This window comes from Rhea americana, unplaced genomic scaffold, assembly GCF_003343005.1.
Source record: "Rhea americana isolate MKP2758 unplaced genomic scaffold, rheAme1 scaffold_96, whole genome shotgun sequence".
Lineage (NCBI taxonomy): Eukaryota > Metazoa > Chordata > Aves > Rheiformes > Rheidae > Rhea > Rhea americana.
In genome coordinates, this window is record NW_028187155.1 from 2,538,643 (window position 1) to 2,610,141 (window position 71,499).

The window sequence follows — 71,499 nt, forward strand, 5'->3', positions numbered from 1 at the left end:
TGCTTCTTAATTAATTTAAATGGGAGAGATGGGCTGAGTCAGCCTCCAGAACTGCTGATAGACTGGTCTCAGCTSGTGGTTACAGGCTGGGCTCCTAGGCTGGATTCCTTAGACAAGGCTGTCTGTGTACCCATTAGGATCCCAAGCTTCCGTCAAGCAAGTGCCAAGATGCCCAAGAGCTGAAGCCATGCAAAGCAGCAGCTCAGAGTCTTGCTCAAGCTGAATGGCTTACAAGGGGATTCACAGGCATTTCCCCAGCCTCTCCTGTAGGCATGCTGAAAGCCTAAAACAGGGGCAGCTTGAACAAAGGAAGCATGTGCAGATGCCAGTATCAGGTGTCCACTTGAGAAGTGGAATATTTAATTCATGCCCTTGCTCTGTCCAGTGCAAGAGCAGTGCTATTCCAGAGGCTGCAAATCCCAGGTTCAATCCCCGTATGGGCTATGCTGAGGATTGGACTAGATGATCTCCAGAGGTCCCTTCCAACCTTACCATTCTATGAAATGTCTTCCAAAGAGAGTGGCCTGCCCTTGGGCTCGTGGTTATTCTGGTGTGGCTCCCTGTCCTCCTCTCCAGTTGAGGTGTGCCTATTTGTAAAACAGTTGGCAGTAAAGATGGGACTCGAATCACAGCCTCCCACATTCGTATGAGTCAGTCTCACTCTTGGTACTTGAGTCATTTATTATTTATACCTGGAAGCTGGGCTCCAGCAGGTATCATTTCTCTGTTCCCTCTCCATGCTCTCTGCTGGTGCTGCTGTGTCAATGTTGCCATACAAAAATGGTTCCGTGACTTTCTCTTCAGATAACTGGAAACAAGTTTACGATAGGAACAGGGATCATTGAGGTTTCCTCAGATTTCTTAGACTTTTGTGTATGAACAAGCCTGAGCATGACTGAACAAGGCACTTTGGACAGCAAATTCCAGGGAAGGAGAAATTACAACAGAACAAAGGAAGTTTGTCTGAGAACAGGCACACAATGAAATGTCCTTGTTGCAGCTGAAAGAGAAAGATGAATCTGTTTCTAAAGTTAGATGAAGTTGCCCTGCCTCCCAGGCATCCTTCATTTGGGACCCAGATTTAATCGGGTCCTGTGGCAGCACCTAACTTTATTAAACTAGGTTATTTGCATCAGAAAAGAATCATTAAAAAAGAAGGTTCAGACAAAGCTACTGATCTTGTTCATCTGACCTCTTCTAAGATGACTGGGCTGACTTTGGATTTCATTTACACTTCTCTGGCATTTGATTCTGTTGGAGTTATTCCTGCCTTACCACAGTATAGTTGAGCTGATAAACAGACTTATCAGTGCTAAGAATATATTTCCGTGAGTGGTGCCAACAAGGGGCTCTGGCAGAGGCTAATTTGGGAAGCCTTCTTTCTCCACCTATGCTCTAGGTGAGTGGTGCTGCCAGCTCAGCCTCCCACTGGGCTCAGGCAGCGTCCTGCCTTCTTTCCACTGAAACTGCTTCTGACCTTAATGGAAAAGGTGAGAGTTCTTTTGGGTGACTCACACTTTGGATATTATGTTGGGAAATGAGCAGTTTAGATCAGTAAACTAGCTGCTTTCATTTTCAGGAGTGACGTTTCCACTTGATGGGAATCAAAGAGGCGAAGAGTAGCTTGTTTATCCAAATGGAGAAAGGGTTAGTTGAAGTTTTGGAGGCTGACAAGAGTCTGGGGTGTGGCCTGCTTTGAGGCACTTTCAGATATGAAAATCTGATGGCATTTTCAAATATTAACAGGCTGGAGCAGTTGGGATCATTTCTGGATTTGAACTGATCTGAACAGCCCAAATGGAGCAGGAGCTCAGCACTAGTGTTGTCAGAAACTCATCAACCAAATTTAGGACGTTTTAGCTCAGAACTCAAGAGCTCTTTATTTGATCAGCTGCAGTCTTGACTTTTTTTCCAGTGTAGGTTGATAGTTAGGTTTCTGCTGGATCTAGATATGACCAGAACCAAGTGAGATTCTTTCCTTTCGGGTTCTAACATATCCCTTCTGGCACTAGTATAAGAAAAGGGAAATGTGTTGCGTCTTTGACCTGCTGTTGTTTAATCCAGTCTAGATAAGTGTTGACTGTAGTTTGTGACTTTTAACTATGGGTAAGACTTTTGCTGGTTTGAATATAGATCTCTATCAGTTGAGATGAGATGGGAGGGGGATGGGATGACAAAGCTAACCATAACAGCAAGACAGAAGGAACGCCTCTTCCCTTCCTGTGCTGTTACAACAAAAAAATGGACTTAGCTTTTTTTTCCCAGTGGGAATCTCATATAAAAATAAGAGAAATTTCACCATAAATGATAGTAACCCTGAGCATTCATTGTTTTTGCGATACCATTTGTACCTCTTTTCAAGCAGACACAGTGGTCTTGCCTAGCATTTTAGAACTTGCCCTTACAATGTGTGCGTATGTCACATACATATGTGCATATTCATAGAAACACACGTTAATTTTTACCAGTCCTAATCAAAATGGATACCTGTTCTCCATTCTTCATCCTATTGGGAGACTGTGTTATGTTGCATTATGGTACACTGGCACGTATGTACAACACTTCCAAGTGACAGAATTATCCTGAGATTCTAGCTTCAACAGTGGGCTTAAAATTTGGCTGATCATCTTTAAGAGAATCCCTCTAGCTGATTTCCACAGATGAGTAAGAACAGATACTATTGCTCTTGTTTAATTGCTGCTGTCAAGCTTAATTGGACATTCGAGATGAATGAATATAAGTATACATAGATGGGTGTGGGAATGTGTCCCAGATTGCACCTACCACATTCTTCTGATCATCTTTGGAAGAGCTTTAGCACCATTATAGTAACCATTCTCATCCATCCCACAGCTTCTGGGCTGGATAATGCAGAAAGTCCTCCACCTGCCATAGTCTGCCAGATACTGTGTGTGGGAAACCACCACTGCCCCCACCCCATTCTTCTGGTCTGTATGCCTACAGCAGCCCCCGCAAATTTGAGTTCATTGCCTCCTGTCAGAATTCAATCCATGTGACAAACACCTCTTGAAAAAAAATAAATCCATATCAGAATATGGAAGAGACTGCATGTCTGAGGGGCATCAAGGAGCAAGAAAAGGAAGGTTGCTGCATTAGAGTTAACTGCATTAATGGCAGACCCAAGAAGCACAGCCCTTTGCCTGGCTCTTGTGTTGTGCTAGAGTGGACAGCTGCACTCTCCAATTCCTGTATCGTGTGTTATGACACATTCATCAGCAAGAGCACMGGTGGTCTCTGCAAACGTGTGTGGTCACCCATTCTGAGAAGAAAAACACTGCTAAAAATGCTGAGCAGAGAACACCCTTTTGTAGGAAATCACCTCAATTGCTCTTAAGAGGAAAAGGCACCACTCTGAGAAGAACCTTTCATGTTTCGATTAGCTGCATTGTAAGTTATTTTGAAGATGAATTCCGGGGGGGGGGAAGGAAGAGTGTTTATTTAGTTTTTATCAACATTTCTTCTGAATATCTTTCAATTCTTCAATGAAAAACTGAAAACATAAAAATCCTGAAAAAAATTCCCTGTAGGAAGTCATGGATGTTGTTGTCATTGTCTGTTTTTAGGTCTCATTTTTTCCAGGATATTTGAACCAAAATTGCCCATGTCTCAAGTTAAAAAATAAATAAATAAATGAAAAGAAAAAGAAAAGAAAGAAAAGAAAAAAAAAGCACTTTCTCTAACGGTCTTCATGGAAACACTTGAAGTCCTTTACTTGCAAATCTGGCAGCAAGAGAGCGGAGCAAGCCCTGTGCTTCATGGGTGATTTGTAACTATTCTGAAAGGAATGCTAACTGACCAAAAAAAAAAAAAAAAAACAGAGGTGGGATTATGGTCGAGCCTGGGACAAATATTTAGGATCCCAGAAGAGTTTGCTGATATAGATCAAGGGCCACCTAGCAGAGTAGTTTGTCTCTGGGAGTGACCATAACAATTCCCAGAGAAAAGTAAGATCAAGGTTAGTACATATGAGATTCCCCCTCAACCATCCCACTCTCACAGTCTCCAGCTACTTTCAGTGCACCCTGTTGCAGTTTGTGTTTTTAGTAACCCCCAAAGGACGTCTTTTCCAAGAACTTGACCTATCTCCTTTGGTGCTGGTAAACTTCTTGCATCCACAACATCATTTAGCAAGGAATTCCACTTATCTAATACCTGGCATGTGAGGGCATCGGAAAGTACAGTTCCTGACTACTGTGTGACTTTGGATACTTCATTTATCGCTCTGTACTGTCCTGCCATTTCCTTAGGTATATATTATTTAAAATCAATGGGCATAGGCAAGTTGCCTCCTAGAGTCCATCTTAGACCTCCAGTTCTTCCAGGCAGACTTTTCATTTCATTTGATCTCATAAAGATTATTTTTGGAGTAAGGATTTGAAAGTAAAATAGCATCATGATTATCATTCGAAAGGGTAAAGAGATTTTGCTAGTAATAAAGATTTTGTAATGTTTCACAGACTTTGGATTCTTCTGCCTTATTCCATAGCTGTAGCTGTAGCAAACACCTTCCCCATCTCTGACCAGCTTCATCATCAGCTTTTAAGATCTGTATTTCTGAAAGACAGTCCGAGTGCTGCAGGTCATGGGGAGGCTCAGGGATACTGAATGCAATATTGCGTGCTTCACCAGAGATATTGTCAGGCTTCGTTCATGCAAGATCAATTGGATTTAAATGTATATATTTGGTTCTGACACATCTTTACTATGTTACTTATTTTTTCAAGCCCTGAGCTGTTTGTACAGCATGTGGCACAACTAAATTGAAGCATTGATCAGTGAATAATGATATCATTTAAATAATACTGAAAGAATTAGGGTTAGCAGAGCACTGATGGAAAACTCTGCCACTTAACTGGGCAGAGTATAGCCCTGCTGCTTTTACACTAAGAAGCAAAGTGCAAATTTCTTTATCCAGGTGGTGAATAGGAGGAAAGGGAGGGGTAACCTCTGAAAGCCAGGACATAGATAAGTTTGCTAATATTAGGACGAGGTGAGCTAGCTTAGACCATGTACTCTGCAAATCAGCTTGAATTCCTTCCAAGGCCCTTGTGTTTTCATTTTCGAATCAGACAAAGCACTGAAATCCTTGAAGTTTTCTTGGTATTCACATGCACGGCTAAGCTCTGTATATGCTAAGATACAAAAAAGCAGCCTCCACTAATCTATTATTCAGTGCTAGGCAGCTTGATTATGATGGAAACAAAATACACTTATGCAATATTAGCATTGTGACCTGTGATAACAAAAAAAAATTATATAAAAAAAGACAAATTCTGAACTTACTTTATTGCAATAACTAATGTTTTTAACTCCATCTGAAACACCTGACCTGTCTGTCTTCTTGGAAGAGGTTCAAGGAAAGTGTGACTCTATTACAGAAATTTTCATCCGCTCCTAAACTCAGTCATGATGTCACCACATTTCAAAGCTGGCACGAATCTGATTCTAGAGAAAGATTGTAAGGAAATTCCTATTAATGCATGGTGTAGTGCTGATAAGAGCTCCTCTGTATCAGAAGCAATTCAGGCCTTCAGCAGAATATAGGCATGTGCAAGGAAAGGTTGGTCATTCTGTTGCTGCTTTGGCCTCTGTTTCCAATAAAACACCAGATAAAATCCTGGTTATTTTATGTCCAGGTTCCTGCAATATTCTGCAGAAAGCCTAGGAGCTTTGCTGGCCTGTGGTGCTCTAGGGCTCTCTGGTGCCAAATGCTGCTCTGCTTTTCCCCTGTGCTGCTGAGCTGGGGGGGTCTCAGTCCTTCTCCCTGACACATACACCTCTGATCACACACATGGCAAACCATGCAGAAGACTACTAAGTAGAGTGTGTTCCAAAGACGGTACAAAGGAGGAGACGAGCAGGGGACTGGTGAGGATGTGGTGGGAGGTGAGAGAAAACTGCCCCTTTCCAGGGCAGCTTGAGGGCAAAGTGGTCCAGCCTTATCATATACCTCTACCCCGAGCCAAACAACTCATTGCAGCAAGGTGGCCTGATGGTCATTCCTGAACTGAAACCCAAGGAACCCCCCGTGAACACAGAGGGTTTGTGGAAGAGGAGAAGGAAAGTTTAGAGGCCCAGCACAGAGGACAAGAGACTCATGTTCAAAGCCTTATGGGTCTGTAAGCACTTGACATCCCTTGATTTCAAGCATTGAAGGTTCAGGACTATAGCTTGCCTGCTGCCCACCTTTTAACAGGGTAATATCACAGTCCTAACTCACCAGACCACCATGGGGAACTATACCATGAAGAGTTAAGGTATTCAAATAAAGTAGTAAAAAGCCATTTAACTCCGGTGTAGATAAATACCTGCTCCTGTTGAGTTGCATTTCTGACAACTGTTTTCTCTATCTGCAGGGCTTAGTCCTGCAGACTTACCCTGAAATATGAAACAGACTGCCTGGAGCAGTCCCATGAGCTCAAGTGCTACACAGATGTAAGTAATTATTAATAACAAATCAGTTAGGTAAATGGAGAGGTGTGTTTAAGCCATGGCAATGCTGTATCCTAAAGCAGTTCCAGATCACAAAGCTGTAACTATGAGATCTCAGTGCAAGTCTGTCCAGCGTAACGGTATATTGCAATGGTAACCTGATTGGTGCTTTGAGGTCATTAACTTTTTTTTTTTTTTTTTTTTTTTTTTTTTTGCTATCACCGTTATTCACTGTTATTATTGAGCACATTATCATCACCATTATCATCTGGACTCAAAAAGCAGTAGTTAGTGGAAAAGTTGTAGATGGGGGATGGAGCTTTGTTCTTCGACACTTCCAAAGTTTTAGAAGATGTTACTTGATCCAGTGCTGAAGCCTCAAGTCTAATCAACCTGGCAATAACTCTTAATGAGGACGCAGTGTTACTGTGACAGATGCCTAGCTGGTACCAGCTGGTTTGGCTCTGGAAGGCTCAGTGGACTACTCCCACTTCAAGGAAGCCCTGATAGCTTAGCCCCAGCTGAGCAACTGCCCCATTATTTTTGCAAGAATGACCTAGCCACAGCCCAGTCTGTTGTTGTTTTTCATGTCGATAGAACATACCACAGTTCCAGTGTGAGCAAAGATGTTAACATTAACAGAGTCTCTTCCCCAAGTTAAACACATTACAGCATCAACATATTACAGGATATTGAAAAATAGTCTCCCTCTTGTGCAGAGTCTTTTTGCTGGGCCAGGACCACACCTGTTCCTCACAGAGTGGGATGGCAGGGTGCTTTGGGATTAGTCTGTCTCCCCCGGCCCTTGCACGGAGCTGTGTGCTTGGGAAGAACCATCACATCATTGCATTTCTGCCGGTGTTTCCAAAGCACCCACACTCCCTTGCAGACTGCTAGGCTTCCCTGGGGAGCTCCACACAGTCACCAACAGGGCAGAAATTGAGGCCCAGCCCTTCTGAAAGCTATGCTAGGAGCTGTTGTTAAAATAGTTGTTTCTACAAAGACAGGGTAGACCATATTGGAGATGCTCTTGCAGGGGAAAGCCAGCCCCTACATCCCATGGCTCTCTCTTGTGTGGAGATTTACTGACACAATGTAACATGACAAGAGTCTTCTTTCCTCCCACCCCCAAGGCCCTCTTTTCCTGAAAGAAGGCTCATGTCATGTTAAACTGTCAGGGTCCAGTAAAACTCCACAGAAGATACAACCAGTGGGTCTGTGTTGGTGATAGGCAAGGTTCACCAGTAAGAGCATACACCTACAGAAGGACTGACCCTTTAGATCCACACACCCATCCACCCTTTCACATCTTAGAGACAAGATCTACATAGATTATTTCCTGATGTCTGTCCAGATTAACAGTGCAGAAGTAGGAAGCAGAAATACARGGACCAAGAAAGAAAAGGGAATTTTTATTTTCTTTCTAAAAAATAAAGGAATTGGGATTAATGGTCAATGTGTAAGACTGACAACCACCTTCCTAGCTTCTCTTCCTGCATTTGGGGAGGAAGTGATCTGGGAGTCCTGGGCAGTGTGACTTGCCCTTGAAGATGCACTGCATAATGGTTTGAAGGTGCGAGAGCCAAGCTCTCAGTGCCTATTCCTAGCGCTGAGGGGCTCAGAGAGCTGTAAAGCCATTGCATGCTGGAAAACAGGAGGGTACAAGCAGGCAGGAGCTTGCCCTGCTGCACTCCCTCTCCTGTGCTCTGCACTGAGTTGCTCCTACCACCTGKTACTGGGCCCTTGTGGTCTAGTAACACAGCTTCTGAGCACCTAAGGTGGGGAAAAGATCAATGCTTTAAAATCCAAAAGTGAGATAAACAARCAGGTTTAGTTCTTTGTTAGACATGTTTTGGCGGATGTGTTTTAATAGGTCCATTTCTGGAGAAAAGCAAATTATGGAGAAATGCCATTACAGATCTGGAAAAAGTAATTAAAATGAATGGTTGAGCTCTTTTTGCTGGAAAAACAAATACAACCCACACTTTCCCATCCCCCTTGCCATGACTGGAAACTTGCAGGAGTAATCTGGGGCTAATCGCGCCAGCTCTGACCCTGGGGAGCAGGTTGGCAAAGCCCAGACAGCTCTGCTGGGGAAGCTATGCCAGGTACACATTCAACTCAGTGTAACTACCCCACAGGAGCTGTGTTTAGGAAGAAAARCCTATAAAAATAGCAAAAGAGAGGCACGCACAGGTAAATGATTATTTACAGCTGCAGCTTGGGGAGCATTACATAACAGGAGGGTGGAGTGAGTTCCACCGCCATTCCAGGACTCATGGGCAGAAAAGCCTATCACCACCGTATTGTTTCTACTCCCCCAAGATGGAGTTAATGCTGTTTACCTTGTAATAAGAATGCTATTTCTTGCTTTTTTTTCCCCTTGGCTGAGCTTGTTTTTATGGCTCCCCTGCTGCTCTCCTGCTGGGGGAGCTGGCTCTGAAGGCAGCCAGGAGGCTGTAGCCACCAGGCTGACCCAGTGCTGGGCTGGGAGTACCAGCATCCCACCCCTCCCACCTGCTGAATTCTTCTGTGTAGTTCCCAAATTAAAAATAAAAGTCCTTGCCTATAGCAGGAGACGAATCCATGGCAAGAGGGAGCAGGAACAGTGCCAGAGCAGCACTCAGATTGCTGGGTCTTTCTTAGGAGCCAGGGAAGTAGGAAAGCTTGATACTAGCTAGTTGGTACTCTGCTTCCCTCCCTGCCACTTGCAGGATAGAGGGTTTCTTTTTCTTTCTCTCTCTCTTTCTTTCTTTTTCTTTCCCCCCCTTTTTTTTTCTTCTCATGTAAAGCTGTTTGCAGACTGTACGGCATATGCAAAAGCTGTCTTTGTACCCCTCRGTCCTGGGTACTTGTGCTGGGAATGCCAAAGGAGGTCCTTAGCTGTGATGAGATGGTTTGTTCTCAGCYCTGATAGGAAAATACAGTGACATCCTTCACCTTCCGGAAGAAAAGCCCATGAKGTACCTTTCACAGGTATGGCATTTTGTGATGAGGTAGGTGAAGTGCAGATRCAGCAATGTAAGAGCAGGACTTGTGCAATACCTCAGAATATGCCCCTGGCTCACACAATGCAGCTCCTGTCAGGAGTAGCCTGGTATAGTCAGAGGGATTTGGTGATGCAAGGACTTCAGAAAAGTCTTTCCTCAAGGAGGAGTATCTGGACAACTCTACAGAAGAAGGGTAGGAGAGGAGCAGAGCTCAGTGCTGGAGCCAGCTAAAAAGGAGAGATCTAGTGAGAAATAGAATGGTTCTAATTTGGATCAAGAGAAAAAAGGAGCATGTAGAAATGCCTTCATACAGGAACTTAACATCAGAATTCAATTTTCTGAACTGAAACTTGCTCCTGGGCCTGGCTGGTGAACTTATGGTAGTAGATTCCAGTTTCTATGCCTCCAAAGGCAAACCTGCTGGGTGGGTTGTCCAGTGCTCAGCCCCTAGCCACAGGTGGGACCGCAGGCTGGAGGCCTCCTGCAGCACCAGTGGTGGCATAGCAGAACCACCTCAACACTCCCATGGATGCGGGGGGGGTTGGAGGGGAGGGGGTGCAGTATCTCTGGCAGGTCTCTGTAAGAATTATAGACCCTAGATACACCATGTCCCTGATGCAGTATGCTAGGAATCCAGGCAGGGCTTCTCTGGAAAAGCTGTAGGAGTTGGGATGCTTTCCAATCAAGCACATGAGACTCAACAAAGAAGTGTTTTTCACTTTCTGCTCAGTGGTAGATGCCACAGTGTGCAAGATYTCTGAGGGGACTGCACACAGAGTTGAAAGCACTGTGTTATAGAAGAATAAGCTCCTAGTCACAGGCTGAGCTCCTAGAAGTAGGGAAGTGGCAACCAAGTAAATTAAGTGCCTGAGCAGTTGGAGGAATAAAGAGACCAGTGCATGGGGATAATGAGGAAATCTTGGCAAAGCTGTTTCTGTTTCAGTCAACAGGCCAGGTTAGAAAGTCCGTGTCAGTTGCTCAGTTGCATGCACAGCTCCAGCTGAACAGGGTGGCTGTTGTGAGCTCTGTGGCTGATGGGGCAAAATATGGTCCCATCTGAAAAAATGAGTGCACTAGATCAGGCTTGTGAAGAGCAATCCTGTCCCTCTGGGAACGCCACAGAGACAACAGACATCCAAGTGGAGTGACTGGGAAGGAGATTTTTGACCTGAGTAGAGCAGTGCAGCTCATGGAAAGTTTAAGATAACTTTGTGAGAAGCATAGCCCTCATAGATGGAGTGTAAGCAATATGGACTGTATGCAGTTTGAGAGAGAGAGAGGAATGAAAAAGCRTCAAGAATAGGAGACAGCAATGCAGTCACAGGCAGTGATAAGCTCCCTCTGAGGATGCAGCTAAAGAGGTCAGAATTCCTCAGATGGCAAGGTCTGCCTTCTTCTATTTCCCCTTYCCAAACTGCCATTCTTGTGGGCAAGGAAAGGGGAAATCTCATCTGCAGGTAACCCTCTGCTCTGGATGGCACCAGCAGTTTCCTCTGATATTCAGCTGGCACTAAGCCATGTGGTGGGCAGGAAACATTGCAGAGGAGAGATCCTAATGGCTTGTATGGACAGGTGGATGCTGCTTGCTGGCTGGACTGTTTGGCTACTTCAGAAATCTTGTATTGCAGGATTTGACTGCAGTCCTGTCGCKGTGCTAACATATCCAGCTCTGTGAGTTGCCTGGTCAGGTGGACATTGATGTCAGACATGGGAAAAAGCTGCTGCTACTGTTGGCATCTTTTAGATGCCCTTTGCCAAAGCACTGAGCCTGAAATGAGCCTATTTTACATTATTATCAATTCACTAGTTGCCTTAGAGTTATTCTGCMTGTGTCCGTGCTCAAAAAAATGAGTCTCTGAGCAAGTCTCTCTTTCTTAGTCTGATTCCTCATCTAGATTTGTGAATCAGTTAACGTTGTGCATCTTCAGGAAGATAGTGGCATTTCTGGGTTTTACTCTTAAGCMGAAGTTCTGCATTATATTCACTTCCTCTGTGATGCCATTATTTCTGCTTGTGTCATATCAAAATGAGTGYGAGCTTCTATATTTCATAAACATTTCTCATCAGAAGCTGTCACCAGCTCTACTGGTTATTTCTGGGACTTCCACTGTCAGAGTTTTTAGTGCTGTAGCACACTATATTTATGCTTAGAGCAGCACAGAAGACAAAGGTAGATTTATTCTAAGAAACTTATGTGCAAGTCAGGCACTGGCTTCAAAAACTTTAGCACAATTTYTTAAAATGATCAAGTTGCAGAAGCCAAGAAATCTTAGGATGCTGGTGCTATCCCCCAAAACATCTCCAGGTCTCTTCCCTYTTTGAAATGGTATCTAACCAATACAAAGGAACATGTAATTCCCACTGACAGTGAAGTTCCGTGCGTGATGTACACAACTGGCACTATGTGAATAATAAATAGCATGTGGAGGAAGATGCCAAGAAGCAGTCAAAGTTCCCATTGTCTGCACAGACAAATACCATCATTTCTTCTCAAGATGTTTATAGCAGCAGGCATCTCATAGTGACACGCAAGGCTTGAAATCCAAATGGAAACTCTCCGCTAACTTTCAATTCAAGTCACTCCCCTTTTCCACGAAACCTACAATGAAGTGGCAAAAGAGATAGAGAAAATATGGGCAAGTAAAATTGCATGACTGTGAAAGACAGTGGAAGAGCCCTCCTAAGCAGATGAGGAAAGCAAGAGCTGTCCCAACTAAACCAAGGACAGAGGAAAGCTTTTGAAATTTCAAGGTCCTCCAAATACTCATCTTTATCCCCAGCTAGTAAGAGAAGAGATGATGTACCTTATCTCCAGTAGGACTGAAATTACAATTGCAACGCACATGGGATCATATTCATTCACAAACTGAACGCCCTTACCCTTGGCTTCCCCAGTCATCCTACTAGCAACCCACAAGCCCTGTTGAGATGAAGGTTTGGTTGCGAGCTTTGTTAAACTGGAAGTATAGTGAATAAATTGGTCAGCCTTTGGCTCTGTCCTCTGCACTGCCGTTTCAAACAGGTACACATTACTCAGTGCCCTACTTCCGRTAGAAACAAAGTCCTACTGTTCATTTTATAGGTGAGATTATTACTTTTATTCTGCCTAGGATCTCACTTCTGCAATAGGAAACTTCAGATCAGAATTTGCAAAAGTCCTTGGAGGGAGAGAGAGGGAGAATTAAAACATGGGAAAAAATTAATCTCAATGGAAATCCTTGACTAATTGACAGGTTAAAATAAGAATGACTGTAGACCCCAAACAATGCCAGGCAACCAGTCTGCTCCAGGCAGTGCAAGCTCACTCAGCCAACCACATGTCTGGCTGTTTTGCTCTGCCAGCTTTACATGACCCTAATTAGCTCTATTCCTTTTATTTGTAGCAGAAAAGCAAATAGCCCTTGRAAAACAAGAGTACACAGGCAGCTTCTTGACTGACTATAAGAAAGTTTTTAACACAAAGTTTGCCTCTTATCATGTGTACTTGAAGCACAAAAGGGGAACACCAAAGCCCTGTGTGAACAGAAAAAGGTTTCCAGGGCAAGCAGAAGAAAGGGGGCTAGATCATTGCTTCTCTGGGGGAGGCAGCAGTAGAGATCACAAAAGACTAGTGCTAGCTGGGAGCCATTCTTTACTTAGGCTGCAAAAGTTTGCACCTGATGACTGCTTGTGCTTGCTACCATAGCCAAGATAAGCATGACATACTCCAAAAGGGGCTTTGGAGTACAAGGTRTCTTCCCAGCACCTCCAAACGCTCCTCTTCATGATCCTGTTAGCCTATAAAAGGCAATGAAGTACATARAACTTGAAAAAAAATCCCAAACAAAAACAAACATCTTTAAAAGAACAGTTTGCTCCTCTTTCCTAGACAAGGTTGCCAAATACAAGGCACCAATGAAAYGGAGCATCTCCGCAAGGAGCGCCGCAGCTCCACGCCCTGTCCCATCCCCATTCCTGCAGTTTGCACTCCCACTGTTAGGGAACAGATCTGCTGYCTCCCTGCTCAACTCGGGGTGTGGCATGCCTTGTGAAAAAGGAACAAGGCTTCTGGTTCCTAGGCTGCAATCCTAGCTGATGATTACTAGGCGAGTTTGTGCCAGAGGCCACAACTGCCTGACTCACTGCAGAAGAGCTGTCCCCGCCTACATCTGCTGCAGAGATACACATAGCMTAGCAAGCTCAGTCCTGGCAGGCAGACACCCAAGAGCCCAGTCCATGCTCCTCTTCTGTACACACCATCCAAGTTCTACTCAAAACAAAAGTGAAATAAGTCAAATTTTCTTTAAAAAAAGTCAATTTATTGAAACTGTTTAAACACTTTATACAAGTTCCTAATACAAGCATCTGCTCCCTGGCTCAGGGTTAATGCAAATATAAAAGCACAGACCTCAGCAGCTGTCTGAGATGACCCAAGCTGCCACCAAAATGAGGTCACACAAGGCAGCCACTGTGCACAGGCAACTCCCATTGGAGAAATGGAAGCTACATAAGCCATCTCCACATACAGGCCACCGTCAGCTCAAGCCAAAAGCAGATACTTTGGTTGGTTTCTTTTAGTAAATTTGATTCATGTTACAGCAAGAGGTCAAACAAAGGTACAAGGCTTAAACCACTAAYGCCACGGTTGTACATAGGGAGAGCCTTGGGCTGAACTACCTGCAGAAGGAAATCAGTAAGTCCAATGCCTCTGAACATATACACAATTATAAGCCTGGTTAGAAGCAACCATCTTCCTTCCTCAGGAACAGGAAGTCTGAGCTTTGGAGAGCTGACACCATCCTTCTAGGAGTATGAGATTTAAACTCTAGCCAACCTCATTCAGTTTATTACAACATTGAAAACAGGGTTTTTCAGAGGAAGGGGTAGAAACCTTTTAACTGCATTTTTCAGATATGACTTTATATGCAATGATGGCTTTATTTTGGAAGTGATATGTTTCTTCCTCTTTGAGCTTTGATTAAAAAGAAAATGCTCTAACCTTTGAGTCAGTTTTCTTATAATATGCCTTTATATCTCATCACTGAAAATGCTTAAAACAGAATMAAATAGCAGTATGTGAGGTATCCTTGGAGAAACATCAAGGGTTGGCAGTGCACTGTTTGGTTTAACATTTAACTGCATAAGGCAAACCAAAATCAGCAATTCATAACATTCCAAATTAGAAAGAACTGCAGACTTGAGAGGGCAGAAACATGAAAGTCAATCCAGAAGCTAGACTTGGGTTTAAATGCATGAACAACCAAGAGGAGCTAAGTTAATAGATCTGGTATGTGTGAGGGAGGGAAAAGGCAGAGGTTAAGTGGTTACAAGGCAAGTCTGAGATAGAACAACAGCAGATTGAACAGGGAACTGTATGTAGCAGTAAAACATGTCTGTCACTGTGCTCCATGTGGAAAGTGCTCATGTAATAAATGAGGCATTTCTTAATCCCTCCAGGTTACAGCAGGACACAGGCCTGGGACTGAACGGCTGGGGGAGTCCTGGCCATCTCCAGAACATAGGGAGCACCAGAGGAGGAGGAGCACCAGAACACACACAYGGAGAAAGGGCTGAATGGATGGTTTCAGAAGAGATCATAAATGTGAAAAAATGGCCAAAAACAGAGGTAGAAAAAATGAGCTGATATTCTAGAGAAGTGAATGATTTCAAGAGGAGAGTTTGTTAGAGGTACCTCATTACACAAAGGAATAAAAGTTCAAGCTCCAAGATTTTAAGAGTTAGACTATCAGAAAGTCACTTGCAACACTCAGCATCTCTAAGGGATGGCAATGATAGCCCCACTGAGAACCATGCAGTGAAATCTGAAAGGAATTGATTTTCACTAGCTCTTCCCTGACACTATGGAAACCTGCAGTTGCTTTAGGAGTTCACCATCTCAGTCTCTGGCAGATATGATCAATTTACTAGACCTCAGAGTGACATGGGACTGAACCAARTCACATTACACTGCATCTTCTGCTGGTCAACAGCATGTACATGGACAGTTGCACATTTTGTCTAACCCTTCATCTTGCCAATCTGTGCAGAGGAAGGAGCTGAAGAGGGTTCCAATGAAAGTACAAAAGAACTGTAGAATCTCTTCAAGCATTCCTGTATGGGAAGTCTTTGCCCTAAAATTGTTTCCCCTTAGCACTGCATTTATCACTTTGCGTATATATATTTTTAACTTCTACACACACGACAATGGGCTCTACCTTAATGGGTATTGAGACTGAATTGTTACCATCTAATTAAAAAAACCACTAAAAAAGCACCAACATCCATCTAAAAACAGTATCATTTTCCCTTTTACTCCCAAATACTGAAGTTAACCCAAGCTCAGAGGCTTCATCTTTCCAGTGGCAATACTCATGAACCTAGGCTAGCCTTCCTCCATGGGCTGGGAGAGAAAGGAGAAGTTATGTCCAGTAGYAAAGAGGATACAAAAATATACACATTTGGTGGAAAAGAGGAAGGCAGAACTTGGAAAGTCTGAGCTCTGTTCAGGACAGTAGCATTGTAGCATCCTCTCCAGAGGATTCTTCACTGTCAGTGTTGGTGGCTCCTCTTCATCATTTCATTATACGTAATCCTTCCCTGTGGAAGGGGCATTTTTTGGATAGCCTCGGGTGGGTGGATAGGAGGTTTCTCTCCGGGGGCAGGAGCAGCAGAGGAAGGCTCCTCCCAGCATTGCCAGCGAAGCAGCTGCCCAGCCTATGAAGAGGGCTGATCCAAATTCAAATCTGTAGGGAAAAAACAAGGAAGAAAATAAATACTGCAGGTAGTGCCTTTGGATTACAGGCATTGCCTGTGTTAGCACGTTCATGTGATGCACAAGGGGCTGAAGACTTTATAGAAGCAGTTTCCTGCAAGGCTTGCAGTTTAGAGTGACAGAGACCTTAAAAAAAAAAAGAAAGAAAAGGAAAAAGGCCCAAGACATTTAGCRGAAAAAAAGTTAGAAGTCACATAAACTAGGTCTGCTGCAATTATGCTGCTTTAAGCCTTGGTGATGCTGGCAGTGCAAGAGTCACAGGGTGATGAAATCTGGTCACAAAACCCCTTCTGCCCAGTAGGAAAGCCAACCCAGGTAGTTTAGGAAACTGATTTAAGCCACTGTTGATCATAACTATGCCCTGTGAACATCTGTCATGCTCTACATGTCAAATTTTGTGAAATGTCTATGTATTATGTAAAATGGGGCAGTACCTGGTGTTGACAGGGGTGAAAGGGTCATAGAAGGCCCGAGCCACTCTATTGCCATACCACGATGTGGCCACCAGTGCTGCCATTCCTGCATGAGGCAAAAAGACATCACATCATCTCTTACTGTTTAAGAAAATGAATCAACAACAAAAAAAATCACTACAAAAGATAAATGTCACAGAACAAGCATCTGGACCAATGCCAAGCTGGTGCTACCACCTTGGAAAGATCTCAGCTGATGCTTAGACCCAAATGGGAAAGAAATACAGGGATTTAAGGCCACCTACATTCAAGTCACATCAATGCAATAATTCTGGTAGCCTTTTACTGAGCAAGGTGTATGGGTCAGCTCAGGTCTGCTGCTAAGAGATTGGTGGCATGGAGCCCCCTCATACAGGAAATAATGCTACAGCCAAGAAACCTGTCTGGTGCTTTGGAGAGCCAACAGCTGGTGTCTGCCTTCCAAGGAGCTCCCAGCCCAGAATGCTCCTGGAGCACACCCAATGTCTATCTGCCATTCAGAATTGGCACATTTAAAATTAAACACATCTGTATGTTACCAACCTGCAATGATGAAAATCACTCCGCCAAAGACAGCCATACGCATCTTTTTCACTTGGTCCTCTTCCATGCACTTCATGCATTTCATACCAGTCACAGCAACAAATACAGCAACAAGGCCCAAGAGAATTGCAGCCACCATCAATGCYCGAGTGGCCTGCAGACTGCCTAAAACACATTAGGATATGAGTTACCATGAAGAGAAAAAGCTTGAAGGCAYAAATAGAAGCTCAAGTTTGTATTCACTAATGAAGTCATACATCCAAACACTCTGCCCTGTGCTATTCAGGATGCAGTTAAGACATTCCTTTTTTAGCTTTAAACTCTGAGGTTGTCATGCATGAGGATCAGAGAAATCTCAATCTCTTCTAAGTGCATGGCAGGCAAACAAGGGCATGCAGCTTTTTGCAGGAAATGACCAGAGAATTGCCCTCAGACAGCTTTTGTTCCCTGGTCATTTGAATTCCAATTGGAAGGGTATCTGTTAATCAAAGTAGTATTCAGATTTAGGCTGACCCTTGACAAAGCCTTTAGACCTATGTTTAAATATGAATAGTGCCATACATATGAATAGTCCTACAGCAGTCAGCAAGGCCCCTTTAATGCTCAACACTTCCAAAGCCTGTTTTAGATACTTCAGTATTAAAATTATTTTTGCTCTAATATCCTACACTTTGGTCCTAGAAGGTATAAAATTGCAATTGTGACAGACACRGTGATTTTTTTCCAACCAAGTGAAAATAGTTTTTGCCTGAAAYGTTTGGCTTGCTAGGCTCATAGTGAAAGAGGCTGATCTTTACTGCCTGGTAAATCAGGCTTGTTGGAACAGCATGCATTTTAAAACACAGTCCTGAGAAGATCCAGGAACAAATTGGGCTATATGTTCAGAGGAACACAGGGTCCTAGGAGTGTACAGCAGCTGAGGCAGGAAGCCCATCAACTTTGAATTCTGCTTTAGGTAAGTCTGTCTCTGCCTCTCAAGAAGCAAAATTTAATTGGTCTGAAAGTATATTATGAAATCAGTGAAAAAACAACACAATAAAGCCAAGTTCAGAGCACAGAGCAATAGGAAATGACTTGCTTTCCTAAGAGGCTTGTCTTTCTTGAGAAAGAAATCCCACAATTAGCTTGGTTAAATGGCTTTTCCTCTCACATCCTTTAAAGGGGGGAGGATGTACCCAGGTGTTAAACATTTGTTGCATCATTGATTGCTGAAAACCACTTATGATGCCATTTTTCATTTTAGTATAGATCACAACAGTGAAATCCCAACACAAATCTCAWGTTAGCAAATGACATCTCCAGTGTCAGATATTGAACATAAAATAACTTTATTTAGTAACTTAGTTATATGAAATTTTAGAGCAGCTTCAGCTGATGAGATGCCATGCAGAAAACCAATTCACCTGTCATACATTTAAGACTGAGTTCTATATCACAGCAGCAGCCCTAGAGAGACCAGTGGCTAAACACTAGTCAATACTTTGCATGAGAAAGAACATTTTCTGTAGAGGTACCAAGTCTGTTTCATCAAATCTATAGCAACTCTGGCTTAGTTTTGCTGCAGAAAAAAATAATCTATATTAAGGAAGATTTTGAAAGAATTCTTCCAAAGGGATCAAACTAACAGAATGCAATCTCAAACTACTAGATAACTAAATATAGTAAGGAATAGAGGCTTCACATCTTCAAACTAGGGACAATGAAYAAATTATAAACAAAGAAGAATGCATGAAAGTAGTTTATATGGCTTCAGAAAACAGACTGAGGTGATACAGAACTTAATACTTGTTTATCTTCAGGTTTTAGTTAACTGGCTGCACCCCACAAAAGCTTTGCAGAACAGTTGGAACAAAAATAAGCATCTGAGTAGCAGATATGAAATGGAGACTGAGCATCTTCCAGGGCCACTCAAGTCCAGCAGCAGGGCCAGTGGTGCYGGGGGGAGGGAGAGGGGAAGATCAAGTGCTCCTCAGCCCTAGGATCTTCAAGCCTCCCCATTCCATGGCAGGAGACAGAGGCATTTAAGAAAMCAGCACAGTGGGACAGTAAATCAGGTTGTAGTGTTTGCAGAACAAACTCTCCCTTTATTTTAAGATGTTTCAGGGCAGACACCAGTGCATTAGCCAGGCACCCTCCACGTGTTCAGGTAGGCTCTTAGAAGACTTTTGTCTTCCTATCACTTTTGCAATGTTTGTAGTACAGTGACTGTGGTTAATTATCATACAAGTGATCAGTTATGTACACATTACCAGCTGTGTTGCCAGTGGAAGCTACACATCCAGAGTCCAAGAAAACTAGTTTATTATTAGTTGTTGTTCACACAGGCAATTGCTAGTGCTTTAAAAATTCCAAGAGATAGTGACATGTGGAATTACCTTAAGCTGCTCAACAGGATGGACTAGCAACAACRGGCAGAAATACACAGCAATTTGCCTTTTATAACGTCTATCACTACAGAGAGAAACGGGATTTCCCCTGCATTCCTTGCTGCTGCAACAGGCTCAAACAGAACAGGTATTGTGACCTCCCATGACAAAAAGCCCAGGCAGCCTCAAACACCAGGAGAGGACARAAGTCCTGCACAGGAGTAGACAAACTTGCTGTGTGCCTGACAGTTGTCAGATGTCAACAGTGTTTTATCAATGCAAACCGCTATTTACTCAGAAGCGAAGTCTTTTTATTGTTGATTAGTAATTATAAACCTATCYTGAAAATACCTATTAGCAAGAAAGCAGTAAGTACTAGAAGGACAGAATCTTCAAACTGTTTACTGAAAAGTTAATACATACATGTGAACTCCTCAGGCCATTATAAAACAGTTTATATAAGCCCATAAAAAATGACAAAGCCCTCACTTATTTCACATAGTGAAGCTAATCTTAAAAAACACCTAACAGCCAGCTTTGACTTAGACTACATGATTCACACTTATCTGAACCATAGGTAAAAAAAATCTTTCCTTCCCACAACTATCATCTGGCACAGATTGTAATTTTAATAAAGGACTTTACTAGCAAAAGTTGAAAGGTTATTTTTCTGTCATCACAATCCCTTATTTAGCCTGTTTAYATCATCTATGCTATAGAAAAGCTTTTGGGGGAAGTGCCATGGGATTTTTGTAACACCTGTTTATGATGCAAAGTTATCATAATAGCTCAACACAGATTCTGATGGAGATTTCTTGTTTACTCTGCATATTTTCACATGGACTTCTCCCACCCCTCCTGTGGGCCTCCATACAGCAAAATAATGGCAGAATACAGGTGAAACATAGGTGCTATGCTACTCCCTCCGATCCCTGCCAGTGGAGCTTCCCCAGAAGTTACAGGCACTGCTGCAGTGTAGAAAGCATRCTGCACAGCCCACCTACAAGAGCAGTTAGCAGTCTTCAAAGCCTTCCCACTCCAAATTCATGAAAGTTGAACCTCCTCAACAAGCTAGATTTGAGGTCCTGCAGCTCTGCCTAGCTAGCATATAAAAATTTCTTTTCAAGGCAGGAAATGCAACAAGGATTTGAGCAAGCAGTAACAAATTCAGGGGTCAGTAAAGATCTGTTGTGCTCTACACTCACACTGGCTGGGCCCAGAAGCTTACTAGTGACTTGAAGGCTTTTGACCCATTTACCAGCCCTTGCAGGGACCCTGCACACCCTTGGATATTCCAGCCTGGACTCCTTCAAAGCATCTCCCCAGAAGCCAGAAAACCATATAGAGCACCCAGGCAGGAAGTAGACAAGAAAGGCCCTGCTGCTTGCTGGAATGGGATGACTCTAAAACTCAGGGTGTGTCCAATACCAGAGACTGCAAGTGAGAATGGCCTTCTACTCTGCCTGTCCCAAAGGGAAAGAAAARTAAAACCTGATGCCCCCCTGCAATCACTCGGAAATGGCACTAGAGAAAGCCTGCATGTAAAACAAAACAAGCATTACCACCATTTCCAGATACTTGGGCAGAGGAGATCTAGGCAGCCTATTTTCCCACGAAGCCTGGAAATTCCCTTACCAAGGGACTTAGTAACACATAGTAACACTTCAATAAAGCTGCTTAGGAGAAGCTGCTTGCAGAGTAATAATGCCTGTGGATTGCAACAGACTCCAGTCCCCTCTACAGAGGCAATCTGGCACCTAAACAGGAACAGCCTCAGTGGCATTCCAGGTACCCTCTACCTTGAGAAAGCACGRCACAAATGAGACAGTGTTCATATAACTCAGTTTCAGGAGGAAGGAATGGAGATTGAGAAACGTGGGAGCAAATCAAGTCTTAACCCATACRAAAGCACAGATACTATCTGGTTCTACCTGTTTATTCCAGATCTGAACGTGGTGACAAACAATTAGGACACATTTGTCCCTCCTGCTAGCTTAAAGCTCAACTCCAACTCCCCCAGCATCACAGGAGGGAAAAAAAAAAAAAAAAAAAAAAAAAAAAACAGTAACCCAATGATGAACCTTCCCCATCTCCCTGTCCCCCTTCCCCCAGCTCCTGAAACAGGCTCAGCCAGGGTGGTAAAGATGTAGGAGGGAAGATTTCACATTTGAATGATACTGTTCAACCCAGAGGGCATCCAAACCAGTGTTTATTTTCCGGGCTGGGGCACAAAGGCTCATTGTGAAGGCACTAGGTTTGGTGAAGTGGTAGATGAGTCTCAGCTTGTCTCAAGCACAGAATCTCTCTCAAACACCAAACAGGGCAATGAGGATCTTCAGTTGAAACAGCCTAGACTGGACCCAGAACAACCTCCATTTTGAACAGAAGAGTGGCTCAATGAGGACTTTCAGAGACTGTGCCTCCAGTCTTGTCTATGCCCCATGACTTTAGAGCATAAAGCCAAGCTAGCTCCACAGTGGATGTCAGAAGGCTACAAAAGCAGCACTAAGGCAGTACAACAAAGCCTTATTACAAGGGTGGCTTTTGCACCTCTTATGTCTGTATGCAGCCATACACAACTTTTCATGTAAGCCAGTAAAATGCAGCCTTTCTATTGCCTGAACAGGAGCACATCCCAGATTCACACAAGCAGAATACAGCTGCTGGAAAAATGCCAGCGTGGGTGCACTCCAGCAATGTGGCCATGCTAGAAGCTGGAGGCCTCTCAGTCGTGTGCAGCATCAGTCAAAGTAGCCAAACATGGACATCTAGACGAATAGCAGTAGCTACCAGACATCCAAAAGCTTGCTGGCAAACTTTCCATCATTCCCATGACCTTAAACTACTGTAGGTGTGAGGACCCTCAGTCCCTTCTACAGAGACAAAAGATAACTGCAGGATCTAACCCTCTCCCATCACTGCACAAGGCCCAGCTGTGCATCCCCAAGCACTCAGAGCATGCACAGCCTTGGCAGGGAAAGCATGGCTGCTTAGAAGTTTTTCTGCCCACATAGATGTGCTGCCTTCCCTGTGACATAAAGGAGAGCTCTCCTTACTGCACAGCTGCACCAGTCCCAGGGTGTGGCTGCTGAAGTACATGAACTTGTTTCCCCCCCCCCTCTTCAAACTTCTAACCAAAACAGCACTGCTGGTTTGCATTGCCCAAGCCTCCAGCTGTCCACAGGGCCCTGAAGCATGCCAGGGAAAGCCAGCAGAAAAGAGACTATGTCAGTAGATGTGCCCTGCTTTTGAGCAGGAAGGGCACAACTTGAGGAAGCTGCAGTATCAAGATGTTTTTTAGCCATGCCTTACTGACTTCCCAAAAAAAGAAAACATCTCCAGTGATACTCATGTTTCTTGGACTTCCAGAGAATTTTCAGGCAAATATGCCTTATAATGGCTGGATATAGGCCCCTGGCACTTCACAGCTCCCCTGTGGCCTTGGAAGAGCCTATTTGCAGAACAAAGGTGAGGGGAGCAGCTGTTATTTAGTCCTTAGAGATGAATGGACAGGTCTGGAGGCCTTTTGTCAGATTTTTAGGAATCTGCCCAGTAAAGCTTTGCATTTGATTCTGCAAGCAGGTTTAATTTACACAACAATAGGCTACAGCCAGAGCCCCTCAGGCAAGTTTACCTTTTGCAAGTGATCCATGGGGTGCTGGAGATTCCTCAGCTCTACGGTATCCTCCCACCCACTCCCCAATGCAGAGATAAAAGGTTTGAAGCTGAGCTTATACATAATTACTACTCCAAACACCCTCTGTGCTTAGCCCAACCCTGATTACCGACAGCCCTGTGCTCTGTGAGTGCTAAATGACTGCACCACACACCCGAAGGGAGTAATTTGCACCTCCACCAGCTGCAGGACCTATAGGTGTTCAAGGCAGGGGAGCAGGAGTGTGGCCGATGTAGAATAGCAAGGAAGGTGGGGCTCAGGGTGTCCAGCTTCGCTAGCATGACACACAGGAAGGGATGGTGGCAATCTATCTTGGAGATACTCCCAAAGGTCCTTTTCTACAGTATACAGGAAATGGCATGCTCATTCCTTTGGGAAAGAGAATGTGACCAAGGTGGCAATTATTCTTTTATTAATTACAGCTGGAGAAAGATAAAGTCCCAGGACATGCTAACTTCACTGGTGTAGTCTCACCAAACCTAGGATGAAAGGAGAAGTTTTGGGATACCCTAAATACCCTAAAGGGTATTTTTGACTTTGTTGTTTAAGAAAAAAAAAGAAAATTTGAGTGTCAAGGTAAGCCATAGTCTGAAAAACAGCTCCAGCACTCTCAGAGCTTGTGAGAGTGCGCCAGAGGAGCAGTGTGGAAAAGCAGACAGACAAGATACAAGCAAGCTTTACTAGGGCTTCAGCTCAAGAGTGAGCTCCCAGAGKGATATCCCAGCAGGGCAAGTGGCAGTTCTTACATGCAAGACACAGTTTTACCATCCTAGGCTGAGATAAAGACTTATGGATTACCATCAAGGAATGATCTGCCTAAGAACTATAGACTGTTCTTATCTGGGATAGAATCCAGCTCACCTGCCAGTCCTTTACTGAAAGGCTCCAAAAGGGTAAGAGTGATCTACTCAAAACAGAAGCAAGATGCAAACATAGCCCAAAGTTTCACCACTGTTCTGTGAACTTCGCTTTACTGCTGATCCATACCCAAAGACAGCCCCTGACTAAATTTCTACAAAGACAACCTCTTACTTGCAATTACAGCGCTTCACGTAACAGCGCTAGGGACAGGATATGACTCTCTGCAAAGGTTTCACTGGAGAGTGACAGCCACCGCTGCTGTCCTGTCGCTTTGCAGAACCGGGTCCCAGGTCGCCCGCAGCAGCCGCGGCATACCAGGAGGCTGCCCGACGGCTCCCTAGCTCGCTCAGGCCCGACGGGACCGACATCAGGAACGGTGGGGTCTCCGACAGGACCAGCACGCAAACCCCTGCACACTGAGCTCCGCTAGGATCGGCAGAGGAGTGACGGGACCAGCGCCCCGACTCCAACAGGACGGACAGTAGCAGCCCTTCCACGACCAGCCCCGAGGGGACAGGCATCCCCAACCCGAGCCGCGATGGACACCGGGGTGACCCGGATGGGACGGGCACCCCTTCCCCTTGCCCTGACTTACTCTCCAGCTTGAGAAGCGAGTCGTACACCTTGCACTGGATCTGCCCCGTGCTCTGCATGGCGCACGACATCCAGAGCCCCTCGTAGAGCGCCTGGGCCGTCACGATGTTGTCCCCCGCGTAGGATGCCATCTTCCACTGGGGCATGGCCGTGCTGATGATGATGCCGATCCAGCCCAGGAAGGCCAGCACGAAGCCCAGGAGCTGCAGGCCCCCGCTGGCCATGGCTGCACGGGTCGGGGCCGCGGCGGGGGCTGCGGAGGGGCGATGCGGAGCGAGCGGGACAGCGCAGCCGACTCCGCGCAGCGCAGTGGCGGCCGCGCACCTCCCCGCGACCCTTTTAAGGCCGGGCAAAGGGCGCCCCCTAGCGGCCCCCCCCCTTCCCCTCCCCGCCCTGCGGAGCTCCCCCGACGGGCCGGGCCGGGCCGGGCCGGGCCGGGGCCGGGCCGCCCCCGCGGTGCGGCGGGGCCGGGCACCCCGGGGACCCCGGGGGCTGCGGTCCTCCCACTTCTTCGCGGGGCTGCTGGCGCTGGCGGCTGCGGCGTTGGGCGGAGGGGCGGGGAGAAAGGCAGGAAAATATTCCCCACTCCTCCCCCCACCCCGGCAGTGTAGGGGGGCCCCCATCCTTCAGGGTTTTGCTCGTACCCCCAGCACCCTGCAGCCCACCCTTCCCAGCAGTGCCGTGGGGAAACGGTTCATGGGACTCACCACAGCCTTTGTACCTGCCACCCCATCTTTACCSCTGGACTCTTTGGCACCTCTGATTGTGCTCAGGAGTCTCCTCACTTCCAGGGCCAAGGGTCCTGAGAGCAGGGACCCAAAATCATGTTCCTTGGGTCTTGCTGCCTGGAGCCATCCTTTAACAACCAGAGCTGTAAACAGGCCTTTTTGGTACAGACACATTGCGTGTGCCAGTGGAGCAGATAGGGAAAGCAGAGAGCGTATTGTGGCAGTCCTGCTTGTGCGGGGCAGGAGGGGAGGTGTTCCCCATCACAGGGCTGCAGCAGGGAACCTTTCCCACCGGGAAGACTCCCTGCCCAGCTTCTCAGGCATGCAGCACGCATGGGTATAAACTGCTGTGAAGGACACAAGAGAGAAGTAATGGCAAATTATTATCATTTTTAAAGGGCTTTCAAAGAAGCCACTGAGTAAACACTGATCATCCATCTACAAATGCTTCCAGGACCCTTAATCCAAACTTTGAATCTATCATTTTAATAAGGACCATGTGCTGCACCTCTTTGCATTACTGGTTCTCAGTTAAAGAAGAGATTTAGCTTTTTGGATACTTCGGTGAGCCAAATGACTTGCCAAGGTTTATTGAAAAAGAGGGCTGGTTACAGACCAGGAAGAGAACTGTCCTCCTTTTCAGTCATGCAGTTGTCCTGTTATTACAGTTTCCCTTTCTTCTATGTGAAAATATTTGAATATTGACAGATCTGGACACAGAAGAGCTGGAGCAAGGAAATACTGTCTCCATCAGAGGGTCCAGGAAGCACATGGCATGGCACGGGTGGTGCTGCCTTCCTTCACCACAGACTGGATGGAGGGGACGTTCAGTGGATGTCTGGTGTAATTCCAGGCTCTGAGATAAACAGGCGGTAATTACTGATAAAGGCCTTGCTGGAGGTGGGGATGGGATTGTATTGTTTTGACACTGTGGTTTACTGCATTCTGATGACTTAGGGGATTTTACTGGAGCTGCTTCCTGAGATTTGCAAACATGCAAACAGACTTGTGATTACCTGACCAGTACTGCGCAATGATGGGAGTGGGTGTCAAAGGAGAGAAAATCAGCTGCGATTTATCCACATTGAGAGAGACAAAGCAAGTCTAGTTTGCTCTGAAAACACTTGCAGCTGCTGGTCCCCAGCTTCTGGGCGTCTATGAAGAGATCAATTGCTAGTTACATGGTAGCAAATGTTTGCAGTTATGTCCTTGGTGAATGTATGTCCTTTCTCACTTACATGTAAAGATATTGGCTAACTATGAGGCTGCATCTGTAGAAATGGTTATCTTACTTGTTATCTGTGTGGCCAAATTTTACAGGTTTGGGAGGCTGAAGAAGAAAAAAGATGCAAAGTTTTCTCTGGAAAAGCAGAGATGAAATAGATGCATCACGGTCCATATTTGTTAAGGTTACTATACAAAGAGCAGAAAAAACAGGGTGGTGCTGGCCATTGGGGTTGATCCTGGGGAAAAACTCTTCCCTGTCTGATAAGGAGAGATGTCAAAAACCCGTTTTAACCCAAGGAGAGCAAGGTTAGGATTATCTAGATTTGACCATTGATGTCTGAGTAATCATGTTTGTCCAATAATGTCCATCTATGAAGGAGCAAACAGTGTTCCCAGGTGCTTCAGCCCACCAAAATGACTCATCTTTGCTCCTGACCCTCACACTGCCCCCAGATTAGCAGGCAGCTCCTTGGTGACTCCTGAAGCTTGAGATAGCTCTAAACCTGGCTCCAGGTGTGCAAGTCTCAAAGACGCTTAGATCCTTTGGCTGCAGGTCATGAGCAGCCAGGAGGGGCAACAGAGCTGTTTGTGTGGGAAGGACTTGGATTTCCTATTGAACCTTCTAGGAAAACAAGGGGAGGAGCCCTGGGTGGCAGAGATCTGACTGTGCTTGAACTGGCAGGGAGTCTGTGCTGTGAGATCAAGAACAGGCTTGAGAACAGGAGATGCATGTAACATGCATGTACACACGAGCTCCATGATGTAGTATTCTGTCCATGCTGCTGTTTCTGGGAAGGACTCTAACTCAGGCCCACTCTGGCCCTGGAAAAAGCTGGCCTTGAGGTATATCCTGGTGGCAACCTTGGGTGAGACTGTGCCAAATCTGTCTACAGTGTGAATTTGATTGCTTGGGTGTATACTAAGATAACACACATCTTCAATTTCTTCCCTTTTCAGAAGGTCAGAGAGCTTTGACTAAAGACAGCCTTATTCTGCAAGGGGGTTTGTGGAATTTGAGTCTGCAGCTGCCTGGAGATGGATACTGTGTTACTGAAAGGCTATGCTGCAGTCGCATTGCTCCTCCATCCCCAGTGAGAGTAGGCAGTGTTAATGGGCTATAAGCATGGCATGCTGGCCTTGAATCAAAGTAGATGTAATGTGCTCATGTACCAGCCTTGGGAAGGCTCCAGAGCACAGCACTTCTACCCATTCTCCCATTTGGAGAAATGGCTATATAAACTCTCCCTGAGCCAGCCTACACAAAATCATACCTGGCTTGGGCTGATATTGCAGGTATTACATATATCAGCTGCGAATCCTTCCTAGAAGGGCCTGGTGTGCAGTAAAGTTTCACTGGTGCCAGAGCTCATGCTAGGCTGACAATCAAGTGTGCTTCCACTCGTGAGCGCATGTGCTTGAGCTACCATAGCGACATGGACATGAGAAGGGCTAAATGTGGAATATGACATGCATGACCTGTGCTCAGCTCTGTGCTTCATTGGCTTGCTGAGATATATCCAAGTGCTTTTGGACTTTCCATAGTCTGGGTAGCTTGCAACACAGGCTCTTCTCTGTGCCTATATGGCATGCTTTTGAGGACAGATCTGCTTCTTTCTTTGTGGAAATAAGAGCTTGTAGTCTGTTGCTCATATGTCTTTGATCACTGAACACAGTAACAGTGGTGTTCATTCCGCTGAGCAGTCACTCCATTGGTGTTCACGCCTCTCCCAAAACACTCTATACTGGAGTCACAGTATTATGAACATCCAATTTACATTTTGCTTTCCAGATACAGTTTAAACTTAATGCTTATTACCCTCATGTTTCAAGAAAGACTTCAAAATTGAGCAATTCTTTCTGGATATCACAAAGAATTTACAGATCAAGATAAAACATTGAAACTCCACTTTTCTCTTCATCACTCATCAGTGTTCTCAGTGCTCTGGAATTTGTTAGTAATTTTACAGTATTCCTATGACCACCAAGTCTAACCTTGTGGGCTCCCTTCCTTTCTTTGAGACTTGAAATAGCTTCTCTCTTTGCTTCTTCGCTGTTCATGGGGCAAAACAAATCTCCCCTTGTGCAGTAACCACTACCTTTTCTCCTCTACTTGGATTTCTTTCTTCTCTGGAAGTCTCTTGGAGTTTTTACATGCTAATGACAAATTTTTTCTACCTGACTTTTGGGGAAATACCATTGCTTCAAATCTTTAATCTCAACTGGAAGACCTGGGTTTATCCCAGATGTAGCAATCACCTCTGTATTCATCAGGCTAGAGGTAACCCAGTACTGACAGTCTTTAGTGACTGGCCTGTTCTTTGCTAAGTATATAAGTCTCCCTCTTTTGTCCTTTACAAAACCAGAGAATATGCCAAGGCACAAGAACGTAGCCGGTTCTTGAAATCAGACTCTGATATTATAGTGTGTGGGTAGATAGATTTCTCTAATGGTTCAGAGATTTTCCTTACGTGTTACAGTCATTGCTGCATCAGTCTGCGCTGAGCAAATGTTTAACAGCGTGGTCAWATTGCTCCTTTGGGTGTAGTTAGTCAGAGCAGCAACCTCACCTTCATGCTAAGCAGAGGTCTGTGCTCTGTACGTAGTTAGCGATACCTGTTTGCTTTTCTGGCAAAAACAAGCTTCAACACCTGCCAGGACTTGCAGGAGAGCAGCCTGGTTTCCTTTTCTCCTAGGCATTTCTGGGGGGAGGTGTCACTGTGCAATGCCTGTGTTCAGAGAGCACAGGGTCATATGTGAGCCTCCGTCCTGGCATYCCTAACACTGTCCCTGGGACTGCCCTGAGTTCATCCTTGCACTAGATGCATTACAGGGGAGCATCTCCTTCTGACTGGAAGTTTGCCGGTGATGGGGAGCCTACTACAGGGAATCTGCTGGGATCAAGAGAGAACACCCCACTCTGCTCCTCCATCCAGCTACAGTGACTACATGCACAGAGCAGGCATAGCTGCATGAACTGGGTTTCAGAGCAAAGATTTATATCCACATCTGCACCAGAAAATGAGAATGGCCATGGTCATACAACAGTCCAGTCTGATGGCAGTCAAGAGTAGTACCAAGAAATAACACAAATATAGTGATACTTCCCCAGAATGGGTTTGCAGTCTACCCTGATCTAAGTCTAAGGGGTATCTTGAGCTAGTGCTGGTATTTTGAAATTTAACTTTCCTCATTTGATTTTTCCTCTGTAAATCTGTCYGTTTTTTAAAAACTTCTGGCAGCTGTAGCATCCTGCAGTGGGGAGTTTTAYAAATTAACTTCATGTTTCATGGATAAGTATGACATTTTATTTCTTCTGAACCCAACAACTTGCTACTTCATTTGATGTCCCAAAAATTCGGTATTGGGAAAAGAGTGTAGACTGAATGGACCACATGGATTTACTTCTGGTCTGCACTGCCTAGAAAGGACTTAAAATGGCTTTTCTGTATATCTGCAGGCTGCCTTTTCTTCTGTCCTCTTTCTCTCTATCTATCTATCTATCCAGGAAAACTATTCTTGCTAAACCTTAGCTCTGAGCACTGTTTTGCAGGCAACCTTGCTCTTTTGTCTTTGGTCAGATGTTACAAGGATTGGAGACTCCTGCAAATCATCTCTAGGATTAGTCAGGGATTTTGTGAAAATGTCTCCAAAGCAGAGCCTGCAGCAAGGGGCGGATGTAGTGTTTGACCATGGTAGCAGCAGAGGCAGCCGAAGATCACAACTTGCATGGTTGCAAAACACAGCAGCACAAAGAAAGCTTAACTCTTTGTCAGCTGCTCACTATTGCATGACCACAAATTCAGAAAAAAAAGTTTTTAAGATTTTTGTTTGCATAGACCTACTCAAACTGACTCTTACTGCCTATAATGCAACATAATAGCACCAGAACTGGATATTTACTCTGCACATCCAGAATAAAATCTCCATTTCCAAGACAAAAGCTCAAATTTCCTCTTTGGAACTGAAATCTGTGGCTGATAATGCTGCTTGTGGCAGCATCAATAAAGGGACTGACTGGGCTTGYTTGATGCTGACTACATGTTGAGAATATATTGCCAAAAACATATTTAGAATAGGTTGGATACATTATTCCTTCTGTAATTTTGGGACTGAGAAACAGATTAAACCACTCAATTTCTGGTTAGTGGATATGATCTGTTATTTCTAGAGATAAATCAAGCTAATAATCAGACCYGTTACAGTCATTCAAACATTCATGTTTCTTCATCAGATTTAATAAAGCTAGAGTTTTGATGATGATTTTTCCCTCTACCTTCATGTAATTGATTTAATTTGCCTTTAGTTAAAATGCGCTTATATGCAATGTGCTGAAGCTGCAGGAGGTTAGAAACTGACTGAACTCCTGGCTTCCTCTCCAAACTGCCCTCTCTTGAAGGCTATTGAAGCGGTGATGTCTCCTTCCCAGCTACTCAGTTTTCACCTGTTGCCATTGTCTACCACTGTTTTTCCTCTCCTGAATCAGCAACCCACAAATGACCACAGGGGCTGAGAACATTCCTTGGAAAGACCCAAMACACTGAAATCATTCCTGTCGGTAAACAAGTGGTTTTGGCATGTATGAAGCTGCATCATGTCTCTCATTACCCATGCCTTTCAGATCTCTGGGCCTGTCTGTGCAAGGCAGTAAGCTGTTGAGAAGCAAATGTGGTTCTGCATTTGTCTGCTCCCATGTTGTTTTCCACAGAGATACGGAAGCTCTGATAGAGATAGCACATAACCCATCCCATGGAGGCCAAGAGATTTGATCTGTAAAGTGGGATTTGTTTTCCTTTGGATTTTTCTRTTTTAGGGTTTTCTTTCACTGGATGTTCAATACCAGAGGCTAGATAGAAAACAAAAGTCAGACACAGTCAAATTAATGAGAAGCCTGGGCTTTGTAGTATTGGGGAGGTAAAGAGTGGGAAATGTAGGGAGTTATTAAACTTGACTCTGCATGGCTTCTATAGATGGTGGCTCTATGTCCTACTGTCAACAGACTTTCTTTACAATGTATACAAAACTCTACTCATAGTGACAGATGATGAGACAGGTGTGGTGATGCATCTAGAGAATGGACTCAATAGCTAAGTGGCAGATGCAGTGTGTGCTTTACTGGAATGGTCAGCCAGGGAAAAGGTGGTTGTTTTCCCCCTCTGTGGCTCCTATACTCCAGAAGGGCCAGGTGGATGACAGCAGTGTGTGGTGCGGAAATCATGGAGCAGCAGAGAGGGAGCAGCTCAGCACTATGAACAACTGAGATCTAGGCCCGGATGAGAGGGAGAGGGAAAATCATCTGAGTATCATAGTCAGTGYATGAGCCCTGACAGATGTGCACCATGATCCTGATGAGATACAATTCGTCATTGGTACATGTGTATCCATTCAAGTCTTTTAAGTGCAGTTATGAAAATACTCTCTGAGCTCCTGTAGGAAATAGGCTCTGTAAAGACCTAACTCTTGTAATCCATCCTTCTTCCTAGCCTTATTTGTGTCCCAGATGTCTGCAAGGTCTTCATTCTGATCCTCCAGGAACCAGTCACAGCTGGAACTCTATGATAGGCCAAAACGAGTGATCAGTTCCACAGAACACTCACAGATATCCTGTGTAGCCATCCTATAAGTATTTGTCCCCGAAAGCGAGCTGAGCATTAGGGTGGGATTTTCAAATACTCCTATCCAGTATGCTTCAGTCCTCTTTAGTCAAATATTTCTGAAGCACTCAATATCTGGTGCTGTGACACACATGGCTGGATTTTTCAGTGGGAAGTAGGGCCAAACCTGCAAAAGTCTTGAAATGTGGCCAGTTTTCTAGCACCACGTGGGAGTGAAACTCTTTTGAAAATCCCTTGCTGAGTGCAAGACACATCTGCTATGGAAGCAGAGTGTGTGTGCACGTGTGTGCGAGGCAGAGGAGGAGAGAAGAAGCTTCTCCTCTGGTCTTTTTAACACACCCTTTATCATTAAGTCTGGGAAAGAGCATTGGCAACCCACGGTCATATTTCAATGCTTAGAGGGAGTTTGAAACCTCAGTTATCTGGCTGGAGTCCAGAGGCTGTAGGTGTTTCTCTCACAGCTGTATCTGTCTTCTCTGTTGATGAAAACTCTTCTTTAAGCCTGTTGTACACAACAGGCTTGGCTGATAGGTGATTTGGGAGCACTCAGGCTGGTCTACACCCTGTGCTGTTGACAAAGAAGGCACGAAAGAAGCCAAAATTAGAAGCAGGCAGACAGACGTCTTGCACAYGGTGTTCTGCAGGTGATCAGGATGTGTTTTGCAAGGAAATGTGGAATATACCTTTCTGGATTCCCTTTTCAGAAAAACAAGGACCCACCTGGCTGCTAGATGAGGACTATGAGAGTGTAGTCTAGGGACTGGAACTTCTGAAGTTAGATGAAATGAGTTAGAATTAGTAAAAGGAGCAGCTCAGTGTGTAGGGACCAGGCTGGGCTTCCAGACACAATGCATGAAGTGAGAGGAGCCCCAGCACTTCGGGAGGATCTCAGAAGAGAGCCTTCAGCTTGAATGGACAGTTTGACCCAGAGCCCTGTTAGCAAAAAAGGGAGAATGTCCCCCTCATCAACTTAGGGTATACTTAGGATACAGGGAGTGAACAGTCTCCTCTGGGAGAGCTCAGATGAGGAGCAGCACATCTGTGTAAGGAACAGCAAGGGAAACCAAGCCCTATCTGAAACACAAACTCTGGTCCCTTGGTACAGGCTAGGAGAAAGAGTGAAAGCAAAGCACATGTTGTGATCACATCTCTTAATGCAAAAAGAGACCTCAAAGTGGAGGAGGAGACAGGACAACRGAGTGGAGCGGAGTGGAGTGGAGAGTGGAGTGGAGTGGAGAGAAGGTCTCTGAGGACACTCCCTGTACAAATGCTTTGCCAAGCCTGAGCACTGGCGCCTGCATTCACTGCTTTTGTCTGTTGGCCCAGAGCTGTGACTGCAGCTCTGCTCTGTCTCTGTGGCGCCCATTTGTATCAGGAGTTTCCATCACGGATTAGGTCCCCCTAACCCTTCCTCCTTTCACATTCCTCCTTGCCTTCAGTGATTCCTCCTATCGACAGCACTATTCAGTGAAGGCAGTGGGGCATATGCAAACTACGGTGCCCTGTTCAAACTTGTTTGCGCAGCAGCAAGGCCAGTAGTGTTCCTGCGCTGGCTCCCCATGCTGGGAGAAGGCTGCAACGGTGGTGGGGTGGCTGAAATCGGAGGGAGGTGTGAGGCATCCTGATTCAGATCCATGGTGCAGGGGCTTCAGGGATGATTGACATGCAAGGACCTTGTGGGACAGTAATGATTAACAGCTTGCTCAGACAGGGAGAAGGAAAAGTTGTCTTTTTTTAGACAAGGAGGTGTTTGCAGTCAGCTTTGCTGCCTCACTTCAGCCTGGCTGTACACAAAGCACTACCTGTGGGCACAGTGCCTCATGATGGGGCAAACACGGGGTCCCACCTCCCTTGACTCTGGGCAGTCTTAGATACTCAGCTTGGATGTTGGCCGTTCAACAAAAGGGGACTGTGAGTATGTAGTGAGGGACTGGTCACAGGCAGGTAAGCAAACATTGATTTTAACAGAGTTGCAGCCCCAGTGCTCTGCAGGAAATCTACCTGCTGATGTCATATCCATATTCATCTAATCAGGTCTGAAAATTGTCCCATGCTAGTGAATCACAGCAGCAACTGTTTTCTCCAAGCCCCAACTCTTGCCATTTTTGCCATTTGATAGCAGATCAAACATCCTGTTACCAAACTGTGCATTTCTAACTGAGTAGTCACTTTTATCCCCCTCTCAGTGAGTCTCCTTGGAGGTCTTTCATCACTCACTGATAAGAAGATTGGATGAACAGGAATGAAGGGCACAGAGGTCTGAGGCGGATGTCTCTTGTGAAGTGAGTCATAAGAGGGGCTGGATTTCAGCCAGGAGAGTCCGCAGGGTGAAATGCACGTACGACAGCCCTTTTTTGCTTAGACAAAGGTGAGCCGAGTTCCTTGGAAGCGGCAGCCGGAGCACAGACACAATGCAAGTCACTTTTACCACGTCCCCTCTCTTCCTTTGTGTTTCTTTCGTATTGTGGAAGCAGCTGGGTTTCACCCTACTCTGCATTCCCTTCCAGTGTAATAACTATTAGTGGAACAAACTTTGCGCTTCACTTGCATTTTACCACCTGTGCTTTGGGGTGTTGGAGAGTTCAGACTCACACTGGAAACACACACATGCTTGGAGCAGTATGACAATATTTCAGGATGTAGTGTGATGATGCCCATCAACAACCCCCAGGGTGCTTGGGGACAAGGGATATTCACTGGAACTACTGACGTGCTGAGAAAAGGTGTGTCTAACCCGCCGCCCAGCCCCTCCGCCTGTTTGAACCTGGTATGTAGAGACRGCACTGTGCGTTCTTAGTGGTTGCTTTCAGAAAACCGGAGAGGCCACACATGTTTTGTGCAACAAGGATCGTACCACTCCCATGCAGAGAGTTCTGCTGAGGTGTTACAAGAGCAGTAGGAACATGAGTCCTTGCTCTTGATGCAAGTCACTTACGTAGTCAGTGCCTCAGCTTCCCCGACTCTAAAATAGAGTTAGTACTACATCATCGAGATAATGTATTTCTCAGGTGTGGGATTTAATATGTAGGTGTAAAATAGAATTTAACATACTGAAGAGAGGCTGCAGGCTATCTTGATAGCCTGAAAAGACTATATTCAAATGATTATTTTATTATTTATTGCTTTAGAGTGATTGAAAATATTGTTTTAAAGGAATGTACTCAGGCATCATAGCCATGCATGTACTGTGAGTGTGTGCGCACACACACACACATGCACACACACATATACACAAGCTGAAAAAAGTACCAGTCACTTAAAGTTCATCTCTACTAGAAAATGCATTTGTTTCTCTACTTTCTTTTAATCTATACCTGTTTGAAATGTTGCAGATTGCTCAGAAGTCTTTCTGTTTTCCTCTGAGTAACTAAGCTAATTGCCAGGGTTTCATGAGCACAACAGCATGGCTGGAGAGGTACGCTACAGACAAATACCCATCTAAATGTGTATGTATGTAAGCAAGTGTATTTAATGCTAAATGAGTGTACTTGAGCACATCTCCATGTTCCAGCAGGAAGCACTTTTTTATTTCAAAAGTGATATATAGGGAAATACAGAAACTGTAAACAGAGCCTTAGAAAGAAACCAWCAGGAAGAGAAGGCTAGAACTGACCTGTGAGGCTCCTGCCTACCTTCTCCGGGCAATAGCACACTGGTTGGGGGAGCCCTCCTCACTCCTGAGAAACTGGAGTTTCCAGCCAGCATGTGCACACTGACACACACCGCCCACGAAAGCACCTGTCACAAAATGTTGCTTTCAGCCAGGTGTTGCTAGATGCAAGGAGTGTCTCCTGGTCCTCCTTTTGGGCAGYGTGATGGGTTCCAGATTCATGATCTTGTCATCTTCTGCAGTGGAGATGAAGAAACTCTATGATCATGGATACTGATGTATGAAGCAGAAAAAATGGAAGAGGTAGAATCAGGAAGGAGGCATGAGAAGAGCTGTGCTCCTTGGAACAGAGGGCTTGGACATCATCACAATCGACCTCTCAAGGAGCACTGCCTGAATGAAGCTCAGCCTGCTAGCTAGAGTGCTGCCAGCCTGGACATACATACAACTACCAGCCTGCAAAAGCCAGCACAGGCTCCCAGGGAACAGGTCTGCAGTGAGGCCATGCTGCGATGGCAAAGGGGTCTGGCAAATCCCTGCTCGGGGGTCTGCACTAGTGCAGAGCTCCCTGGTGGATTACAAGTCTCAGCTCTGTGGAAATTCCTGCAGAGACGAACACTTTACTTTGGCAGCTCTAAGGAAGGTGGACCAGCATGACCTATAGTTTATAAGAAAACCTTCATGCTATCTTAAAACGTGGGGCTGTAGAGGCTCTGCTGAGTGCAGGCCCTGCTATCTCAGGCAACCAGTCATAAGATCTCTATCCAAAACCAATTACATTTGCTTTATCATCATAGTTTAGCCTCTTGCCTCTTCACTCCTACCGGAAGTCCTTCATCTATTTGAGTGCCACTATGGTTTTTCATATCAAGCAACTCTTGTGCTTTGTTGGTGTTTCCCTGCCATTTGTGCTTCTATGCAGTAGTCACATTCGCTCACATTCACCTTTTTGCTAAGTTAGTTGTGACATCTGATGGTGCACTGACATCAAGATAAAAAGATGGAGGGAGTTCCTTACTATTTTGAGTCTGTTTAAGACTTTCATGGCAGCAGAATGTGTTTTAGTGAAAACCACCCACTGAATCRCTCCATCCCAGCTGAGCTCTGGGCCAAGCCTCCCTGACCCTGAACATGATAGTCACACCAGTGACTGCTTGCTTGCTTGCAGTTAGGTCTGTATTTCATGTGTTAATGCTCAGTATCACAACTTCTTTCTTGCTGAAGGCTTTCTGCTCYGCTATGTGTTAGACATTGTGGAAGCAAAGGGAAGCTAGAATTGTTCCCTGCTGATGAGTCTGTGGCCCTTTGTCAGGCTCTGAGTTCAAAGGAATGCTAGATGAAGAAATTTTCTATCTATATGCGCATGTTTTTGCAAAAAAGATTTTGTRGGGATATTGATGAAAAACAGCTATGATCCTCCCAGTAATGGTGGTAGTTTCTATAATTTTCTGTAAGTACAGCCTTAATGGAAACGACAGTATAATGGCTTGCCTTTAACGGAGAGCGCAGACCACCTTGTATTAACGGAGTAATAAAAGCAATTGACCTGCACTGCATTCATCTCTTAGCTGGGAGTGCGTGTAGACAGGGTGATAAGGCTGTTACATTAGTGAAGTTACGCTGTATTGATATCAAGCAGTTCAAGAGCTCTGCAAGGCCAAGTTCTGATAATTAAGTATTAGGACACCCTAATGCTGTGGTTAGTGTCAAAGTGCTGTAAATGTTAGGTTAGCCAAGAGAATAAGATACAGCTAGTGTATGTATTACAGCCTCAGAACCATTTGAAAGCTACACTTAGCCATGTCAACCAGGTTTTAGGCTATACAAAGACATCTTGGGAAGTTATTTTAAGAGAGCTATTTTCCAAAGATAAGGGATGCTAAGCTAGTAAAGTAGAGTGTGATGAGAAACTGCTACAAACTTTGCGTTGTAATGATGCTGATTTGTTTTAAATGAAAAGCGTTGAATGTGTACTTTGTTGGTTTCTACTGCATAAGAATATCTTATTTTCAGCAAAATCTCGGAAAGTTTCCATAATATTGCTTGAGAGATGGGCTTAATGAAGGAACAGATATTGGATTAATCTCTTTATCAGACAGGAATTATAGATCCTCTGTCAYTCTATTGTGTGCTCTGGAGGAGTCTTATTCCAGGGAAACCTGTAGGATCATGATCTGCTCTACTACCAAGGCCAGGATGCTCTTGAGCCCTGAGCTAGATACAAATAGGTGGTGTGAAGCCACTTCCTGCCCCAGGGTGACTCAGGGCCAGGGAAGTACTGGCATCCTGCTCCAGGAAAGGTCACTCACCTGCCCTGCCCTGCAGGAAAAGTAAACACAGGAGGGTGGATGGAGTTGGGACAGCAACATGAATTTGGGGGTATGCAGAAAATAAACAAAGCTTTGTGAGAACTGCCRCAAGAGCTATGGACGGAGAGGTTGAAGCATAGGCAGCACTGGCTCCTGAACATGCTGCCTTCATCCCTTAGTGCAGCTGGCTCCTTGAGCTGACCTGTGCAGACATCGGATGTGCTAAGCTAGAACAGATTAGGACATGCCCATTACAAAAGATTGGAAACTCCACACTGGCTGTCACTGTGGTTCTGCTTCTCTCTTGGGAGCTTTTTGCTTTCCACTTCAGTCATGCTTGTATTAGGTACACTTCCACCATGCACCAACAGAAGAAAAATGGCCCCATTCTCCCTATTGAGTTTATCTTCTCTCAGAGAGGCTTGTATTTGAGTGAAGGACAGCATAGTAAAGTAGGGAATGGTTGGAGTATGGTTATAATATATTTATTGATTAGTCCGGGCTCTGGTACTGTCTTGCTCTGCTCTTGCCACTTCTAAGGATTTAATTCTATTTGTGGGAAGGTTCACTCAGATTTTTCAGATCTTTTTTGAACTTACCACATCACTTTTTATGAGTTACTAATAATAACAATTGGCTAGAACACCTTGTTTTGAAAATGGGTGCAACCACAGGTTAATTAACAAAGTGCAAGACAAGTATAAGATGATGCATATTGTCAGCAGGTGTTTGATACAGGTGCAAGGTATATGTACTTGGCTAACGAAAGTTATTATCCTTTATGGGACCTGCGTGACCACGTCCCTGTGGGTCAGAATTGTTGGAAACACAACCCTATCCTGGCCACAAGAAACCATAAAGTGAATCGTAAAGTGAAGATCATCAGTTTTGCCTTAATAATAGACAATTGGAAATGAAATCTCTGAGGGGGGGGGGAAACATCTTATCCACAGAACCATATCAAGACATTGCTCTCCATGGACAAGCATCTGGAAGAGAAGGAAGAAGAAAAGTTCCTCAACTGATAGCTTCTAAGAATGGAATTAGCAAACAGAGCAGAAAAGCTAAAGCAGGACAGACTCCTGTACACTCTAGCTTTTTGACTTTGAAATTTCCCTTTCTATCCAGTGTCCCCCAGAAGCACATTGAGAACCTTTTCTGTAGTGTGACCTGTGAAGACCTGAGTGACCATATGATCAAGGCAAAAGATTTTTGAATCTGATTCACAAGGTTGTGATAGGAATTATATAGATTATATATAATATTATTATATTACGATTATAATAGGTATAAAGTAAATAATACATATTATATACCATAGTATAGCTAATATCATTATATTTTAATATGTTGTTTTTATTGCTGTTGCTATTTTATTTGGAGAGAAATTTTGGAGAAGTAGATGCAAGCTTTGAGCAATTCGGTAAAAATGCCGATTGGCTCCATCTGCAGGTTACAGCTGAGATGACAGTTTGGGAAAGCACACTATAGGCAGAGTCGAAATCACAGCAGGAATCTGGTCCGACGCCCTGCCTTAGAAATTGTGCAGCAAAGGCAAATTTCCAAATAATCTTCTATGAGTTCTCCTTCCAAAAATAAAGACTGTTGAAAATGTTCTGGTTTCTGCACATCTGTACCTTTGGAATAGGAGGAATTTCTAGTCCTACTCTCCCCTTGGTTTTCCTAAAGGTACTCAGTTTTCTTTGCCCTGTGCGAGAGGAGGCTCTGAGTGAGGAGCCTCCTTATGGAGATCCTGCCGATCTGTCCCTGATGGCCTGCTCCTGCCCTGCTCACCCCGARAGCCTGCAGGAAAACAGGCATGACATGCAACAGAATTAAATAAGCAGGCAAAATAAAAAAAAAATAATAATAAAAAAATCAAATCCTCCAAAATTTCACTCTCTTAAATAGTTCTGGTTTATCTCGCATGATCCAGACTCAGGTCACAAACAAATTAAACACCAGGGTATGAGGAGTATATGGGTTTGGCTTAAATTCAGAATATGAAGCTCCATATCTGTACTGGGCTGCCTGATGGTGGTTGTTGGTGTTGCCTCTGAGGATCTTTGATTGCTACCTTTTTTCTTCCCTTCCTAGTGACATTTCTGCATTGAATTAGATCATTAGTGCATCAGAGACCYACATGGTAACCAAAGGGAGCTGGAAATTTACATAAATACACTTTACAGTTGCCCTACRCTAAGGCATTGACCAGTGTGCAGGAAAAAACAAGAGTATAAGTGGATGCRTGTGTGTGTGTGYGTTTGTGTGTGTCCCTGTGTACATGGTGCTCTTGTGCGTGACCTTAGCAGTGCTCAAAACTTGTATYACACACAAGAAAGTTTTGATTCTTTTCTTTTAATCACAGCTCTACTTTGCAAAAATCTGCAATGACACCTTCTTTCCTTGTAGTTCGAGRGCTCCAGCCACTTGCATGTGACTTCTGCACAACACGATTTCTCTTCACCCAGGCATGACAAGAGCTCTAACTATGCAGGGCTGATTGGCTGCAACAGCTCCAGTGCTCAGTGAGGTCTCTCTGACCCTCCTCCGCTCCATGTTGCAGGTGTACATTGCTTTCTGTAGCCACTGTCAACTGACAGCACTGGTAGAAGAGAGAAATTCCCACTGTCCATGGCCRCTGGAAGAGAGTAGTGGTGACCTGGGACGCTGAGGCTCTACCTCTACTCTAGCTTTAAGAGCAACAGYTGGGAACTGTTTTTCTGAAGCCCCTGGATGTGCTAATCATCTGTTGGGATGAAGTATTTCCTCCAGTATGTTGCCTGTTTTTTTGCTTTTTTCTCTACTGGGTTTTTGATAGCATCTACCTGGACAGACTGCTGGATGGTGAATGCTGATGACTCCCTGGAGGTAAGATCAGGGTGAGGACAGCCTGCTWTCCAAAGCAAAGGTGTCTTAGGCAGAGTTTTGATGTGGCCATGGGGTTCTTGGCATCATTGTTCCACCCTCAAGTAATGTTCTTCTGTTGTCCTGGATGAAAATAGATGGGGGGGGGGGGAAGGAAAGAAAAAAAGAATGACTCCTGCAGCAGCAGTGGAAAAGTGAGATTTTGTGTAACTCTCTGCTAGACCCTATTATTCAGACTCTGCTCTCATTTAGTAAGTCCAGGAAAAGTCTACGGGCTCTYGGTTTAGCTATGTATGAATGGGAGTACTGTTATCCTGCGTTTCCAACCTGCATGGATATTTTGGAGTTGTTTTTAAATGTCATACTTTTTGATTAAAGAGTCCAGGGTGCACCTTCTTGCTCTTCAAGCCTTTTTTTAACCCAGACATTGACCTACTGGACTAGTAGACGTTTAGAGGGAGCATAGGAATTGGTCTTAGATCCAAGACTCAAGGATACCTGCTTAAACTTATGCAGACATTAGCACTCTCACATTACAGAAAGGCATTGTGAAGGTATTTTGCAGTAAACTGCAAAAGACAAGGGAGCAGAACAACATATAAACGCAAGCTGTGCCCTACAGACTCCAGTCCCCAAACAGTCATTCTTTTACCATCACTCAGTACTGCAAGACTGTATTTTTCTTCTCAGAGTAACCAGGACTTTCTATATGCTTAAGGGCTGCAGGGCAAAAGCGTGGCTCTATGAAAAACTTGATGATTTGTGCAATGAAGGTGAAATACCTTGCAAGGCAGAGTTTAGTTGCATATATCAGGAAGAAACTTTTTATCTGCTCTCCAGTGTAGGAAAACAACAGCTCATCAGGATTCAATGATTGCAATATAATGTTTAGCAGTTTGAATGAAGCACAGGGAATGGGCTACACAAAACAGACTCGAGACGGCTGACTGGAGAAGAATTGCCATGACTCGCTGTCTCTGTGAAAAAATTRATGAATAATCTGAGAAAGAAAAGGGTGAAATACTACCAGAGAAACACTTATTTTCTCTACACAGCAAGAAACTGGCTGAGGTAATCACAGGTCCCATGCAATGGGATTGCTAACAGTCAGTGAGTCTGATCATGGAGCCTCTTTGCAGGATAAACAGAGTGCATCCACTAATGCTAGCTGGATTATATTCTATATCACTGGTTAGGAGACAGTCTAGATTAATTTCAGGAGACCTTGAACAGTTTGGAGTYAGATGAATATATCACTATGAGCAGCAGAGCCAAATGGATCCAAACTGCCATCATTTCCAAGCAAAACGGATGAGGGAAGWCCAGGAAAGAACCAGCTCCCTTAACCCGAGGCTTTGTCACCTTGTCTTTTTGGCACAAAGGCACCTGTGCTGGACTGTCTCTAAGTGCTCCATTAACAGTAAGTTTGGCCATTAGCAACTACCGTTCTCACATTCCTGCTCTGAGTGTGAATACTAAATAATGGAGCAAAATGCCCCCAGCCTTAATATGTGACAGAACGAGCTCCCTAATGGCCCTAATGACTCATTGCCTCTTTAGGTAGCAGAATGCAGGTAAATCATCAATGGCCAGAAAGGCCTGGAATCCACAATGAGTCCTRCTTTCAGCTGGAAAAATAGTAAATCGGACAACTTTTGACTTCAAGAGAAAGGACCACCATCCTCCAGCATAGATGTTGCCACCTAACCTCTCTCTGATGATCAGACCATGGAGGAGTGACCTTCAGCAGAAGCAGGCCAGGGACAGCTGGAACAGCAGTGTCCAGAAATGCAACAGGGAGCCTGAGAGCAGCTCAGAGCCCCTCGCTGCTGGGACAGGTACATGGTTCAGGAACAAGCAAGTTACTGAAACACAGCATGTAGTCTGAGCGGGTGCATTTTCCTTTGCATCTGGGCAACCTGAAACCTCAGTCGTCACAGCCCAGATGAGTGGTAGTAACTTGTCCAGCTGCTATAATTCACCCCCTGCCTATGTACTTGCAGTGTTGACCAGAGCTTGCTTCAATGTGAGTATCAAAACAAGTCTGGGTCAATTTTTGCAGTGGTTTATGCTACAAAAAGCCATAAATTAGGCTTCGCAACAGGCACTGTTGTGTACACTCAGTCTTTCCCTGTTACAGCTGGATTAAAAATACTACCGCTACTGTTAAACATGATCTGTTTTACTCTCGTGTTAGGCTCATAAACATTTTATGCAAGCACCTTCTTACAACACATTAAAATGCTATGACTAACATCTCTCATATGTTTGTCCTCTATGCTTTCCACAGAAGGGGAAGTGTGTACTTATTCTTTCTTTTTTTTATATTAGATGTGTTTTAATATTAATTATACATTATGAATAGGCTATAATTATATATGTATTATAGTCATAAYGCAGTTTATATTTTACATGCATAGTCGTGTTAGGGAAGGCAGGTCGCAGGAATGTATTTCATAATTAGACTGGGAGGCGGTTTGACCATGATGCTTAGTTCCCAAGGGAGTCCTTGGCCAGTCCCAGGGAAGCTGGAGCAGATCTGCTACAGGAGAAGAAGTGTTGGGAAATTAATGCTACTGACATGGTGCACAGCTCTGGCAATGAGATGGAGGTCATCCATGCACCATCTGTGCAGAGGCAGGTCCCCCTCCGCTGGAAACCCCATGGGAAGAGGGTGACACAGCCCATGCTCGTCAGCCAGTGCTTGCTAATCAGCCTTGCTCCCTACTCAGGGATGGGATGGAATGCTGGGATGGAGCATGTGGATGCTTTGGGAAGAGCAGAACAAGCCAGAAGGACAAACAATACCCGAAGCAGAGGGTTGAGGAGGTTAGGAGGCAAGTAACAGAAAACCAGAGTAGCACTGTGCTGGCTCAGGCTGCCGCAAGGCCTCCCTCTGTTCCCATCACTCCTGCACCAGGAAACAGGATGCTGGCTGTGYATGTGCTGCACTGAGATGGGTCCTGAGCACAGCCTTGACAGGACAAACCCAGAGAGCTTCTAAAGCCTGAAGAGTAGAGGTCTTTCTGGTGGCATTTTGATCTTCTCTATTTTTGCCTAAGTTCAGCACTAGCACTAGCAGGTGACAAAAAAAATCCCAACAAATAACAGCAAGAAAACGTTTAGCAAGGTTTTGCAGTCTGAGAAATGGGTTGTTTCACAGATTTGGCCAAGATTTATAATTTTGTGTCTCTATTCTGCTTGGAAGATAATGAAGTCTGGAATCCTGCTAGTCCTAATAGTTTAGGTGAAAAATGCTGTGTGTAAGCTTTTAAAAACAATACCAGTGTCAGCAAATGAGGAAGTACCTGAGCGCAGTGGCTGAATGCAGAGTAATATGAATAAGCCTAAGGTGATATGGGAGGAATACAAAATGGTATAAACACAAGTGGAACAAAATGCAATGTAATGAAAATATGTTAATTTCAAGCACAGCCTGAATGATAGTAAATTAAGACAGAATAGGAACTCCAGCTGAATTAAGAAGGACACAGTAAAAGCTTATGCCTAATAAAAATAGGTCAAACTATTTTGCATAAAATTGTTCTCTTGAAAAACACAGATTCAATTAAACCAGATTTTTCTCTCAATGCTTCTAATTTTCATGATAATTTGCATTAAATCTATTAAAAATAGGAAAAATTGTAAGTAATTAGTTTTCATGTTCACAAAACAAACTGCAGATTGTCTTCACTCAAATATGAATAGTATATTTTTTGCAAGTCCAAAATCATGAGTCATTTTAACTCTCCTTCAATCCCTTTTGCAGTATCATAGAAAATCTGTACAGCTTTATTTGTAGATTATATCGTGACTGGCTAAAGAGTTCAATGCATCCTACACTGGACTTTATTAAGTGATTGAGATGCACAACTCTCTATTTTGTGATGTATAATGCATAAGAAAAAAGGAATTTCTTGCATCATTCAAACAAGTATGGTTCCCATTTCCTGTAAGAGTTTCTCTGTCGATAAACTACAGTGGGGTGTCTGTGGAGTCCAAAGCTGCACTCACATTATCTCTGCTCTGTGTATGAGCAATCCCAGGAATGTTTTAGAGGTGCTTGTTGCCATATTTGCATTGCTAATGAAAATACCTCCCATATTAAACTGATTTATGGAAGGCTGGGCTGGGAATGCTATCTAAGTCTTCAGTAGCACTGAGACAATTAGCAATGATGCTACTGCTATGCCTGCWGGAGTCTGGATGTCTCGGTGATGAGTGTGGTTCACTCACGGCACACAGGGCCCCACAGCCAGCAGTGCACAGAGCCCCAGGGCCAGTGTCAGAGCGGCTGGCTGCCTCTCATTTTCCAGCCCATGTTTACAGCCGAGTCATTTGGTGGCAGCCCTCCACAGGCTTCTGGAGAGGGGCTCATGTTCACACCTCCACGCTGGAGCAAACACTCTTTTATCACGCTGCAGATACATCCCATTCAGCACTCTCAGCTTCTAGCAAAACATTGGCCTCCCTGACTCATGCTTCCCAGTCATTTCACTGTACAGCCGCCTTCCTTCTTGGTCATCTCAGCAAGAGGGTGGAAAGGAGACGCAGACAGCAAATTCACAGGTCATCTCGTCCATGGCCCTGCCCAGCTCAGCCTAGACAATCATCTGTCAGGAGTAATCAAACCCAGTTTTAGATTATCTATGATTACAGTCACCCCATAGCCTCTTACAGCAGTTTCCCTCAGGATTTTTTCCTTAGTAATATATATTTTTTCCCCTAATGTCTARTATGAACTTCCTTTGCTCTAATTTAAAACTTTAGTAAGGACACAAAAAACACTGTCCTTCCAGTCTGTTCTGCCACTTTTTTCTTCTTCAAGCTAAACAACTAGTTTGCCATTGACATAACCRGACAAGGATTTCAGTTGAACAGTTTAGCTGACCATCTGCTGATTGGTGGGTATATTCATTTAATATCTTTTTTTCCTCTTCTTTACCCACAGGTGAGTACAAAATGCCGTGGCCTGTGGTGGGAATGTGTCACAAATGTTTTTGATGGGATCCAAACCTGCGATGAGTATGACTCCATCTTCGCTGAGCACCCCGGTATGTAAGAATGAAGGATTTTTCCATGAAGAGAGGGAACACCCTGATCCCGATGGTGTGAGCATCTCCTTCTCACTGTAGCTGGGACTCAAGGTGCCCACACAATGCTGAGAAGCTCCAGTCACTAGCTGAGGCTATGTCACAGCCAGCAGGTTCTCAGCACACTTTGGCCWGAGTCCATGCTTTGACTATCAACACAAATGGTATCTGCTAATCCCCAGGCACTTAATTTAGAGTCCAGTCCTTGCTGACAGTCATCTTTGACCAGGACAGCACCCAGAAGGTAACGTGCTGTCTATTGCTTGAAAGAATGAAAAAGACTCTTTGCAGGTAAAAGTGTAGATGAAAACAGGCTCGTAGTATATTACTGAATCAGTAGCATGACGGAGGGTCTGTCATTGCCCCTGCATGTAGAATGGGCATTTATTCTGCTCAATGAAAGATAATTTGGTGCATCTACAAACGACAGCCATTTTTTCTTTTCTCAGTAATGTGTTGCTTTGAGAGGAAGCTGAAGAAAGTTTCACCAAGAAAAATGTTTTCCCGTGGGAACTGACCGAATTACCCCACTAGCATTTCCATTCCTTGTGCACTAGAACAATCTGCTTTTATTCTACAGTGAAGCTGGTGCTGACCCGAGCCATGATGATCACAGCAGATATCCTGGCAGGATTTGGATTTATTTTCCTCCTTCTGGGACTAGACTGTGTGAAATTCCTTCCAGACGAGCCACACATCAAGCTGCGCATCTGCCTGGTGTCTGGAATTACCTTGCTCATTGCAGGTATTCCTCCACTGTGGATCCATCCTGAAGGATGCCCTTTAGCAAAAGAAGGAGTGGTTAAACCTTTTCATACTTTGGCGAGAGAAGTGGGTGATACTCTGGAGGGTAAACACGGGAGAAGGAGAGTTATTTGCTTCTGATGTGTGCAATATAAAATTTACCCACTACTCACTACCTGTCTCTAACAGCAGCTAGTTGAGTGTATCTGCTTTTATTTCATTTACTGACCAGGTGAGATGCCTGCTCAGTTGTTTGACTTCACTTACTGCCGTTCTACTCTGAGGAAGTCAGTGCTGACATGGTAAAGAGACAAAATTTCTGAAGAGCTAGAAACATGTTGACATCCCAGTTTGGTTCCTAGCTTTGCCACAGATTATGTGACCTTGGGCAAGTCCCTTAGCCCCAGATCTCTGCAGCTGATCTGTAATAGAGGGATAATAACACATCTCTCCTTTATAGGTGATAAAAACCTGATGGACTGAGGCATTTAGCTGTTACAGCCAGTGGGAGAATTTTGATATGAAAATAAACAGATTGCCAACTGGAGTACTAAGTCATTTCATTTGACTTTATGCCAGTGCTGAACAGCTATCTCTGCTTTAGCAGATGTGATACCACATGTAAAGCACACGGAGAGATTCTTTTAAATGCACTCTATTTTTCCTCTCACAATTTGTCTGAAAAATATTGTCAAAATTTTGAAAGTCAAAATAAATAGATTAGAAATATTAAATCATGAAGCAACTTTACAAGTTGATAAACAAGCTATGCTTTATCTCTTTTAAAGCAGAAATTTTAAAAAATTGATAACACTTTCTGATATCTGTAAGAGTGCAAACCCACAAAGTATAAACTCTGCCCTTAAAATACTCCCAATGATATCAGTAGGAGACAAGGTGACTTAAGCAAAGTGATCAAGTTGAGACAGAGCTGGGGACAAAAACTGATGTGCCAGGAGGTTCTTCCCAACCTGGAGTCTGAACCAGGAGACAGTAGACTATAACTCAAGGATTTTATATTTGTGACTGCCTTATGATCACTGTGGTGTACATGAGAGTGCTGTGTGGCACCTCTCTCCTGTCCTGCAGGTATCCCAGGCATTACTGGCTCACTGTGGTATGCCATTGATGTCTACATGGAACGCTCCTCTCTGGTCCTCCACAACGTGTTTCTGGGCATCCAGTACAAGTTTGGCTGGTCTTGCTGGCTTGGCATGGCGGGGTCCCTTGGATGTTTCTTGTCTGGGGCTGTGCTCACCTGCTGCATGTATCTCTTCAGAGGTGAGGAACTGTGACAGGGCTGGAACACWGAGGAGAGAGTGGTGGCTCAGGGTCTGCACAGAGCCAGGAGCATTCTTCTGGGTCTGTCTCTAGGAGGCAGGCAGGAAGGGGATGGGTGTTTGGTCTCTGTGCCCTCCATTACTTTGACTTTTTGCTGGGATACTTGTGTGGTGCTGTAGGGAGCGATGTGGACACTGATCTGCATCAGCTTCTGGAGAGGCATCAGATTCTGAGGCCACAGCTGGGCTGGTGGACAACTGCTCCGCTGTCTCTATGGCTTCATCTTTGGAGGGCATCCAGTGTGCTGGAAGCAGAGGATTGGTGAGATAGTAGGTAGGGTTCCTCATCCTGCATCAGGAGCACCAGGGCCATTCAACCCAAACTGTTGAACCTGATATAAATGCACTTATTCTAGCAGACTCTACGTTGGAGCAAAAATTCTCTGTGCTCCTGTATGCAGCATAAACACTGTATCATGGGCTCCAGGAAATCTGACAGTGTTGGAGCTCCAGTACTGCACAGATACCCCTAAATGATTGCTCAGCCCCAGTTGCAGTATGTTCAGCTGTAAAATGGGAATAGTGTTATTTCAGCAGCGCTGTAAGGCACATCAAAGTCTTCAGGTGGGAGCTGAGGTGTGACTATGACAAAAAATGTGTTATTACACTGTATCCTGGCGATATTTGGAATGTTTCTTTCTCTGTATTTCAAAGCTTTACAGCTGAAAGTCACCAAACACTTGTTAGCAGGTCTTATTTCTCTCCTTGTATATCACAGATACCGATTCTGGAGGACTTCATTCTGCTCAGTCCTTGAGGAAAGGCTATTCCCCAGCTGGGACAATTGTAACAAATGTACATTTGCCATCCTCGCAAACAGCTACTGCTAAAATGTATGCAATAGACACAAGAGTATGAGGAGCAGGCAAATACACCAGAAAATCTCTACTTTCATTTGTTGCAGATTGTACAGAGACCCACGGTGCTTTTGATATGGATGCTAAGTTACATTTCAAGGATGTTCTTTATGGTACAATGTTGGCATTATGAGAGCTTCAAATAAAAAAATCTCCTTCAAGAAAGTAATTTCCAAGAAGGATCATGCTTTAGGGATTCCTGTTGTCTTGAGTACTGAGGCTGCTCACATAAGCACAGACTAAACTACACAAACTCTTTCAGCATTTGGTTCCATATAAGTGAGATAAATCAGCCACTCCTGGATCAGACCCCAGTGTTCAGCATGAGGATCCCCATACTACAAGATGGATCTGTTCCGTGTCTGGCAATGTGTCGAAAGAACATATAAACCAGATAATGCAGGCTTCTGCTAAGAGAAGGACTGATCACCTGGCAAACATCTGAAATATGTTCAGCCAGCATGTGGGTATGCTGTCCTCCTACAGGCAGCTCGAGAGTCCGGCAGAAGATAAAGAGTTGTGTTAAATGTCTGACCATATCTTTGGCCCATAAGCATCTACACTGAGAAAATACTGTATATTCAAGTATATCCTTCCCTGCAAAATACAGTCTTTTTCAGCAGTCATTAAAATGCACATTAGGATTCACTAGACTTGCTGAGATCTGGAAATTGTCAGCTTCTTATTTGCTTACTAAAAGTTTTGCTGGGACAAAAATGAAGTGAGCGAAGATACAAGATCTCTCCCTATGTATGACAGACACCTCAGCTAGAACCTAGGATCAATAGTTGTAAAATCTTCTACTCCTTTCTATCAAAAGATTTTTAAAACCAGTTAAAGACTGCATTCACCTGCTGCAATCTGGGCTGCCACAGGCTGGGGGAGGCTAGACTTTCAGCCATGTCTTCAGTAAGGGGTTGAAAAAAATCCTTGTGTTTTAACACATTCCCCAAGCATGGATGCAGAAATGCTGACAATCCTTCAATGCTTTTGAAGAAAAGAGAATCTGACTCACAATTTATTTAGGGTGACTCACAAATTATATTAGGGTGTGAGAGCTAGATGGGGAATACTACCTTCCTCCCTCAAGGCAGCATGAAGCCCTCCTTATGTTATCAGGGCCAGAGACAGGTGGGAGAGAAAGGGTTGGAGACCCATGTGGTCTGTGTCCCAAAGGACATCTCTGACAGTCCCCAAGATAGAAGATAAGAGGCTGAATCCTCTCACAGATTACACTGGGAGCTGCACTTTGCGCTGAAGCACAGCACTGACCAGCAGCAGTGAAAACGTAGACCTCAGTTTTGATGTGGATTGTGACCGGCTCCTAATCAAATAAAAACAGGCTCTGAGAGCAGGCAGAACAGCAGCAGATTCAAATGGTTTTGCCTCAGGCTCAACCACCCTTGCAGAAGGTTCAGATCATAATGTAACCACCTCAGCAAGAGATCCTAGCTGCAGTTCTGCTTCCCAGACAAGGGAGGTTTCATGCCTGCATGCCTGTTTCAGCTTTCAGATATTTATATTAGCCAAACTGGTGGCAACTTATTGCCATGAGTTGAGCTGTATTGAACAGATGAAAACACAGTAGGAGAAGTGACAGAGGCTCCATTACAAAGTCCTGAGAGAGTCCTGCATCCCTRAGAGATGGGGAGTACAAGAGTTATGGGTCATGTGATGAATCCACAGATTGTACCAAGAATGCACAAGGCGGTCTGGAAGCAATAGGAATTTATGCCTGTTATTCCAGAAGGGTGGAGAGGCAAGGCTGTAACCATACATACATACATATATATATATATATTTAATTTTACATGGTTATGTCAGAAGTGTGTATTTGCTGCAGAGTGCTTGTGGCAGAAGAGATGTAACTGGAACCGCATACACAGGGAGCAATGCTCTGGTGGCTCTGTGAGCCAGCTCTGAGGCCAAATGCCTGCCCAGTTATTGGGTTATACCCCTGAACTCCTTCAGGGACAAGCCACAAGGGAGAGGAGAGGAAATCCACTGCAGAGGCAGAGCTGTGCTGAGCTCCTGCCCCTAGGAGGGAGCTCCTGTCTTCCTGTCACTCTCCTCAGAGGCAAATGCTCTCCTGAGCCTGTCCAAAGGAGAAAAGATGCTGTGACTCCACAGGCTGCACCAGCCTAACTCACCCAGTGTTGAGACACTTCTCGATGGGAGGTGCTGAGCAAAGACAGCATCACTTGGACCAAAGTCCTGAAACAAATACTTCCAAGACTACACAGACAGTGTGTTAGTCTTCATCACTAATACCCAGGGATGCCTGCCAGCTTCTTGTTGCTGTTTCATATAGCTCTTTCTGAGTCATTAAAAGACCACTTCTTGCTCGGAAGATTTGTCTCTCTTTCAGTCCAGGGTGAATAACCCAGGATCACCTGCTGATCCAGGTGTAATTGCAGATCTCAGACCACTGATTTCTCTTGTTCTTTTTCTGGGGTATGCTCCAGTTTGGGAAACTTCTGGGCCTTATTCCTAATGGTCTTCAGCTTGTTTCACGGTGATGGGAGGTGTTTTGGAATTTGCAATGAAAGGGTCACACAAAGCAGAGGATCTGCGGACACTTATGGGCTAAACATGCGGACCATCTGTGACATGGCCAGGAGTGAATATAAGGGACTGGTCTCATTAGTGCCTCGAGCTCTGTGCTCCTCCTGGAGATGCACAGGTAAGGCATATGCATACCCCAAATGCTATCTTAACCCAGGGTGCACTCTCCTCAAATATATATGCATATAAAAAAAATTGCGTCAATGTTTGTGAGTCCTTCTTTTCTGTAGAATATAGGTAGAATAAGGGTTAACTCTTTAACCTTGTCCCCATTCTCCTCCCACTGCATGATAACTTTGAAGTATCTATTGGCTGCACAAGAAGATTAGGAACAGGTCATRGCCTATCCTGGATTTGCAGGGTTAATGTTTTGCAACAGCCAGTCCAATTCCGCACTGCTTCATTATTTAAATCTGGCTGAGAGTCTATCTGATATTTTCATCAGTTGTTAACATATATTTGTTAATTCGCTGATTTATTTAATTGTAACTTTGATTTCATGACTGCAGTGTTCAGTTCTCATTAGCTTTGTTGTCATATTGTGATGTCAATCTATTTTAGTTTGGTTGTTTATTTGATAGCATTAAAAACCCCAGGAAATACACAGAATGTTTTTTTTTTTTTTTTTTCAAACCCACTACCAGTCCTATAGCTGAAGATGTTGTGTGTGAGCTCAGGTATTAAGGTATTTTCTTTGGTTCTTCCAAATTCCTGTCTACATTCTATTCAACAGCAGCTTGCTGCAGGGGAGTGGGGTCATGATATTGCAATAGACTCACTCTGTCTTCCCGATTGCTATTGATGGCTTAACAAGCTGTGTTTTTGCTTAGACGCAATTTCCAGTTGAAGCTCAACATTTAATCCTTCAGTGCCAACAGGAAATCTTTTAGCATTCTTCACTAACTTCTAAAGAGTATTTTTGCATGTTTGGGCATCTAGTCTGGTTTAGTCTCTTTGCCTCCTTCTCCAGGGCAAAGGCAAAGTCAGGGACCTAGCTGAGAGCTGGCACCATGACATTTCCTGCTGTACTTGTCTTGTGATGTCTCCTTGACCTCAGGGCTCCTCATCACCCTCTCCACTGATTGTACACCACTTGATGCAGCCTGCTAGGGCTCCAGCTAGTTGCAGGTTATGGAAAACAGAAACGTCTTCTAGGTAAGCTGTTCGATAAGTTTTTTTCATGCCTTACAAATAGGTACTGATTTCTCATTTTGATATAGGTAAGCRATAGTTATATAATAAAATGACATCTGCAGTAGCTGTCATCTCTGCAAGTAATATTTCAACCTCTCACTGTCTCAATTAGCCTGGTTAATAGAGATCTCTTATTGTGACCTTTTGAACTAGACTATCTCCTAGTGCAGATGCATGGATATTTTCTAAAATATGGATTTCCTCTCTTTTCATGCACATTGTCATGTGATTTTTGTGCAAATTCACAAGATTTGAGCAATTATTTTCATCAGATAGGAAAGTTACTTCAGCAAGCTATTTTTCTCTAATAAGTGAAACTGCCTTTGAATGTCACATTTGTCTTTAACTCCACTTCCAAGCTTCACAGAAAGGTGTTTTGCCAAGTGATCCGCTCTGATTTCCTGGGAGGGAAATCAATTMTCTCTTGGAAGGAAACATAAAAGACAGCAGTACTAACAGGACCAGACCTTGGGTTTGGTCTGGGAGACTGTCCAGGCAGTGTGGCATTAGCTGCAAGCACCAGGCCCCATGGCACGCCTGTAGCAGCAGCTCTTCAACAGCTGGCAGACATAATCACCAGTTTTGACACGTCTGCTTCCAATCACACTATAAAAGTGCAAAGAGAGAAAAACAAACAAAATCTCACCACAAAATACAGGTTTGGGGAAGCACAGCTGCCAAGGTAGGGCTGGGACCCTCACAGTTTGGTCTTTTGCAGCTTTTAAATACTATGGGAAAGCATTTAATCACACCAACAGCTTATAACACTTAGAGGGTTTTTCTTTCAAAGCTGCACAAGCATGACCAATACCAGGCTCCCAGAGCAGTTAAATCTAATTGCTACATTTCCTAGAGAGGGGAACTGAGCAGCGAGATTAAATGAACAGTCCAAGACCACAGAAGAAAGTCATGTCAGAGCTAAGCATTGAACAGACAAGTTCTCAGATCACAAGCTTATAGTCATGCTGAAAAGAAACATTTCCCTTCCTTTCTGCACACAGGCTGTACTCTCAGATGGCAGCGAAGGTTTGGGACTACCAACATTTGCATTTGATATATCCAACAGCCTCATCTTCTGATCCAGTAACTGGGAAGACTGTGGGGTGCATGGGCTGGGAAGAGTCATATGCAGGGGGCTGTTGAGGGAGTGAGAACTTCAGTTTGAGAGTAAGGAAGACAAAGACATCATTTCTGAAGAAATTTGCAACAAGCAGCTCGACCAGACTTTCCTGGAGCCTTATTTTGTCCAAGTGCTGTTACAGGTTGCYGAGGACAATTTTCTCCTGGCATCTGTTGGGTCAGTCCCTATTGTAAAATGCCTCTCAGGGAGAAAGAAAAAAGCCAGAATTGTGCCATCTAGTGACCCAAAGAGGATGAGTATCTGTCCCTGATCCAATCTTCCTTCTCTCCATGCAAAAGACTTTGGACCATAATCCATAGTCTTCAGATGATAATAATAATAAAAAAAGAAATAATGAGCATTTCTATTATTTTCTGATCTTTTGTGTGCAACTCTCCTGGCAGCCCAGACTGATCCTCTGTCATGACTCATCTGCCTTTGTTTTTATTCTATTTTSCCTGTGAGACAGTTTACAACTTTATTATTCATCTCTTGACATGTAGAGGTGAAAGTCCAGCCGTGCTGCCTCTCCATGTTCCTTTTGTCTTTTGCTTCCAGATGGTCACCAAGCAATTAGCTCCTCTGCATTGCTTCCGTCTTCCCCAATTGAGCCTTACTCACGACAAGTTCCCTTGCTAATAAATCTGCCTTCCAGTGTTTTCTGGGATTTTTCTAGAGCAATTTGCCACGTCCTCTCAAAGCTAACAGGCACTGTAAATTACAGGATGAGTGGAAGTCAGAGGGCAAYGGTGGAACAAGTGCAATTTCTCTGTACTTCCGAAATAGACCCAATTCTAAGGTGCTGCATTACAAAGAAACAGCTTATCTTTCCTTTGATCTCTAGAAATGTCAGCCAAACTGCATTAGCTGCCTTTCATTAAGGCAAAGGGCTTACAAAAGCATAAATTGCTGCTTTTTTAAGAATAGGAGAAACCTTGCCCATTCGGCTGGAGCCATTCTGCTGGGGGTAAAGAGCAGGTTGGGAAAAGCTATGTTCCTGGGGCAGTGGTAGATTGGCAGGGCCACCCCAAAGGCCTTTGCAAAAGGAAAGGCGTTTTACTAAAAAGAAACTAAGGCCCTGGGTAATAGGGAAGGCAGTGGCAGCAGCAGGGCAGGTCCTGCCATAAGCCTCAGAGCTCAGCCACCAGGCAATGCTGCCTCCTGTCCTCAGGGTGCAGRCTGGCTGGCTGAAATCACGTGTGGGGCTGCACCACACCAAGCTGCCAGGCCGGTGAGGAAGCTCTTTCTTTTTTACAGCCTTTCAATCACTTACCCATGTCCTTCCCCCACCTGCTTTTAATGGGAGCAGGACCACCACCCTCCAGCAATCAGAGTCCTCTCAGGGTGCTTTCCTTCCCTGCTCAATGTCRGCAATAAGGTCTGTTTGCGCTTAATTAAAAAAAAATCCCTCTCATGAAATCATGAAATCTTTTTGCAGATGGCTCCTGGTCTTGTGCAGTTTTGGAGGAGCCAAGGCCTCCCACTGTGTTGCACAAGTACCACAGTGGATGAGAGCTCTCAGGCTGGCAATTCTAGCTTGAGCTTGATTTTGTGAGAGTGGCTTTCTAACTATTTCTATTATGAGCCATCTACCACAATTTTTACTGAATCATTGAGTTCTTTTTAAGTAAAGAAGATACCCCAAACATAAATGCAAATGCATTTTAATGCATGCTAGTAGCACAGAAGCAAAAGCCTGTACCTATGAACATTTCTGCAAGAGCAACAGCCTCCTTGGTGCACTGCTGAAAATCTCGCTTGCCCTCTGTTGGGTGTTGAGGGAAGAATTTACAGCCTGGGTAATGAAYACTGCTTACTGGACCTTATGAAAGAGGGTCTCAGACTGATGAAAGCCTTGAAAACTGAGCAGCCTTTGCTTGTTAGCCTCTCCTGTCATCTGATTAGAAGGTGACATTCAATGAAAATAAAGGCAGCAAAGTATTTAGAAGGATGCAATTAATAAGCAGGAGACAATAGGTTTTACAAAGCACATAATGCAGACAACCTGTAGAGTCACTTCCAAGAAAGGGTCACTGAAGCAAATGCAGCGTGTAGGTTTGAAGGAAGCGATTGCTGATTTAATGCCTGCTGGCCGGCTGTGCAAGCTGAAGGGACAAACATAATCAAATCTCATGCTTCAGGGCATAAATTGAAGAGGTTCAGTAGTGGAAGTAGTTATGTATATACAAGGTCTGATCCAGAGAGGTGCTGATTACCTGCAATTCTTACTAAGTTCATTGAATGAAAGGACACTAGGGATCACTCAACTTCTCCGCTGGCTGACTCTGTACATGCTAATTTTCCTTATGAATAAACCCTTTAATATTTTAGCCTGCTGGCTCAAACATTCATTTTGCTACAATAACATTTATTTCCTTTCACACAAGAGTCAAATATTAAGGCTGCTTCTAAACTAAGATTTTATGGATATAATTTGCTGTTGTTCAGGCAGAGAATTTGTCTCTCAAAATACGCTATTATTCTTTACCAGCTAAGGTGCTTATAGGGCTTCATTATGAGAATATGTGAGCACCTCATAACCTTTAATGGATTTATCTTCTCAGTTTCCTTCCAGAGCAGGAGGACTGCTACTAGTCCCACCCTCCACATGAGGAGCTATGGTACAAAGTGGGCTGTGGGCTACAACTAGTCTTTTATGGTCCTAACTCCAAGCCCATCTTCGACAACTRGCTTCCCAGGCACATGGTGCGTAGCACCCTTCAGCTTCCGCACAAAGTGGTCTGAATGCAGTCCTGAGCTCTCTCCATCAAGAGCACAGGAAATCTTCACTTTCATTTGGAATCCAGATAAGGGGAAAATTCTACAACTTTTCTCCATAAATTAAGAGCTAGTCAGACTAATAACTCTTAGGAATGGCTTACACAGAGSTGATCCTGCTTGAGTATTAGGTAATCTGGTGACCTCCTGAAGTCTCTTCCAGTCCTTTCTGTAGTGATCACCTCAGGGAAAATGATATTTTTTAGCCTAGTACATTTCCATAACTTAGTACCAAATTCCTGACCCCAGAGATCACAGCTGTGGGAAACTGTCATGCGGGTCTTGAGATATACAGTCTGTTGTCCAGCAATGCTAGGATAAGAGCAGTGAATTGGAGACAGTCACCATGAAATTAGAACAGCCCAAATAAGCAAAAACATTTCTTCTGTGTTCTGTAGCTAGTTCCTGATGCTGCCACTCTTCCCATAATCCCCATTGCTTGCTTTACTTTTATTGGCTGCAAATTTGCTGCATTTTGCACTAGACAAATCTGATATGTCATGCTAAATATTTAAATGTGGCAAGTGATCCTTCACCGCAGAGCGGCATGATTGCACTACAGTGTAGTAGAACAATGTGACTTTGCCAAAGAGTGTTTGTTGGCACCAYGCCAAGTAAAGGAGGCAGCCCAAATTCGAGGTACCAAGTCATTTATCAGCAGTCAGTCCTAAAACACACAAGGTTGCACTAGCTTAAGCAGCCTTTGAGGGGTAAATCTCAAGGATGAGCTGGAAGCCCTTGGTATAGACAGATCTTTGAGAGAGCTTCTTGAAATCTAGAGCCATATCAAAATGTCAGTCTGACACCTTGCCACAGATTCGATGCATGTGTTTAGCATTTATTCTGTTATATTTCGTGTCCACTTTTAATTTAAAATGAAATACATGTATTCTCTCGGCCAACTTGCAGAAAGGGCTGATTTTGCTCGTACACTACTGTAGCTGTAGCATAACAGATCTCTGAAAAAGCAAATGGAATCCTAGCCAGCCAGCATGCAGTGCCTAGAGTTTATTTCCCTTCATAATATCCTCATAGGATGGAGGCAACTCAGCTTCTCCAAGGCTGAAACACGGGGCAGGAGAAGAAGACACTTCTGCATTCACACAGGAACTTGGAGATCCAGAAAATGSACACTGAGGTGCTTCACTCACTGAGGGAAAAGCAAGAGGGAAGATGAAGCATGGGGATTAGAGGTGTGAGTCTGGGAGGAGCTGTCAGACCACTTGGAAACAAGAAAGACATTTTTGAAACATGGCATCACAAGGCATCTCACCACAAACTGCAGATGTAAGCTGCCAGAACAGAGGAACTTGGGTGGGTTTAGAGTGACYCCTCCCCGTGGAGACACTGTCCATGGCCACCCACAAAGCAGGCAAAACCTCCTCTGGGAAGGGCTTAGTCTAATGACAGRCAATGGGCTTTAGTCTTTGAAGGACTGCTGCCTAGCCCAGCCTGCTGRTGTTACTGTCAGTAACTCAACTCAGTGCTGATTAATATGTAGAGTCATTATAGCCCAGTCTCCAGAAGGTCTGGCTTCTTCTGGAGAAATGCTGAAGGCAGTTACTGTAAGGAACAGGATACACTAAGAAAACTTTCTAACTCACCCAAGACTGTATCAGCCATTCAAGCTGACTGCTGGGGTGGCTAAAGAGTACCTGTGAAGTCTGCCTGAATGAGCAATTCAGGTTASGTACAGGAGAGGGCTGCCTGACCCAGTGCCTGCAGCCAAGGAGCATCAGGCTTCAGAGTCCCCCTGGCACCGAGGAGAAGGTCCCTCTCTCTCTCCTCCAGTGTCAGCATGACTGAGCTCTGATTAGGTACTGTCAAAGCGTGAGACACACACCCACAGCACTAAGTTTAGCAGAAGGTGTGGCAGGGGAGGAGAATAGGATCTGGCTAACTTGATCCCTTGAGTCCATGGTCACAGTATTCCTCCAGGACCTCTAAGTTGGGCACTACACTACTTTGCCTAGTGAATGAGAAACGCAGCACCAAGCTGCAGCCCAGCTCCCACTCAAGCCTGGATTCCTCCTGAGTTTTGGTTGGGCCTCCAAGGAACACTTCGGGGCCAGTTGGATCCTCCTGTAGGTAGAGAGAGGACTAACCGCAAAAGGCATCAGAGTTGCTGAGTGCAAACACGGCCAGGGTACGCTGGTGGGAAAGGTAGCTCCGCTGCTTCAGCCAACACTGGAGGCAGAAGAGGATCCCACAGGACAGGAGCAAGGCCAGGAAAAACAGCAGCAGGAACCTGAGGCAGAGGCAGCACAGGGAGGATTGGGTACAATCACCATCTGCAGGCAGCATGGACAGATGGCTGCATGTCCTGAAATTAACATATTCATTAATGTATTTTGCTAATAGCTGTTATATGTTGTGCTTTCCCCATCACCGTAGTGGACATAATCAAAGTCCATGGAAACCAATTTCTCAGTGCTGAGTGCACAGTGCTGACTGCTGGCTGAAAATTCAAACATTTCTTCCTGAAACTATTCATTGTTTTTGCCCTTCTCAGTTGTCAGCATACAGCGAGGAGGATATGGATAAATGATATTCCCATTAGTGAATAAATACAGAACAGAGGGACAGCCCAGGAGCGATGCTCTCTAGCTATCAGTCTCTTTTAATGACTTTCTCTCCACATATCCATCAACAAATATTATTTGCCTGTTTTCCCTCTAAAATGGATTTGAAACTTACCACACATACCAGATGCTCAAGTTTTCATCACTCTCCTCAACACACCTGATAATGAAAACATAAAAGGARCCTTCAGTTCAGCGTGATGGATCCWGGTACAYATCTATCAGCATGAAGAAYATCATCATAAGTGCAGGATTGAGAAGTTTTCCTCCACTGAGAGATCCCTATGAGAAGTTTCTCTGTTTTGTTGGAAGCAGATGCAGATAACATGTGAAATGGCATGCAGCTGGCTTGCCCTTCACTGCACGCACTCGTCACCAGAAACCTTGCTGGGTCCCCAGCAGAACAAACATTTGCAGGCTTCCCTGTTCCCCCTGCCTCTCTGGGAGAAAAAACAAGTGACCTTTCCTGGAAGCCTTCTTTCCTTTTCCACGTTTGTAKGCCTAGCAGGAGCACAGTACCCCCAGGAAGAGGCTGGCTGGGTGCAGCCTCTGCTCCCCACCGCTTGCGCCCTCCCTTGCAGAAGCAGGAACCAGTTGAGAAAGCAGAGATTGAACACTCACCTTTCACCAAGCTCACAGGCAGGTTCAGAGTCTGCTAACTAAAAACACACATGTAAATCAGAGAGGGCAAGTCTGGTTTCTTACCAGTATAATTACTGATCTTGTCTTGGAGCAGGAACTTGGAGAGGAAAAGCTGACTCCTGAGCTGCATAAATCTGACAGATGAAAACTACTCATCTCCCTAGAGGCAGTAAGGCTGAGCTTTTAACTCTGCRTGTCTGTGGTCTGATCTAGCCCGTATTGAAATCAGTGGATAATCTCACAGGCAGCTTGTTAAATTCAATAGTTTGTAGATAAAAGCTAGGCCGAGGGGAAAGCACTTCTTTTTATGTGAAAGAGGGAAGTCCAAGAGCAAAAAGACAAAAGCAGTATCAGAGACATGTTTACAGAACCGGAATTGGTTATTCAGAAATGACTGTTACAGAATTTCCATGACTAATTCTTGTTTGGTAGCTTCTTCTCCTGTGGTTAACTGTGCATGTGGCTGTAAACTGTAGTTGTTTTGGCTGGACATTCAGTCTACCCAGCATATTCTGTTTTAGCGTAGTAGTGCATCATTCCTGGAGTCAGGTTTCAGGTATGTGTATTTGCAATTGCAAATATGTGAACCTGGGACTTGTTTTTCATGTATGTTTTCTACCCTCTGCTCAAGCAAGCTTATTTACACAAGCCTCTTAGCCCCTGTTTCAGATTATCTGGTGAGAAGCTACCATGGGGGGTTCATCAGTAAGACTGAATCAAATTCAATACAAATTTTGGATGACTCATGTTAGATGTGTTTTAACATTTTCCCAACTTTGCTACAAAAATCCTCAAATCAAGTACAGAACTGCAATAACATCAGGAAAAAGAATAAGCAAGATGGAAGAAATCAGATTTATTAGCATATAATTTACAGATCATTACTTTACTTTGRATTTTCTTCCACGTGTATCTAAAACATATAGATTTCTGTCTTTCTCTGAGTCAGCAGAAAACTCTGTTGTGTATTAGAAATTTCTATATAGACARTTCTCATATTACATCTCTAATTAACAAAGCTTCTTTATAAGGGTTTTTGTTATACAAAGCCCATGTCACTGTAAACAACAAGAAATTACCCCACAGATCTCCATAACATGCCTGATCATGTGCACACTATTTTTCAGTTTAATGGGAACAGGACCAGTCCCTGGTTTCAACACAAGTCTTTAGGCATAACCAATCTTTCTAAAACATTATCCATGAAGTTTCATGAACGGTTGAATCCTGAATGAAAAATAAGGAAAAAGACAATTCAAAAAGAACTTCCAGATATATCCTTTTAAAATTGAGCTAATTTGCCGTGTCATACATGTACCATGGTGCAGAATTTCTTGATTTCTTTTTTCTTTCTTTCATTCATTTTTTTTTTCTTTTCAACTGATTATTAGAGTAACAGGTCAAAACCGGACAGCTGATTCCTGTGATTACTTGTGGCCAGAGTAATCTTCATGGCTGAATGACAACCTCTGGATTCTCTTTCATCATTCTTTAACAACCTCAGCAAACCTTCCGCAGCTTAGTTACGCTGCAACAAGGTGCATCAGCTCTAAGACAGCAATCTATTAATGCATCCAAACACCCACCTATGCTGCTGAAGATTAATGATCTTCCATTTCAATAACCATAGATAGAATAAAGGATTAATATATTCATGTTTTCTCTGCATTAATTAGAACTGTTGTGAGTATTAAATCTTCCCCAAATTTACCAGATCATTCCCCACCCCCCAAAAAAAACCACCTTAAAAAAATAAAAAAGGACAAATGACTAAAGTGGAAATCTTCCCTCTGCCCCCAATCCCTAAAATCAGCCTAGTCCCAGTGAAAGATTTGGTTACCTGGAAGAATGTTAAACACAGAATTCCGGTGTCTGTGATCCATGAAGTGAAACACAAAGCTTGGGGTCTCCACATCACTAACAAAAGAGATGCGTGTAGAGCTTTGTTTGCAGCAATGTTTTACTCTCTGTGATCTGGAGCTTTTAAAACTCTGCATACTGTGCCTTCAGCGATAGAATATATTATCCAATGGTTTCTTGTGCTTCAGAAATTACTGCTAGCACAGGAATGAGCTCTGGTTTGATAGACACACTCAAATAGCTGCTAGAAGTTAAACAAGCACCAGTTTAAGGTCACCACCTTGCAGGTTTTTTTAGCTCTTTCATAGCTGTTCACAAATTCCTGTTGTTGCACCTCAGTTCCATATTAACTCATTGATGTATTTAACAGGACTTGCTATATGTGAAGAACCAGTGGAGTCTGTATCCTGAGGCCACGCTTTTGTTACATGTTGCCTTCAGCTGTAGTTCTGGCATTACAGCAAAAGTAGTGCTGCCAGTTACTGTGCCAACAGCCGTCTATCTCAAACACTGCACATGGCATGTAGGAAACCCTGCCTGCCTGAGACACCTTTCTCCGACACTACAAAACTGGACGACATGCAGTTGCAAGGGGTTGGYATCCCAAGAAAATGCATCAGAAAAAAGTAGTTTTCATAAGAGATACAAAAGTTCATCATACAATACAAGGAAAACCCACTTGGGAGCCAAAAGCTCATATGGTTTTGATATCAACTTGATCCTGACTGATARATGCATCCAATGAAGTAGGCAAACCAGAAATGGAAGATGGTTTGTACCACAGCTCTGATCACCTCAGAAAGGACAATACCAGTTTGTTCTACASCCAGTAATAGATTGTCACTAAAGTTTACAGCCCATGGCTCAAACGCTCCATTAACTTTGATTCTTCCAGGTTTAACACAAAAGGTGTTGCTGTGAATATGTTTAGTCATTGCTTCAGAAGTTTAACATTATGTCCTGATGTCATTACTTTAGTAATGATTTACAAAACTAAACTGATCTTGAGGCATACCTCTGTGTTTTTTTCTTCAACTAAAAGTCTGAGAAGTTTAATCAACAGTGATACACATACTCGGCCCAAGTTTGCTATCTATTTATTGTTTAAGTTTCAGATAAACCCAGTCCAAACTCCGATGTCCTCAAACGTTTATTTTTAGCTCACTGCTAATTAAAGGTAAGCCTCTGAAACAATGAACTCTGAGAAACAGCATCTCTTGTAATGCTGCTTAGTGCACACACTACACAATGTAAATGGTCTGAACATGATGGTATCCTGGTTCAGGTGATTTCTGTTCAATTTTGTTCAATACTGAATGGCCAAATCCATTTCTTTGCTTTTTTTTCTTAAAAGAAAAAGATCCAGCAGCATAGAAAAGTGTGCACAGCCTTGCTGGGAACCCTGCGACTTTCACAATTTCAGGCTTCAAAGAAATCATCCATCAGTGAACTAATTTCAGGTTTCTTCCTCTCACAATTACTTCCCTTGAAGCTCACCCCATGCTTCAGTGAGATACTTCTATCAGCATGCCAGTGCAGAACATCTCAGTCCTTTCAATTTAGAGCTACACAATGTATCATCCCCCAGTATTTCGGGGAGCAGGTACAACAATGAACTCCTGGTACTGAAAAATAACATTTAACTTCTGTTCTCGGTCTATTTCTGGAGGAAAAGGGAAAGAATTGAATTCTGTCACTTCTTGSCTTCCTGGCCTAAAGGCAAACTTTGAAGTTTTCTGCCAGTTGGTCCCATACAGAGGTTTCAAATGATGGTGGCAATTTGTCAATCCTGTCCCTATATTTTCAGTAATGAAGTCATGGAGGAGAGAGAGCTGGCTAAACGAGGGGCCCAGCAACAGTCCTGATTTTTGCTTAGGGGGTGATTCACTTACTGAAAAAAAAATGTTGCTTCAGTAGAAAACTCCTCCTGTCTGTGACCCGTTGAACAGTTTGAATAGATGAATATAATGAAGAGCCCCAGCACTGGCTCTGAGCAAGCTAGGCTCTGATAGAAGGCTGAGAGGAGCTCTGCTCTGAAACCTGCAGCAGGCTTTGGACCCTCCTGCCAGCTCCCTGGTGCAAGCTCCCCTTATTGCGATGCTGCTGCCTTCAGATTTTGCAATAGTGAGAGACTTGTTCTCTGAATAGTCTTGTATCCAATGGTTAACTCCAGTCTGGGAGATTTTTCTAGGCTTTTTGTCATTCTCCCCACCAGAGGAGTTATTTACAAATATCAGTATGTATATGAAAGGTAACCCCTGATGCCTCCTCACCCACCTACTGAAAAAAGGCTTCTCCTTCCTCCTCAATCAATTACATACACCTCATCAATGGACTTTGGAGGCTGCTCTCTGATAGATGTTAACTCACAGCCATTAGATTAAAAATCTGATATTTCCTAGTCACCTTATATTGTTGCTAGGTGACAAATGCATCTCCTATTCAGCAACAGGAACTATTGAAACATACAGCAATTTATGACTGCCCATTATCTCTTTGCTTAAAGTACATRGTCTTTTTGATGGGAGGAAGATGTGCAATTCTAGGATCACCTGAAGGGTGACTTTCAGAGTTGCCACAGTAACCACCTTCACCTAGGGCTGGGTTATGCTGGGCTTCAAGAGAAGAGTTACAAGACTGGGAGACAGAAGGAATCTGGGAGAGGTTGATTTAACTTGCCAAGTCTGACAGGGCCATGGCGGGATTAAGGGTYTGAATTTCAGGAACTGAGCTTGTTRTTACATGCACATGTGCTAGAAAAGATGATGTTTCCTTGCTTGTCTGCAATACGGTAATTTTTGGTCATACTTTGATTTCACCCAAAGTTTCAGGGAACACCATAGAGACCTTCTGAATTCTATTGAGAACAGGAGGAAACTAATTTGTGAGCAAATAGGAGCCCACAGTGAGCAGTTTAAACTATCTTCTTAACTGTCTTCAGAGCATTTGGTGGCTGCTTGGGATGTCTTTTGGGAAAGCAGCTGCCTTGCTAAGCTCTGACCATACTCCCAGTTCAGYCCAGAATGTGACTGTGAAATGCTTTTTTCCAGAAAGAAGGCTAGAAAAGAGACAGCAGGAGTCAGAGGGGTCAGAGGACAGGCATAAATCTATACTGTGGAAGGGAGGTGGGATGGGAAGGCATGGGAATGTGGAGAAAAGAAATGCAGATGGAAGATCAGGAAAGGCAAGGCAACCTTGCTTTCTGCATTAAGGACAACTGACAAGAAGAATCTAAATTCATGCAGGCTTTTTGATGTCTCAGTGTTTTCACATCATYGTCACAATCAATTTTCCTCCAGCCAAAGTTTGCTGGGAGGTTTCCTCTCCATGGCTGATTCCTCTGCTGTAGTGGCTTGGTCTTCCCTTTCACAGCCTCAGTATACTCATCTGGACTCAACCAGAGTCCTCCCTCCCTGCCTGTCCTGGGAAGACTCAAGTCAGGCATAGTCAGAGTAGCCCAAGAGAAGAGAAAGGYAACAAGAAAGACTGAGGAATGGACCTCATCTTTCTGTGGCAAGAGAACTAAAGGAGCTTGGTTACTTGTAGGGAAATGAAGGGTGCGGGAAGCTGCTCACTGTCTACAAACACACTGATAAGATGGATAAGTCCAGTGACAGGGAAGAGTTATTTAAGCTAATGGTCAGTGCTGGCACAGGAACAGGTAGGTAGGCATTAACTGGTCATGAATAAAATGAGGCTGGAAATGCAAAGAAGGTTCACTCCAGCAGGGAGCAGTGGTGTTGTGCAGCAGCTCACCAGTGGGAAGAGCRTGGGCAGGAAACCAAATGGCTCCCAGGATGGAAGCATACAAATTGTCACAGGGGATATGACCACTTCAGTTTGGCTCACTGATCTAGAGAGTTATTTCATGAAAACCTTCCCAGATTCTTCCCAGGTCCTTAAATCCCCAAGCCCATCCCCGCATATAGAARTTAGATGGGAGAGTTCTGGGCCTGCATGAACATGGCAGGACGAGTTCTTCAAAACAAGCCTCAGAAGAGCTGGCACACTCTGTTGTCTTTCAAAAGGATTATAACTAGCTACTGCTCACTGATGAATATGGTTCTTTGTGTGTATGTGTGGGGGAAGTGCTGCGCTGGGGGAGGAAAGACTCCAGGACACTAATTTAAATGAGTACAAACAACGATAACATTGTTCTGCTATATTCTCCCCAGAAGGAAAGCTCTGCAGGTCACACTAGGATCTAAGATAACCTCAGATAACTCTGCAGTTTCTGATGGCCCAGARAGCCCTTTTGTTTGTCTTGGTATATCAGCAGGGAAAATCTGCCAGAGAACAGGGTTCAGTGAAGCCTTTTGCCCAGCAGAAAGCTAAAGAAAATGAATCTTCATTTAGGCTTGCTTGTTATTTGTAATAGGGATTTCTCTTATTTGTATGTGTGTATGCATATCTCAGACTGAGAACTATAGGATAACTGCTTTCAATATATTCATGGAGTGCTCGAACCCTTGAACTGTACATTCATGGAAAGTTCAACCTCTAAGTATATAAAGTCCACTGACCTGTTGTGAGAAATTGTTGTGAATTGTCCAAAATATCCCTGTTCCAATCCTATAATAAACACCTGACAAATAGATATTCCAACAACTGAAGCACTGAGTGTACCTAAAAGGATTTAGGCAAGAGCTTTCCTGCTCTGTAATTTGCAGGGGGGAAGCAACTTTGACAAGCGCAGTTTTCTAGCAAGCATGTCTTGTGAGCTTAGGATGCTAGTACTGACTCTGCTTTCAACATTAAAAGAAATCCACGTGTGATGTTGCAGTGCTGTGGGGAGCCGTGTTGTGAGGACACTGGGAAGCTGAAAGAATTAAGTATTTTTCCCTCTTTTTTCTTCCTTTTCTTTTCTTTCCTTTCTTTTTTCTTTTGCCAGTGGGTTTCGTTTTGAAAGCTTAATTTGGATCCCAAAGAGACAGTGCCACACCTCAGAGGATTCGGGCTAAGCCTAGAAACTGTTAGGCTGTACAGGAGGTAGAAGAACTTGGAACTTGCAGAATTGTATTTTAAGATCTGCTGCTCCTGAGGAACAAATAGTAGCTTGGCTTCTCTTATTTCTGGCTTGGACACTGGGACTTGAGACAATTCTCAGCTCTGTTACTAACTTCCAATGCAGCCATGAACTTGTATGTATTACAGCCCACCTGTAAAAAAGGTGCAACAGACCTTTCTTTCATCTCATAAGCTCTCCAGATAGGCACTGTTCCTCCCTTACAGCATGTCAGAAATCTGTTAAAAAGGCTGGGTAGCCCTTGAGACTTCAGTAATAGAAAAGTAGAATTAGGGATAAAGCTGATAAAATGAAAAGCAGCTTGAATAAAGAGAAAGATGAAGGAGAATATCAGAAATACAGTTAAAGTAATCACCAGTAGAAATTTTCCCCTTCAGGTTTTTAAATGTGAAATTGAAGCTGATTACAGCTACTCAAATCCTGAAGCCTGCTGCTGCCCCTTTGTACTCAGACAGGTCCTCTTACTTTTAATCAGCTGAAATTTTATTTTAATCATTAGAAATTGTATTTGGTTTTTAATTCTTTCTCTTGATTTCCCTTCTTTTTTCGTTACTCCATTGCCAAGAGCCAAGAAATTACAGTTAAAAAATTAAATGTCTTTTGTGTTTTAATCCCTGTAATTTACTTAGCTGCTGATGTAAAAAAGACAAAAGGAGAATAAATTGCTTGAAAGCAGATAGAGGCTTCATCTTCCCATGCCTTTGAGTTACTGATACATTGGACACCACATGGGAGGTTTTGGCTGAGAAATTAGCATGAGAATATCTGGCACATCCTGRAATACATTTTCAAGTCAATTTTCCAGGCAGAATAACTTAGCAATGAATGCTGAAGTGTATCATGACTGACGGTCATTATCAGCTAGCACACGCACTGTGTAGTGAAAAAAAGCCCCATGGTCCTGGGCTCAGCAGAGTAAGAGGGGCTGCATAAGCATGGGCGAGGTGGGCACACACCTATCTTGGTGCCTCCTGCAGAACCCAAAACTTGGGCACAAAAAGCTGTATGTGCTGTGCCTCTAAATGAAGATAGCTACTGGCATTTCAGCTCAAGGCTAGCTTTTCAGCTGAGTTTTTCCAGGTATCTATTGACTGCCACTACAGTTGATTACTTCGCCATATCCTGCATCTTGAAATCTTTCCAGTTACTCTTTACAGGCCTATTTCAAGTTGCCGAAGGTCTCAGGAAGGTGCAGCCCATGTCCTGCTCAGGACACCCAGATCAAAGCAGAGAAGAGCAATTTTTTCAGACCCTTGTTTCTTGCAAGCCAAGAAAGCTCAGGGCATGCTGGAGCTGAATRCTGGAGTATGCAGAAGTAGGGAGAATTCAAGAAACATGGTGACAGCAAGCTGCTATTTTTCCTTTTGCTAGAGGTGAAGACTCAAAAGCTCTGCCTGGGAACAAAGCAGTTGGTGTCTACAGCACAAAGCTGGGAGTCTCCCAGMTGCCTCATTCTCCCTGGCTCCCCAAATAGGCTGCAGCTGTGTAGATGGAGACTGGGGTGAAGACCAGAATGAGGAAGAGCTGACCAGGCTCAGGTGTGTCCCTCCTCCCAATTAGCCTCCAGCAGCAGGCACCACACAGCCAGGCTGCTCCCTTGCTGCTGAGCTGGAGCTCCACTCCTTGCCAGGCTGGTGCCAGAGTAAGAAACACTAGCTAGAAAGACAGATGGAAAGCTCTCTTTTTCCRCCCTGTTCTGCGAGAGTTCACAACACATATCTAGAAATGGAGAGGGAGATGGGGAAGAGTTCTTCTAGGGAGGATGGGAACTGCAAGCAAGACTGCACAAAAGGCATTCCTCTCAACATAGCCCCTTCCCCCCTCACCAGCTTTTATCACTTCTCCTCATTTCATCTCTTTTCCTGGCAATWTTATTGAAGAACACACTCCTTTAAATTTAACAAATTCAAAAGTATCTAGACTACTGCAATAGCCCTCATTTTCTAACTGTTATCTAGCCAGGCTCCACATACTTCCTTCTCTCAAATTATCTCTTAAAACTCACTTCCTCATTTCTCTGCTGACTCCTGTTGCTGCTCCTCAAATTTCCCATTGGCCAAGCAACATCCTTCCAGTAATGCGAATCTTCCAAAGCCCATCTCCCCTCTTCAGAGCCCTAGCTCAAATTCACCAGAAAGCTTTWATGTGCCCTGAGGCAGGTTTTTATAATTTCCCCAGTTACCACAGGCCTTTGCAGCCCTGGAAACAAAGAGTGCAAACACTCAGAGCTGCACTTAAAACRGGTGAGGGTGTTTGTGTAGGACCTGCTCAACAGGAGGTGAAAATACTCTCCTCCTACTTTGCTCCAGTGTAATCTTCCTCTCCTCTAGCAAACATGCTCCAGCTGGCTGCTTTTATAATCTCCTTCCTTGTATTTTCAGTCTTTTTTTTCTTTCTTTCTTTTTTTTTGGGGGGGGGGRGGGGGCAGGGTTGGTGTTAAAATAGCGCATAGCAGCTTAGGCTGCAGCATATTAAGGCTGTATAAATGTAAGAGTCCTCACATGCATGAGGATCCTTGTTTCTATCTTCCAGTAAGCACAATGTTTGGGACAGAGAGGGGACAAAGGACCTATTCTGTCAGTTCGAGAGATAGTAATCGCAGCCCAGCTCCAGGGCTTGGCACGTGAATAAATCCACGGGGTCGGCGAGTCTGTCTCTGAGAGACCCAGGCGTGTAGCTCATTTTGGGGAAGCCTTTAGGCCCTGCAGCGCTCTCTGCTTTGGGGACTGCTGTCTGCTGGGAGCTCTGCTGAGTGTCTCTGYAAGAAGTAAAAGCATTTTACTACTTAGGATAGAAGGTTTTATCAACCTCCTTCTGGGCCTTTTGGCCTTCCTCTAACAGTCAAGATGTCAGAGAACTGACGTGCTTCTCACTTTCACCTTGTCAGCGATCAAATATGGACATATTGTTTTAAGGCTCCTCCGGTTTCCTCAGGCCAGTGCCTTCGCAAGCCCATAATGTGACGGAAGGAAAGGAAAGAAATGCAAAACTGCCCTTCTATAAGAAAATGTTTTGATTCTCTGACTGTGTTGGGAAAGGCAATTCAAGCTATTGCCCAATTCTACTTCCTCCTCAAAATCTTACCTCATTTTCTGTTTCTCATCTSTCTTAGCACAACAAATCTGTGGTGCCACAGGCACCCCATCTGGCTGTGCAGGAGGGGTGCTGCCAGGAGGRCAGGGACTCTGAGTTACTCCGCGGCCGGACTGGCGGCTGTGCAGGCGCAGCATCAGCATGCTTGAGATTCACCTCTGCAGTCTCCATAGGCACAAGAACTGCGGGGAGCAGCTCCCTGTTGGAAATCTGGAGAAACCTCAAAATCCACGCAGACACAGCTTCCACAAGGAAAAAGAGGAAGTGTCCCAGAAAACTCAATAAATAATTACTGCTACAACTGTTCTCCCTGAGTTTCTCCAGTGAGCTACAGATATCAATTAGCCCCAATGCAATGAGGCACCAGAGGCCTAACCTTGCACTTGCTACAGTCAGAGAGCGCAAAATGGGTCCTGAATGGAGCACAGCCATCTGTGAATTTACTATTCCTTCTCAAATGCTAATCAGTTATTTACATAAAACTTTGGAACATTTTAATTAGTTGCATTAATTTAGAATTCACAGAAAGAAAGCTATAGAAGTCTATTTTATGGGACATTTATTCAAATGAAGCTTGAAATGGCACATGGTGGTGTACTCACAAATTGCCTGCCAACACAATGAGAAACAAGAAAAGGTGACCAGGCATCGAGCAAGGCAGCAGGGAGACTGGCATCTCTGCTGCACTGGGCAAGGCTGAGAAGCCTGTCCTGCTTAGGGAGATGTCCTTTCCCACGGAGGTCCATGCTTAACAGCTCCAGACTTGAATTGTCCCAAGATCACTGCATTCGACATGTCCTTGGAGGCCAACAGAAAGTGGGTTAGTAACTTAAAGCCATTTCCTAGTGGATGGATATGTCTGTCAAGCATGCAGTTCCACAAACACAAGAGCTGTTTTCGTTTTCTGGTGGATTTGTGCCTCATAGTTGTATTCTCTCATGTTTGATAAGGCAGGTCTTTCTCTGCTGAAGAGGCGTGGGTAAATCTCTCTCCCTTTCTCTCTCTTCCTTGATGTCCAAGAAGGGCTGAGCTCATATTGCAGACCTGCTGTTAAGGCTTCTCTTTTTTCTACTTAGCCAGCTATTTTTCCTCAACATGTAGGAATTTTCTGAAAGCATTCAAACTGGACTAAAACTGGACAAGAATTTCCAGAGCCATATGAATGAGACTGATGGACAGACACTGATGCAGTATGATCATGCAGCCCTATGTCTTTAAGAGAGTAGGCAATGAAGACAAAAGCACTCCAGCACAGATTTGCCAGGTGGCTATAAAGCCCCCTTGTATTGCTTCGGAAGTCTTTTCCTTTCAGCTGAAGCACTGGATAGGCAGCATATAGCTCCAGACTTCCTTCCTTCTCTGTGCAGACTCTGACTGCAACCCTTTCCATGCCTAGACATGCTCCCTCTGCCATCCTCCTGGCAGTTAAAACCTGCGCTGACAGGCAGAGTGTGCTGGTCTTGCCTCAGCTGGACCTTTGCTCTCAAGGCAAGTGGAGAAGGACTTTCTTTCAGGAAGTTCTTCCTTTCCCAGCACTAACCTCAGTTAAAGCAAAGCTGTATGTA

At 44.2% G+C, this 71,499-nt stretch overlaps 3 protein-coding genes across 4 annotated transcripts; 1 reads left to right on the forward strand and 2 right to left on the reverse strand.

The window, feature by feature from the left end:
• Positions 1 to 13,719: 13,719 nt before the first annotated feature.
• CLDN1 (claudin 1) lies at positions 13,720 to 25,014 on the reverse strand. The gene is made up of 4 exons (XM_085325095.1): positions 24,688 to 25,014; positions 17,190 to 17,354; positions 16,629 to 16,713; positions 13,720 to 16,165 (listed from the first exon to the last, which is right to left on the reverse strand). Exons 1-4 carry the CDS (start codon positions 24,908 to 24,910, stop codon positions 16,003 to 16,005), a joined length of 636 nt encoding a protein of 211 aa, XP_085181221.1. The 5' UTR covers positions 24,911 to 25,014; the 3' UTR covers positions 13,720 to 16,002.
• Positions 25,015 to 40,929: 15,915 nt separating this feature from the next.
• CLDN16 (claudin 16) lies at positions 40,930 to 49,075 on the forward strand. The gene is made up of 5 exons (XM_085325071.1): positions 40,930 to 41,043; positions 45,992 to 46,094; positions 46,714 to 46,878; positions 47,967 to 48,158; positions 48,936 to 49,075. The coding sequence occupies exons 1-5, from the start codon at positions 40,930 to 40,932 to the stop codon at positions 49,073 to 49,075; spliced, it is 714 nt and encodes a 237-aa protein (XP_085181197.1).
• Positions 49,076 to 57,732: 8,657 nt separating this feature from the next.
• Positions 57,733 to 61,870, reverse strand: TMEM207 (transmembrane protein 207). Of its 2 annotated transcripts, none has more exons than XM_085325073.1 (5): positions 61,796 to 61,870; positions 59,935 to 59,972; positions 59,429 to 59,473; positions 58,837 to 58,979; positions 57,733 to 57,881 (listed from the first exon to the last, which is right to left on the reverse strand). In XM_085325073.1, the coding sequence occupies exons 1-5, from the start codon at positions 61,868 to 61,870 to the stop codon at positions 57,733 to 57,735; spliced, it is 450 nt and encodes a 149-aa protein (XP_085181199.1). The 2 variants fall into 2 exon arrangements, with proteins under 2 accessions (XP_085181199.1, XP_085181198.1); XM_085325072.1 differs by lacking the exon at positions 59,935 to 59,972 and adding an exon at positions 61,542 to 61,618.
• Positions 61,871 to 71,499: the final 9,629 nt, after the last annotated feature.

Bases quoted from the DNA above. Each gene is read 5' to 3' on its own strand.
- CLDN16 (XM_085325071.1), top strand. From the start codon at position 40,930: ATGAAGTATTTCCTCCAGTATGTTGCCTGTTTTTTTGCTTTTTTCTCT. The intron at 46,095-46,713 runs GTATGTAAGAAT...TTTATTCTACAG, and splicing joins CATCTTCGCTGAGCACCCCG to TGAAGCTGGTGCTGACCCGA. The intron at 46,879-47,966 runs GTATTCCTCCAC...CCTGTCCTGCAG, and splicing joins AATTACCTTGCTCATTGCAG to GTATCCCAGGCATTACTGGC.